Source organism: Malania oleifera, chromosome 8, assembly GCF_029873635.1.
Source record: "Malania oleifera isolate guangnan ecotype guangnan chromosome 8, ASM2987363v1, whole genome shotgun sequence".
Lineage (NCBI taxonomy): Eukaryota > Viridiplantae > Streptophyta > Magnoliopsida > Santalales > Ximeniaceae > Malania > Malania oleifera.
In genome coordinates this window covers 17,137,701-17,209,789 of record NC_080424.1, presented here as the reverse complement: position 1 = coordinate 17,209,789, position 72,089 = coordinate 17,137,701, and the positions used below count along the sequence as shown (strand labels likewise).

Below are 72,089 nucleotides of genomic sequence, written 5' to 3'. Positions count from 1 at the left end.
AATATGGATGCATGAAACTCTTAGGTTAATTTATTGGACCTAAATACCTTTGAACATACTTGGAAAATATTTTTATAAGGTCAAAGATTGTTTCAAAAAGATTAGAATCATTTTTGGAATGAAAAATACCAAAAAGAGGATTTCTCAAATGCTGTCAATTTTTATACATCCGCATTGGTGTACATTTTTCCCTATCAAACAATCTTTATTTTAAAATGTGTTAAACATGAAAGTTTTATTATTTTCTCTTAGATTTCATTTGACACCAAGAACGTCAAATTTGGAGTTATACAGAAAAAGTTATGATCAAACGACTGAAGGGTGCTCGAAGCTGACAGCCTGACAGACGACTGTTAAGAACTGGACCGCCGACTGCCAGTGCACTTTGAGGCGTTTGTTCGTGTTTAGACAGATGACTGCCACCTTACTGTCCCTTTGGTTTTACTGGATAGATGACTGCCAAAAATGGACAGTCATCTATCATGCAACTATTTTGAATTTTTTCATAACGGTGAAATTTTTAAATGAGGTTGCTTGGGGCTCAAAATTTGTGAAAACTTGGGGAATACTCCAAGTCACTTTTTTTTTTTTTTTGGTAAAAGAGGGTGGCACCTCCATTTATTTATTAATAAAGCCTCACTTTTAGCGGAGGAATACCGTGGTTACAAGTTAAAACCAACCAACCAAACTTGGACAAACAAAATTAAACATAACTAACAAAGAAGATGAAAACATAAAAACAACCAAAAACAAAACGAAATATCTCAAACAAAACTCTAGAGATGAACTAACGATGAACAAAAACAAGATCCCACCTATCCATCCAAAGGATACCTTTCAGATAACGTGGTAGAAGGTGTTGTTCTTTGTAGATTACATTTTTTCCTATTTCTTCTTCTTTAGCAAGAAAATCAGCCGCACTATTACCTTCCCTATATTGATGCATCACCATGACATTCACTCCTTCTAACTCTGCCACGAGCTCCTCCCAAAATTCCCAAAGATACCATAAAGTACATCTACCTTTCCGAAGCCAATCAACTACAATTCGCGAGTCACTTTCAATAATCACATTAACGTAATGCAAACATTTACACAAACAAATTCCTTCCCTGATTGCTTTTAATTCCGCACTATTATTCATACCATTGCCAAAATAACTTGAAAAAACCGCTTTTACCATGCCATGACAATCTCGAATAATTCCTCCACCTCCTGAAGTACCTAGATTGCCCATACAACTCTCATCACAATTAAGTTTCGTCCACCCTACTGGAGGTTTAACCCATGAAATAATTTTTCCAGGCCTATCGCAAACTCCCCTGATGCTTAATTTGAAACTCATTCAAAATCTTAATGTCCGACTTCTTCAATTTTTGAAAAAAAATGGTGCTCTCAACAATAAAACTAACCCAGAATCGAACACTTCTCCATATCTGATCTGCACTTTGATAAACTCGTTCCATTTTCGCTTTACATCTTCGATTCCATAGGCACCACGTAATCAAACATGGAATTAGCTCGATTAAAATACCTTTAATAGATGATTTTTTTGCATAGTGGAACCAATTTGCCATTTTATTTTTCCAAGGAAGAGATCGTTGGAAAGGAATCCGCAATGCCACACTAGCTCGACGCCAAACCTTTGAAGCCATCTCTCCTAAAGAAAGAATATGATCAATGTTTTCCTGGCTTCTCTGAACGCAGCAATCACAAATTGAAGCCATAGATATTCCTTTGGTCTAAACTCTATCATCTACAGTCAAGCATCTAAATCAGGCTCTCCATAAACACATTGAGATTCTTCTGGGTAATAAAGAATGCCAAAACCAGTCATTCCACAAAAAATTATCACTTCTGCTCCTTACTGCCTCCCAAGCTGTTTTTGTAGAAAAATTACCATCTGGGGCAGGCTTCCAGACAAAAAAATCCTGCCCACTTTTACCCGCCGGCACCTGTTGCAAAATTTCCCTTGTTTTATCAGCACCAACCAATTCTCGTACTAAATCAGAGTTCCAATTATTATTTAGCCAACAATCCTTAATACAGAGTTTCTTGTTAAAAATATCCTTAGTGTTCACAAATAACGGGCCTGATGACAGCCACATGTCGAACCAAAAAGAAGAGTTCCCACCTCTCACCAAAATTTTAACATTATCCATAACTTCTGGAATGGTGGCCATAATTGATTTCCAAAACTGAGAGTCATTTGGTCTCCCATTTCTTATTAATAAATGATCATTTCTTCAATATTTAGCTCTGAAAAAATCTTTCCATAGATTGTTAGAAGTGAGCAATCTGAAGGCAAATTTCATGAGAAGAGATTTCTGAACTTCCTTAAGATCTCTCAGGCCAAGACCCCCTTCCGAGGTAGGTTTATAAATTTTTCCCCAAGAGCGCCAATGAATCTTCCTTCTATCTTTCACCTCTCTCCATAAAAAATTTGAAAGAAGATAGTTAATGCGAGAATATATGACCTGCGAAATCTTAATAACATACATCAAATGAATAGGCATGCTAGATAACATATGTATTAATAAAATCAATCTTCCACCTTGCGAGAACAATTTAGATTTCCACCCCACAATTTTGTTAGCTTTGGTGCAATCCCAAGAGGGGGGGTGAATTGGATATTTAAAATTTATCGCCTAGGTTAAACCAGATAAATAGTATTACTTAACCTAGGGTTTGTTTATGCAAATGTAAACCTAATCATTCACAATATAACATACACGTGTAGTAAGTAAATTGCAGAAATGTAAGTGAACACGCACGATATATTATCGAGGTTCGGCCAACAGTGCCTATGTCCCCGCCTCTAACTTGCAAGCCAGAGGATTCCACTAATAGCTCACTTAAGGGTGGAGCAGCACCGTTTACAACCAGGTCAAATTAACACAAGGCTGACCTCAACCTTAACTAGGTCAATTCAACCTACACGCCTTAACAGGACGACGCACCTAACTTTCATAACCGGGTCTAAGCCAATCTGGGACTATTCCAGGGCTAGTCTCCCTCTTCAGGCCCGTGCTTAGAAATACAACAAATGTGTATAAAATTTGTACACGGAAATATGCTTCTAGAAAAGTAGATGTGTGCACCAATACAGTTCAATTAATAAAGCAAGCAATAATGATATGTAGATATGCTTAGTGCTCTAATGTGTACTAAACACTCAATCAAGTATGATAATCAATCAAGATCTAGAGTGTGTATCTAAGCAAGATTTGAAACACAATATTCGAATATCAAAAAATCAGATCAGGGTTTCAAATATGCTAAGCAAGATAGATCAAACAAACTCAATACGATATTTTAATGTCTAAAGCGCAATGGAGTTGTTTGAAAGATTAGCTTTTCACAAAAAGATTTTTGCACACAAAATCTAGGTTTAGGTATCTTGCAACAACAATGCAAGAACCACAACCCTCAAAGTCTTCCCACACAAGATTTATCATATGAAATCCGTGGAAGAACTTTAGGCTATACTCTCAAATAAGATTAATCAAACTTTATACCAAAAGAGAGTATTAGCTAGAGAGATTACACACTATAGCCTTATAGATATACTCACAATGCTTAGAGAAATAAAGATTGAAGAGTATGTGAGTGTTTGCAAGAAGTTTTTGGCTAATGTAGGGTTTTGAGAGTTGAGAGAGTTTTGCCCTAATCAAGTTTGCTAATCCTATCTAATAATGATAAATGAATGGGTATATATAGGCAAGGAGGTATTTTTGACCGTTGGGGACCTATTGGGCATTATTAAGAAAGTTTTAAATCATTTTAAAATAATTAACCCTGTTTAAAATATGTTTAACCGTGGTAAAAATTAGGGCAACTCGAGAGGTCCGGTCGACCAGAAAGGTTTCGATCAACTAGGACACAAACGGTTTGGTCGACCAGGAGGATTTTGAACTGAAGGCTCGGTCGACCATATATATGTGTTAAGGGCAGTTTTTCTAGGTTCGATCGACCAGGAGAAAAATGAACTAAATGGTTGGTCGACCGGGATAGGCGATTTTTCAAATTAGCGCGGTTCGGTTGACTAGGAGATTTTGAACTAAATGGTTCGGTCAACCAGACCGTTGGGGCAGCTCCCGAGGACCCACGGTCGACCAAGTAGTTGTAGTACAAAAGCTCTCGGTCGACTAGATGGTCAATTGTTGACCCAGGAGGGTTTCGGTCGACCAGGGCCTTTTGAACTACAAGTTTCGGTCGACCGAGTGGTCAATCTTTGACCCAAAGGAGCTTCGATCGACCAGAGCCTTTTGAACTACTTTTGCTGGTTGACCGGGTGGTCAAACTTTGACCCAGGATGTCTCGGTCGACCAAGCCAAAATGAACTGGCTTGGTTGGTCGACCGAAAGTGCATCGTGTGTGCATTTCGGTCCCGTATTGAAACAATCAAACCCTATTTTAGTGGCTAACAAATATATGTGAAAGTGTGAGTGTCCTAGGGGCACTTGGGGTCTAATTTTAAGACACCAAAAAAGTCCGGTGTCGGTCGACCGAAGGGAAAACCCTAAGGTCTTTCTATGGTCCATGTAGGTACCTAATGTCCAACTAAGGTCGATTTGAGCATACCTACCTATCATGCATGATGCAAATTATTACAAGCCATATGAGTGTACAGTCCATAATAAAATTACACCCAGAATGAAGAAACTAAATAATAAATACAAATGCATCATAAGATTCTTCATTCATCGGCACGAACACCGCACGCCATTATGCTAAGTCTTTTAGTCCTGAAGCGCGCACAAAGTGAACCTGCATGTAGTTCTCAGTGCAACCATTAGTACCAAGAGTATTTGTCATTATCAAAACAGGGCGTGACCAATCAGGTCAACAAATTTTCTTTCTAATCTTCTCCACAAGAGGCTCTAATGTCTTGGAAGACAATTTTTCAGACACCAAAGGCGCACCCAAATATAAAAAAGGGAATTTACCTTCTATGAAACCCGTGATTCTCAATAAACGACGCTTCGTAGCGGGAGTGATGTATTTTGAGAGGAATAACGCTGACTTAGTCTCACTGATTTTTTGACCCGACCACTTTTCATACCTTTCCAGAGCGTAAACTAAATTTCTCATAGACCTCTTCCCACCATTCGCAAAAATAAGAATATCATCCGCATATAACAAATGCGGATGATAATACTCCAAGTCACTTGGGGATCAAGTTACATATCTTTTAAAGTTTATAAATTAGCCTTAAAGCACCAAGAATTCAAATTTTGCAAAAATTCAAATTCTCTTTCAATTGCTCACAAATTCTCAAGGCTCTCTCTTGCTCTCAACTTGCACGAATTCAACTGGGTTTTTGCTGATCTTCTTCCACCGGAATTGTGCTACAAATTCTAAATCTTTCAATCATTTAAAGAATTAATCGGTGATATACTTCATTGAGCTTCAAGTTAAATTTCATATTGTTATTTACTTTGAAGTATATTATAGTTTTGAATTGTTGTACTAATCAGCTCTTTGTGTGAGCAAATTCTTTGTACACAAATATTTGATTTGTATCTTATAAATTGACGATTCCAAGGGTTGTTTGGATCGTTGGCTAAGTAAGGGGATATTGCTTAGAGAGGCGGGCTCTAGCCTAGTTAAGGAGTGACTAGATGAGGGGATATCGTTTGGAGAAGGCGGGCTCTAGCCTTAACCAAGGAGTGTTGTAAAGGTTTGTTTCGCCTGTCAAAGGAACAAGTTTAGTGAATCCTTTGGTGGTTTGTCAAAGGCGAGGACGTAGGCTGGGTATAAGCCGAACCTCGTAAAAATCTCTGTCTCACTCTCTCTTTCCCTTACTCTTTATTTTCAGCATAATTAAATTGCGTGGATGGTTTAAATTGGAAATCATATATATTATGTATATTTGGAAATCAAGTAAACTTGAAGTCTGATTTTGATTTGGATTGCGAAAATCGAAAGGGAGTACGTTGGTTATACCATATCTTGCGAAAACCATACGGGAGTACGTTATTTGGTTAACATCCCAAAGATAAAATAACTGAGAGTTTATTTGAATTCTAAATATTGGAAAGAGTGTGGATATTGTGTTGATTGGATTTCATATTACACATCATATTAAAGAAGCAAATCCATTAGTACATGACTTGATTCAAATTTATAACCAGGGTTGACAACAAAAGTTGAAAGTTGAATTTAATATATTGATATATTGTGGTTGAATGGTTTAAAATTTGAATTTGTTTATATTCCAAAGAGTGTTGAATCTTGCATACTTCTATCAATCTAAATTGTGATGTGGGTAACTTGTGCTTGGCAAATCATTTGGTTGTTTGTTTTCAAATTGTGGATAATTGACTTGGTTACTTGAATGATTGATTTGTTTGCTTGGTTGTTTGCATAGTTGTGTTGATTGATTGAATTAAAAGAACTAAGTTTTTGAGTGATTAAAGAATTAAACAAACAAGTCAAGAATTAGGTCAAAGAAATAAAAGAAGGTTAAGGAATCTTAAAAGGAATTAAAAGAAATTTTTTTAATCCAATTCACCCCCCTATTGGGACTACACCTTACTTTTCATATCTTTTATTCGGTCAGTTCTGTTAATGGAAATGGTTAATTGAAATTTTTGGTTGATTCGGTTAATTAACCGAATTTCACCGAACCGACCGTTTGCTCACCCCTACCTGCAGCGGAGGAGCCAACATTCATATGTTGGAATGATAATGCGTGCGTGCTAAAATAACCCATTAAATATCCCAATTACTCCATTCATTTCCTATCCATTTAATATAGCTATATAATGAAGCAATTGTATGTGAGTGTGAATATAATGAATTGAGTGAGCGAGAAGTGTGAGAGTACTGAAAATGAGAAGAGAGTTGAGTAGGGTTGTGTGTCTCCTCTTGTTTTTCTCCCAGATTATAGCATATTCGATGTGTTTCGTGGAAGTAGGCCAGATTAGATCGAACCACGTAAATCTAGTGTTCTTATTTTGTATGCTTGTTTTGCTTGTGTGTGTGATTATTGTTCATAGATCCTTATAGATAGTGTGCCCATTTGTCAAAAATCGATCCAAATATTTTACCTTTATAAGAAATGTTGGAGTGTCAAGGCTTGAAACAAATGCAGGCCGTCCATTTCATTTTAGATCCAACGGCTGCTGCTGTGTCTTTATTATTTATGGGGGCATGGATGTAATTGCCTTTTACTATTGTAAATATAATAAAATACAAGAGAGGCGGGTGTCTTGAGAGGCTTCAAAAAAAACAGAGCGCAGGGGAGCTTCTTCTGAATTTTTTGTTTTGCACCTTTAGGGAGGGCCAGCCACGAGAGACTTCAGCTTCACCCCAGCCGCGAGACTTCTTGCAGAACCGAGACCTGCAACCTCTAGCCGAGAGAGAGCTGTGTTCAGCCACAGCCATGAGGGTTTTCCTCTTCTTCATAGCAGCGAGAGTTCTTTTAGCTGCAGTGGGAGAGCAAGGGCTACACGAGAGAGGGAGACGGCAGCGGGCGTTCAACATTGGGGGATCTCCAACCTCCAGCGGAGGTTCACGCACTGCTAAGGCAAGGTAAGCTCAGATTTGGTTTCTCGGGAGGGATTTCTTGTAGGGAAATCAGGAAGAAATTTAGGGTTCTTCGCAGGTGCGAAGAGGGGATTTCTTGGATTATTCCTGGGTTGATTTCCAGAGGAAATCGATAAGAAAAGAAAGGGTAAATCTATGTGTACTTGTATTTATTTTCGCCTATTTAATATAGTGTCTGTGAAGGTGAGTTTCTGTCGCGGATGTAGGCCAATTTTTGGGCCGAACCACGTAAATGTGTTCTTGTGGATTGTGATTGTGTGATTGGCATGTTTGTGCTTTGCTGAATATTATTTGGTGAACATATATTTGTCTTGATCAGGCTTAGCACACACAAACACACACGTCAAAATAAACAGGTTTATGTTTATGTGTTATTGTGGCTGGTTTGGAATTAATTAAAATCTAAAAATAGAATTAGCAATCAGCTGGAATTACACACAACAAGTGGTATCAGAGCCTGGCTATGTGATGGGGACTGCTAGGTTTGAAATAGAAAAATTCATCGGGAAAAAATGACTTTGGTTTATGGAGGATTAAGATGTGTTCCATCTTGGTATAGCAGGGGCTTGATGAGGCTCTTCTTGAAGAAAAGAAAGGGGCTTCCAATTCACAAGAGGGGAAACTAGGTTTACCCTCCGCCGACAAAGTGAAGCCCGAAATCCTCCAAAAGGCACATAGTGCCATTATCTTGTCCTTAGAAGACAAAGTGCTTAGGGAAGTTGCCAATGAGGATACGGCAGCTAGAGTGTGGTCAAAACTAGAGAGTTTGTACATGACAAAATCCCTAGCAAATAGACTCCATAAGAAGACTAGACTCTACACCTTTAGAATGACCCCAAGAACATCGATTGATGAACATTTAGATGAATTTAATAAAATTATTTTGGATCTTGTTAATATTGATATTAGTATAGATGAAGAAGACCAGACAATTCTTTTATTGAGTTCTCTTGATTCCACATATGACCATATTAAAGAAACTATGATGTATGGGAGAGAGAGGCTGACTTTAGAAAATGTGCAAGCCGTTTTGCACTCTAGGGAATTGCACACTAAGTTTGAGTCTAAATCAGGGTCAGGGGAAGGCTTAAATGTGAGAGGTAGGTCTGAAAAGAGGAACAAGAAAATAAAAGACAAGAGGTTTAGATCAAAGTCTAAGAGCAAGGCACTAAAATGTTTTACATGTCACAAGGAAGGACATTTTAGGAGGGACTACCCTGAGAGGAAAAATGTTGCAAAGGCCACCACCTCTGAATCAAAGGGTAAGACAGCTGTAGTTTTAGATGGGTATGATAGTGCGGAAGTATTGAATGTCTTTGATAGAGATTCGGAAAAAGAATGGATATTAGATTCAGGATGTTCCTTCCATATGTGTCCATTGAAAAACTGGTTTGAGTCCTTTACATGCTTAGAAGGAGGTTATGTTATCCTAGGAAACAATAAGTCATGTAAAATACAAGGTATTGGGACTGTGAGACTTCTAATGCATGATGGGCTGGAGAGATTGCTAAGAGATGTGAGGTACATACCTGAGCTGAAGAGAAACTTGATTTCTCTTGGTAGCTTAGATAAGACAGGGTACACGTTTAAGTCTGAAGGAGGTAGCCTAAGAGTTTGTAGAGGTTCACTGGTAGTGATGAAAGGGGTGGGCTGTACACCTTGGTAGGAAAGACAGTGATTGGTGAGGCTTCACCTATCAATCATAGGGTACAAAATCAGGTTTCCTTGTGGCATAGGAGGCTAGGACATGTTAGCCAACAGGGCCTAAAGGAGCTGGAGAAATAGGGGCTCCTTGGAGATAGGAAACTTGAGGAATTGTCATTTTGTGAGGAGTGTGTCTTGGGTAAGTCTACTAGGGTTAGTTTTAAGAAGTCCACTCACACCACAAAACAGGCTCTTGATTACATAATTTCAGACTTGTGGGGACCTGCTACGGTTAGTTCTCATGGTGGTTCTAGGTATTTTCTGTCAATTATCGATGACTTTTCTGGGAAAGTATGGGTTTATATTCTAAAACATAAAAGTGATACTTTTGAAAAGTTTAAAGAATGGAAAACCTTAATTGAAAATCAAGTTGGCAGAAAAGTTAAAACACTGAGAACAGAGAATGGATTAGAGTACTTGTCAAATGAATTTTTTGAATTTTGTAAAGCTGAGGACATAACTAGACATAGGATTGTTAAGGATACTCCCCAACAGAATGGATTAGCTGAAAGGATGAATAGGACTATTTTGAAAAGGGTAAGATGCATGTTAGCCACTTCAGGTCTACCCAAGACCTTTTGGGTAGAGGCGATAACCACTACTGTATACCTTATACTTTACATTATAAAACCCCTCAAGAAATTTGGTCGGGTAAGCCTGCTGATTATCAAGGTTTAAAAGTTTTTGGGTGCGTAGCCTATGCCCACATTAGAACTGATAAATTAGAGCCTAGGGCTATTAAATGCATTTTTATGGGATACTCAGAGGGGGTTAAAGGCTTTAAGCTTTGGGTAGTAGAACCTGGAAAAAAAAATGTATTATCAGGAGGGATGTAGTTTTTAATGAAACTACAATGGGGGGAAAACCAGAAAATTCAGATGAAAGTGTTAGGCACTCTGATACTAGTGACCCGCAGCTTGAGGTGGAGCAACCCTCCACTTCTCATAGCCATTTAGAAATAGATGGTGCAGTTTTTGAGGAGCAAAACTCAGAAATGAAAACCTCTGAATTAAGTAAAACTAACCTTCTAGCACGGGATAGGGAGAGGAGGGTCATAAGACCTCCTCAGGTATGGGGAAGCTGATATGACAGCTTTTGCTCTTTCTGTTGCTGAAACAGAAATTGAGGTAGAGCCTAAGACTTTTAGAGAGGCCGTGGATAGTAAAGAGGCTGAAAAATGGATTCTTGCAACCCAAGAAGAAATGAAGTCTCTAAACAAGAATGAGACATCGGTGATGGTACCTAGACCGAAAAAACAGAAACTCATAGGATCTAAGTGGATCTTTAAAAGGAAAGAGGGAATCCCTGGAGTTGAACCACCTAGGTATAAAGCTAGGTTAGTGGCTAAGGGATTTACACAAAGGGAAGGGGTAGACTATAATGAAATATTTTCCCCTGTTGTGAGGCATAGTTATATTAGAATTCTATTATCCTTTGTTGCTATTCATGACTTGCATTTGGAACAACTTGATGTTAAAACTGCTTTCTTGCATGGTACTTTAGAAGAAACAATTTATATGCAACCTCCCGAGGGCTTTGATACAGAAATGAATAAAAATCATATATGTTTATTAAAGAAATCTGTATATGGGTTGAAACAATCACCTAGACAATGGTATAAACGATTTGATTCTTACATGATTCAAAATGATTTCTGTAGAAGCAATTATGATGGTTGTGTTTATTTTACATCATGTGATAAATGTCATATATATTTGCTACTATATGTTGATGACATGTTGGTCGCTTGTCAAGACATGGATATGTTAAATCAAGTTAAGTGCATGCTTAAATCTGAATTTGAAATGAAAGACTTAGAACCTGTTAAAAGGATACTTGGTATGGAAATAACTAGAGATAGGAATAAAAAACTTCTCTACTTCTCTCAAAAGTCTTATATTTCAAAGGTATTAAAAAGATTTGGAATGAGTCATGTTAAATCTACTTCTATTCCTGTTGCGCAGCATGTTAAGTTGTCTAGCAAATAGTGTCGTGAAACTGAAAATGAGTCACTGTTTATGAATAGAATACCTTATGCTAGTATGGTTGGTAGTGTAATGTATGCTATTGTATGTTCTAGACCTGATCTATCTTATGCTGTAAGTCAAATGAGTAGATTTATGAGCAAACTTGGAAAACCACATTGGCATGCTTTGAAACAAATTTTTCAATACTCGTCTGGAACAAAACAGCAAGGATTAATATTTGGTAAAAAGGATATGCATTGTGAAATAGGATTAAAAGGATATGTAGATTCTGACTATACTGGAAATCTAGATACCAGGAAGTTTTCGTCTAGTATGGTCTTTTGTTTTTTAGGTAGTGCTATTAGTTGGAAATCTCACATGCATTCGGTGGTAGCCTTGTCTACCACGGAGGCTGAATATATTGCCATGATTGAAGCCTTTAAGGAGGCTATATGGATAAAAGGACTATGCCTAGAGTTAGGAATGTATAGTGGAGCCGTTACAATTTATTGTGACAATCAAAGCACTATTCATTTGGTTAGGAATCATGTTTATCATGATAGGTCCAAACATATAGATGTTAGGCTGTATTTTGTGAGAGATATTATTTCTAGTGGAGAAATAGAAGAAAGAAAAATTCCAACGGAGGATAATTCTTCGGATATGATGACTAAAGCAGTACCTAAAACCAAGTTTGAGCATTGTTCGAACTTGGTTAACCTTGGAAGTTTCTAGTGTCTGTTTTGCAGGAACCGCCATCGGAGATGCTAAGGAGGTGCAAGGGTTAGAAGCTTACCAAGGTAGAGAATTGTTGGAGTGTCAAGGCTTGAAACAAATACAGGTCGTCCATTTCGTTTTAGATCCAACGGCTGCTGCTGTGTTTTTATTATTTATGGAGGCATGGATGTAATTGCCTTTTACTATTATAAATATAATAAAATACAGGAGAGGCAGGTGTCTTGAGAGGCTTCAGAAAAAACAGAGCGCAGGGGAGCTTCTTCTGAATTTTCTGTTTTGCAGCTTTAGGGAGGGCTAGCCGCGAGAGATTTTAGTTTCACCCCAGCCGCGAGACTTCTTGCAGAACCAAGACCTGCAACCTCTAGCCGAGAGAGAGCTGTGTTCAGCCACAGCCGCGAGGGTCTTCCTCTTCTTCATAGCAGCGAGAGTTCTTTTAGCTGCAGCGAGAGAGCAAAGGCTGCACGAGAGAGGGAGACGGCAGCGGGCGTTCAGCGTTGGGGGATCTCCAACCTCCAGCGGAGGTTCACATACTGGTAAGGCAAGGTAAGCTCAGATTTGGTTTCTTGGAAGGGATTTCTTGTAGGGAAATTAGGGAGGAATATAGGGAGAAATCTAGGGTTCTTCGCAGGTGCGAAGAGGGGGTTTCTTGGATTATCCTTGGGTTGATTTCCAGAGGAAATTGATAAGACAAGAAAGAGTAAATCTGTGTGCACTTGTATTTATTTCCGCCTATTTAATATAGTGTCTATGAAGGTGAATTTCTGCCGTGGATGTAGGCCAATTTTTGGGCCGAACCACGTAAATGTGTTCTTGTGGATTGTGATTGTGTGATTGACATGTTTGTACTTTGCTGAATATTATTTGGTGAACATATATTTTTCTTGATCAGGCTTAGCACACACACACACACACGTTAAAATAAACAGGTTTATGTTTAGGTGTTATTGTGGCTGGTTTGGAATTAATTAAAATCTAAAAATAGAATTAGCAATCAGTTAGAATTACACACAACAAGAAAAAATCAAAGAAGGTAGAATTTTATTTCTTTGCTCTTTTATTCACATCCTTCAAATTTAGCGGACATCATTTTCTAACATTTTAAAATTTTAAGAAAAGAGAGGGACCTTAATTTTTTTTTTTTTTTTTTTTATATTGTGTTATAAAATATTAATTGAAGCCACTTCCATTAGATTCATATATTAAGTGCTTAACTTTCTATTTTAAGTCGGAAACTTAGACCCCCTTTTTTTTTTTTTTTTTGTAAAATCAAAATAATGGTGATCAACCTAAAAAAATTATTTTCAAAACATCCTATAAAAAATGGCCAACTTTAGGATTCCTCTTTTTGTAGGGAGCTCTAAGGACTAAAACGTACTAATGATAGAAGTGAGTTGAATTGAAAATTTTTGGGGGAAAAAAAAAAAAACTTTTAGTAGAGTATCTACAATTGGGCTTAAGCCCTGGGCTTCCATGGTCCTTCGTATAAGACTTTGTGAGAAAAGAAAAATAAAAGAAAACCATTAGAGATATTTTCTTTCTTTTTAAATACTAATAAAGATCTGTTTAAGTATGAATGAAAAATAATTAAAAATAATAACATAAGTAAAAATTTTAATTTACTATAACTATACTTTTAAAAATAAATAAGAAAAAGTAAAGATCCAAGTGAAAGTAGTCTTTATTTTTTGTTTTTAACTTTTCAAAGAATTATAAAAATGCTTACTTATTTTTTTTTCTACTTTTAGAATATTTTTATTAAAATGTAAAGAATAATTTTTTTTGTGGAAATTGACTTTCATTTTTCGTTTATAAGTTTTCAAATAATTACAAAATCACATATTATTTTTTAATTTTGAAAAAAAAATTATAGAAGAACTCACGAATCTTGAAAAAAAAAAAAGAATTTTTTTTTAAATTTTTCTATAAATCTAGAAAACTAAAAAATAAGATGACATTTGTTTTGCTATGGAAAACAACTTCTATTTTCGTTTATAATATTTTTTTCGTATACTTATAAAATCACACATTATTTTTATTTTTGGAAAAAAAATAATAGAGAATTCCGAAAATAATAACGATAAATTTTTTAAAAAAAATTAGAGAAGGCATTTTTGTAATTATTTAAAATTAAAAAATAAATAAAACCTTTTTTTTTTTCCAAACAATGGCAGAATTTTTCTTATATTTTATTTTATAAAAATATTGGAAAACTGAAAAATAAACTGAATTTCTCTTGTAGTTCTTCAAAAAGAAAAAATAAAAAATTTTGCTGACAATTAAACATATGCCAAATTTCTTCTTATTATTTTTATTACTTTTAAATTTAAGTTGAGGTCGAATAAAACACCATTTTTTGGGACACTGCAAGTGGATGAGCGGAGGAGGAGGACGTACTCCTCAGTATGACATTGTCAAGGCTCCTGCGAAAATATCTTCTACAGCTTATAACGTAAACTACTGGATCGATCTTCCCCTCGCCAATACTATAATACTTAATCAAACGACACGTTTAGCTAAAAACCAAAAAACACACAGCACATCAAATATTTTATTCATCACGCGGAGGCTATGTTGGTAATTTCGCACATGCGCGCTCAGTGGCTGTCCTTGTCGTTTACTGTTCCTCGATTTTCTCCTTTCCGCACTAGCGGATGATCATTCGCAAGCATGTATGTGGATGCATGCGTGTCCACTATGGCCATACATACATGCATGTGGATGGTAAAGCTGACATGACACTTGGAAGCGAGCGGAAAATATCATTGCCACGTACGCAGTCCTCCGAGCAGCTAAAGATCTCATCTCTCTCTCTCTCCTATCAAAACTACAGCCTCTTAAAATCTAAATAACGCTTCACACTTGTGAAGAAATTTGGAAAAAAAAAAAAAAAGAAGGAAAAATCTCGATCTCGTTGCAGTCACTGTGTCGTACCAGTTTCCCTAATTTTCGAAAATTTTGGGAATTGAAATTTTACCTGGAAGGAGAACCAGGTACTCTCCATGTGTTTCTTCTTTTTATTGTTTCCGATTTCGATTTGTGCGATGTTTCTTCATTATTTTCCGTTTGGATTCTGAGGAGACGGGGGAAAGAAAATGGAAGAAATTCGGGTGTTATGTTTTATTGTGTAACTGCGATGCCTCTTCGGAGAGGAGATTGTTCTAATCGTATTTTAGTTTATCCTTAATTTGTTAGTTAGAATATTAATGTTCATTTTATTTTTTTTGCTCAAATGAGCATCTAGGCATTGATTTTTGTATCCATTTTTAAACGTCTGTTCTGTAATATTTGCTTTGATTTTATTCATCTTTTTTTTTGGTGGAAAAAAACTCTGTAAGAAAATTGTATCTGTTTTGATTTCGTTTTGTATGTACTTTTTCATTTTTTAGTTGTGATTAATTTTTATTCCCATGGTTTTACAGAACTTTGGATTGTGATTATAATCATAACCTCTGTTCTGAACCGGAGCTCTGTAGCCAGGACTGACTCACTGTTGTAAATTATTTTTCGGAAGAGGGAGCATCAGTACAGATTTTTGAATTACTGTTGCGTGCTTGAGCTCAATTTTTTGTTGTTAATTCTTTAATTGCGGGACCTGACAAGGTGCTATGCTCGGAATGTTGAATTACAATCTTCTGTTCATTGATCGATAGCCATTGAAGAAGTAGAAGCTTGTGGCTGTTTTTCCCAGCTCTGTTTTGCGTAAGTTCCTGTGGTTGGTGCAAAAGGGCTTGTTGCCAACATATTCGTATGGCTGGATCATGCGAAAGGTGGATTGATGGTCTTCAGTTCTCCTCATTGTTCTGGCCTCCGCCTCTAGATGCCCAGCAACGGAAGGTGCGATTAATTTCTTATTTCTCGGTTAAATTTTCTTGTTTTTCTTTCTAAAATTAGGATCAATCTTTAGATTGCGAGAAACTGGTTTTCTTTTCTTTCTAAAATTGAAATTGTATTTTATTTTTTGTGTCGAGGCTCTTGATTCCAAAATAAAGCTGATGAAGTGGCGTGTATTAACTGAATAGGAATTTTATCCCTAATAAATGTTGGGTAAGGTTTTTAGAATGACTGATATTTTTCTTTGATAGAAGTTAAAATGGTTGTATGGATAGGACCTAAAGTATATGTTCTTTCTTGGGAAAAGACTATGAATTGTTACCTGCGACTTATATAATCGGATGCATTTTTGGATGGGGAAGTTGGTTTGTGTTTGCCCATTTACTAGATCAAAAGCAATGATTGGGTGCTCTTCTTTTATTGAAGCAAATCACGAACTTTCTTTTGAGGGGATTTTTTTAGATCTGGAATCACAAGTGGTTTATAGAGAGACAAAATGGCCAAACAAACCTCTGAAGAACTGTCAGCTGAAAAGTGGAAGTAAAATATCTTTGTTTGCCATTCTAATTCTTTAGTTGGTACTGTTGCTCTTCCCTCCAGTTATTTGCTGACTGTTGTCATTGCTGTGTTGGCCAATTAGTTTATTCTTTAATAGTGTTTTTGCTGGGCTGGGTTGGATCAAGCATTGGTTGATTTACTGGTTTGATAGCTGATTTTGAAAAATTTGAACCCCAATCATGTGCGTGTATGTTTTAAAATTTGCACATTGTTATGTAAAACATATAAACTTGAACCCAGAAAATTGAAATAATATAGACTATAGATTTGAATGAATAATTAACAGCTGTAATTGGATTGAATTCAGGTTGCCAGGTTAGGAAGTCAGACCCATGCCTCAAGTTAGGAAGTCAAACTAACATCCAGTTCAGTTATAATTTGGTTGCATTTGGGGTCCGGGGAGAGCCAAAATCATAAGGGTTCTATTGGGTTCTCTAGATGTGGCCTCAATATGTCTCGTTTGGCCTGCCCCAGATTCTATTGGTAACCTTATTTTTTATTTTAGAATTTAAAGCCTGTAAATCTGGTAAATATTTTGGGATGTCCTTTCTCATTAAGATAAGCATTATAAAATGAGTATGTTTGAAGTTCTCCATGCTGATAGAAGCTTATATGACAAAAAAGGCTATCAGGTTTTTCTTATTTACTCCTTTGTCAGCAGTTATCCTGCAATGATGCAGTTTTTTCCAGTGAAGTTTTTTGAGTTGTCAGTTAATTTTAAATTGTTTCATGGAGAAACCAAATTTTGATTCTGTCATTGATTTGCTTTTTGTGATATGATTATGTACCTGAATATATCAAGGATGAACATCTTCTAGGCATCTAGTTTCCTTGCTATTTCACATATACCATGAAGCATGGTCAGCCTTTCGTCATGCAGTGATATTTTTTTCTGTATGATTGGATAGGTTTTAATTGATCATGCAGTATAAACTTGTGCATTTTTCAACTCAAATAATCCTACTTACATTTCCTAGAAAATGTTCTCTTCCCTGTCACTTTGTATCAATGTTGCTCAATGAAACTGGTTCATGTTCCTTTCTAAAGGAAATAAATGCCTCATAATGCTTGTCCTAAAATTTCATGATTTACTGCTTTTATGGTCAGTCCAACTTAGTAACTGGTCTCATATACTATTTGTTGTATCATAAGCAACATATACCTAGAGACCTCTTTCAAACTATGCCTAATGTTTTTTATTTTTTATTTTAAGAGAGGGTGCATAGCACAGAAGCCGCTAACTGAGATTAAAAATGACATCATTGGTCCAACTAGCATCAGAGTGATGGAGGAGGGAAAGTGATGAAGTTGAATTTTCTGGTTTATGCAATATATGGTGGTTTAACTTTTAGCATATACTGTTACTTGTCTCTTAGGGTAATGTTGTGTCATGAGCAACATATTTGTTGAGACATTTTACTAGGTGCAGATATGCCTGTGTAGTTCATTATATAACTAATGAAAAAATGAAGGCTGTAGGAAAAAATGAGAGGAAGCATATCACAAAGCTAGTAGCAGGGCATTGCCAATTGTATCATTGGTGATTGGCCCAATAGCGCAACATATTGGAGGATAGCAAGAGGTGAAGGTATGAGCAATGAATGAGTTAATGTGCTATGAAGACAGAAATAAAATGAAAAGATGATTGGTATGGTATACGAAACACAGGGTAGCTATAACCTAACTATGGCACAGCATAGGCAGTGTTGGTTTTGAATAGTGAGACTAGTGTTTCAAATTGTTACAGATATAGGGTCAGCATGGACATGGTGAAACAGCTAGCATAAATGATGAGGTTCCCTGTGCAAATTTGGTGCTTTCTGCCTAGAATGCATCTAAGCGCTTGGATTTGCACTTGAAAGAACTGCAATTATATTAGGTTGCTTCCTAGGAATGAATAGAGTTTGAAGATTATTGAATGAAATGTGCGCCCTTCAGTCCTTCTGATAAAGTGACCAACATAATTCTGAATATGAGGTTATAGCCTTTGGTGTAAGTTCGTAAGGAGGCCCGCAGTCTCAATGCTTCCCCACCCTGCCTCTCTGTTACTACTTGATGCTGCTCATGGTATCGGATGATTCGGATTGTATTTTTATCTTTGTTTCTAAAACATTTTCTCTATGCTAAAGTTATGGCAAAGGTTACTTGTTCTACGAGGGTAAGGTGAATGTAAAAATGTACATTTACTTTGTGGACTGTTTTTGAATTCTTGAAATTGACAAGCTTTCTAATTGATGTAATTTCTGACTAATTGATTTTTCACTCTTGTACATTTCCAACAATTGTTGACATGTTTGCTTTTTTCCCCATTCTTTCATGCATAGGCTCAAATTACTGCTTATGTGGAGTTACTTGGCCAGTTCACATCAGAAAAGTTTCCTGATGATATTGCTGAGGTATTTCATTTTTGTCATTTTTATTTTTTATGTTTATAAACTAGTTTTCGTTATTTGGTGGAACTTCAGGAGAGAAAAAAAAAAATACTCAAATAACTTTAATCATACAACTAGCTAACTAGGAATATATTTTTATTTTGATGAGATACTCAATATCCTTGTGTTGCTTACTTTTACCCTTTTTTTTTTTAACAGCTCATCCGAAACCGTTATCCATCAAAGGAGAAGCGTCTTTTTGATGATGTTTTGGGTATGAATGTTTAATCCATATTTGGTTTATATTAAAGCTGGTTTCACACATAAATTATCAGTCCTTACAATTATTTTCTCTTTATTGTGTCTGATTCTTTATGTTTATCGATCAATTTCCAGCAATGTTTGTCCTTCATCATCCGGAGCATGGGCATGCTGTTGTTCTTCCAATCATTTCATGTATCATTGATGGTACACTGGAGTATGATAGATGTACTCCCCCCTTTGCTTCTTTCATTTCCTTAGTCTGCCCTGACAGTGAGGTATGGAATTACCTTTATTTTTAAATTCCCTCTTGTACTAAAATCTTCCTCTCTTTTCAAACTTTATTTCATGCTTTTTCTAGTGTATTTTAAAATTTCTTGAGTATTCTCTAATTTGTTCTATCTTGTGTACACTTTATGAGTTGACAAGAAATTCACATTGATAATACTTATTTTAATTTTTTAATTACAGAACGAATATTCAGAACAGTGGGCACTGGCATGTGGGGAGATTTTGCGAATTTTGACTCATTATAATCGTCCAATTTACAAGGTGGAATATCAGAATAATGAAGCAGATCGGAGCAGCAGTGGCAATCATGCTACAACAAGTAGCTCCAAGGATGGGGGATCCTGTCATGCACCTGTGGTGCAACACGACAGGAAACCATTACGGCCTTTGTCTCCTTGGATTACTGATATATTGCTTGCTGCCCCTCTGGGTATCAGAAGCGACTATTTCCGTTGGTAAGTGATTGTATTGTTTTAATATGGCTGTGTTAGTATATTGCATAAGTTTGAGTAATTTTGCCGAAATTTTGGATTTCATAAGGGTTTGAAAGGAAATCAAAATTTGGTTTCTTGTTTGAAAAAAAAAAAAAATGGCAATTTTGGGAATTCCATCTGAAATTTTAGATATTTTAAAACTGAAATAATGGAGCAAAATTGAGTTTTTTTTTCTTTCTAAATGATTAACAATCAATCTATTTAAATATTGCCCCATGATCCAGTCACAATTTCCTTGTAGTTTCCAATATTTCTTTAAATCAAAATTGAAGTTTGTATCAAATGAAGTTTGTTCAAAATTACCATAAGTTGAGACCCTCATAATTACATCAAAATCAAGATCTAATCCTTGAATATACCCTTAGGTTAATAGTTTCACTAGTTCCACCAACCTTTAGCACACATTACATTGGGAAAATTATGAATAAACTTAATTTGGCTGATAATATGTGAAGATTTTGGGAGCAGCTCTGACAAAAATGTAAATAAAATGTAACACCGAGTTCGCAAGTCTCCCATGCCATTGGGGAGGGTCTGGAGAGGGCTTGATGTATGTAGTCTTGCCCCACATTTGGAGCTACTGTTTCTGTGACTTGATTCTCTGACCTTCATGTTTGGATATCATACCACCATATCTTTTTTTTTTTTTTGCTCTTTTTTTCCTCAGTTTTTTTTTTTTTTCAATACAGTTTGTTGCTATTTTGGTTTTGGTTTTGGTTTTGGTTTTTTGTTTACCTTTTTTACATCCCTCAGATCAATTTCTATACACCTCAGATGCAAGCAGAATTTTTGTTACTCCCAGTGTGAAGGCAAACACTAGGACATTTCAAATTCTGTTTTGGGCTTAAAAAATTCAAATTTTTTGCTGGATTAATTGATGATTGATGGATGTTATATGTTGTTGTGACTCACTTTGTGGCCATGAAGCTAAAGTTAGTCGTATGTGTAGTGGCATAAGTTAATGATATGGAAGGTAGTGATTGTTTGCTAGCCTCTACACACAGGTGCTCATCCTCAATTGGATGCTTGAATGAAAATCACAATGTGGAAATCAATGAGTGGAAATCTAGGGTGTAATTGTGTCATTAGGACACCTCAAAATGTATGGAGTACCCATGTCTGACACAATACATGTTGGTCACATCCATGCATGCTTCTCATGTTGCATTTTGTTGCATGGATATTTATTGAGCAGGTCATGTCGTGTAAAAACTTTATTCCCTTGAAGTATAGCATAAATATACTAAGATTAATTGATTGTTCAACTGTGTCCGTAGGTTTGGTTAAATGGATTTGACACCTAAATGAATATTTGTTTTTGAACTATGTAACAAAACCTATTTATGATATGGTAGCTGCGAACTTGTAAGGGCTTTTATGTCTTCCTATATTATTTAGGATTTAATTCGTTTATGTTAGATTGCCACTATACCTAAAAGATTAAGCTGTTAAGTTGTAAGCAAACAAGGTATACCAAGCCTTAACAGTGCCCCTTGGCGTGTGCAGCCTGACTGCATGTGAAGGGATAAACAAACAATGAATCAGACACATTATCGGGAACACCACAATTTTTAAATAAACTCCCAATAAATGTGAGCAATAAGACTAGAACCCAATTCCATGTTGCAAATCTGAAATAAATTGAATATTTAAAGAGGAAAATACAGCACTTGGGGTGAGAGGAGAAGGGGAGAGAAGAAGAGAGACAAAGTGGTTAGGGGGGAGAAGCAGCAGCAGTTGGTGGTCCTGGAGAGTTATGTACAGCTTCAGGTTGGTCTTCAGATATTAAGGACAAAGATACCCCACCCACCCTACCTAACTACTAAAATATTATACTCCCTTCTAACAATTACCTTGTGCCACAATACATAGGATTTATAGCTTTAGCTTCCTGACCGTAAATTGAGGGCTAACAATGAAATATGCATACCATCCAGTATTAATTATTGTGTTTCATAAGGTAATGAAATTATTGAATGGAAGGTAATGATAGCTTGCTATTCTTTACGTAGATCTTCCTCAATTTCATGCTTGAATGAAATCAAAATTAGAAAATCAAGAAGTGGATATCTAGAGACTATTCATATATGTCATTAGGGTATGCTCACCAATTCAGAGAAGGAAATAAGGCTGCGGACTTCTTGGCACGTTAGGGAGGGGAAGGCACCACTATGAGATATCTGGAGTTTGCTTCTTTACCTCGTCTAGTTAGAGGCATGATACGACTTGACAAAATTGGTCTTCCTAATTTAAGAGTCTAATGTGTCGTTTTGTCTTCGTTTCGTTTTTGTTACGTTTCGTTTCTATCTGTTTGTAGTTGCTTTGCTGGAACCACGGTATTCCTCTGCCATAAGTGGGGTTTTCTAATAAAGAAAGGAGGTGCCGCGCTCTTTTAGGGTAATGCAGGCCCAATGTTCAAGACAAGCTATCGCTGGAGGTCTTTGAAAATAAGAGAACTATTTTTAGAAACCTAATAAACTAAAATATTGCTTTCCTAACTAGCATATCCATAGATTTAAAATATATGGCCCCAATAAAAATACCTTGACCTTGTGTTTGGAAGAGGCTTTGGATTTGGATTTGTGTGGACTGGTTCAAAATGTACTACAAAATTGTATTAAATTTTCTCCAAATCCAAATCCAAATCCAAGGCCCAAAATTTATGCTCCCAAATGCAGTGTGAATAAAATTAATTCTCCACACCGACTGCATCAATCATCCCCAGTTGAAAAAAGCAAGACCTCTAGTTAAAGTGGATGCATGCAGCTAAAAATACCCTCTTTATCTTCATCCCTGGAATGCACAAGCACATTCACAATCTGATCATCAGCATAACTCTCTCCCATTTAGGCTAGACTTTCAGATCTTCAATAGTCTCTCAGTGACATAGCTCTCCATAGACCATCATGATTAGTGTCCTTTTTGTCCACAGTTTTCTTGCTGTAATTGGGAATCGTTTAAACTGTGTTGAATGAGGCTGCTTGATGGGGTAGGAGCTCATCTGGAAATATGATTATAACTCAATACCTAATCCATGGCAAGGTCCTCAAATGTATTGAATGAAAATTGTTATTCATCTTCATCAAAAGAACATCAATTGACCAATTTGAAAAACTCAAACATGTACACTTCAACATCTCGAGCCAATGTACATAGCCTGAAGTACATGTCCTGCTCATAATCAATATTTTAAAAGACATTCACGAGGTGAGATGCAAGCCAAAATATTGGATGGTAAGATTCCCAAAAAATGTGCAAATTCCAATTTAAGGCTGATGCAATCAGGAAAAAGAAGAAAAAAGGGCAAACTGATTAACCAGAAGATTTGATTTGGGGAGATAATGGTGGTGGATTGATTTGGGAGTTGAATTGAAATATTGTGTTCAATTACTATCAGCAGTAATGTAGTTGAGCAATGTTCATGAGCACTGTAGCAATACAGTGTAGTGTGTATCTGTACTGTTCACAAGGGTAGTTTGAGTCTTTATTTTCAGGTATTTTTGGAGTTATTTTATCCAGTTCATTTTGTGTGGTCAAGACCAGTTTAGTTGCGATATTCGAAACTGATTATTTTTGGGGTTAAGCTACCAAGAGACATTTATAAATAGCAGTAGTGGTTTTCTTTGATACTTAATGAAGAAATGTCTATGTCGCAAAACCTTAAGCCTTAACAAGTGAGGGACTTTTTTTCCTCCTTGGAGTGATTCCTAGAACCTATAGTGTGGTTCTAATTCTGGCTTTGCATTAGTAGCCTTCAAATTACATTTGAATCCCTTATTTTCCAGCTTAATCTCACCTATTCCTCAATTTCTTCCACAAGCCTTATCCTAAATCAATTTGTTTAATTTCTCAATTACGTTCAGCTCCAATAGTGTATGCATTGTGGTGAAAGGTGCACATTTTACACTTTTTGCTTATACACATTTCAGGATTAGTAGTGTTACTTTTTTTTTTGTTTTTAAATTATAAAACCCACTAAGGATTTAAAGGATTGATGAACCTTTGAGACCTTTGACACCTTATTCTCATCGAAGGAAAACTATGCTAGATTTTAGTTTCTGCAACCATTGCATGATCTTGACGAGGCCTTTTAGTTTCAAGCTGAACACATCAGATCCTTATGTTGCTTTGATTGAGACTTGGTTCTTCGAGAACAGTAAGCCATCTAGAGCCTAGAGGTCTCTGCTTTTCTGATCATTGATTTTGTTGGAGGCAATCAACTTTAAAGTTGGGAGAAAATCACCAGAAAATCTGGTTTTGTGAATTTTTAATCTGGAGATTATTTATTTATTTAATTATTTTTATTATGTAATTGACTGTAATTCAAAAGAAAATTGCGAAAGATAAGTGTAGAATAAGTGTAGTATTGGTGTTCTTGTTTGGTTTTTACTGTCTAGGAAGGCAAAGGAGGCATTGGGGTTATGTAAGGACATACGTTCTCTATTGTCTTTTTCTTGGAATGGCATGTGGCTGTGGCATTGTAGTGTATGGACGATGGCAGCTTGGTTTGTCTGAGTTTTGAATTTTTTCTAAACTATTTTTGTAGTTTTAAAATTTGTGTAATTAAAGTTAAGGGATGGTTAAGATGGTTTTCACGCCTGCAATGGCACAAAGAGGAGAGGTGAGCTAGTTAATGTTAGTGGTAGCGTAAGGAAAGGGGTAGACCTAGAATAACTTGGACTAAGATAGTAAGGATTTGACAACCCTCCAATTTTCACAGAATATTGCTCTGAGTCATGTGGAATGGCAGAAGAAGATTCATGCAGTTGACCTCATCTAGTGGGCATTAATGCTGGATTGTTTTTATTTTAATAAAATTTATTTATTTTTCGCTTATACAATGAAAAATTAAATTCTCAAAATTCTTGCTTCTTGACTCCTTGAGGCTTGGCTCACTTCATTAAGGTAAAAACACCTCACCTTATACCTTTGCCTTTTGAGGCATTGATTGATCGGAATAAATTTTCCTTCCATCATATGCTGCTTAAGATTCCAATTATTTATTGGAGCTTGTCTCTGAAGTTGATTTGACAACTGAGAGTTTGAGACTATGCCATCAACTACATGTGAGGCCTTTGGGACACATAGTCGTCATACCCATGTTTTCTTTTGTCAAATAACATGACAGATAAAGATATTTCCTAGTTGGTTGTGTAACACTTGAATAACGTCTTTGGGTCCCCCTCTCCTCAGAGCCAAGCAAAGTGATCTTGATTCCATATTTTGGCTTGCTAAAGGCTTGCAATAACTTTCAAGGGAGTGAAAATCTTGGATTCAAGAACATCGCGCTTTTGATTGAACTTAGGGACTAATTGATTTTGAAAAGTAACAACCTAAGAGTTGAGAGGTGCGCTTTTGCAGCTTGGTGTTTAAGGGAGCCTATTTTTTGGAATGTTCAGCAAGATCAGCAGGCCTTATTATCTTTATTGAGTTTTGTATTACTTTAGTTTTTTCTTTTTCTTTTTTTTAGGAGGATTTCTTATCCTTGTCTACACACATTTTTTTTTCCTAATAGCATTTCTTTTTATATTTAAAAAGTTTTTGGTGAGTAGACCTGTTACATATACGCTTCATTTTGCTTGAAGTGTGGAATAAATGAATTTAGATTAATTCATCATCCAATTGTGTTTTATGTCCTAATATTTGGTTGTTTTTGGATTTGATGCCTAGATGCATATATGTATTTGAGCTGTGTGACAAACCTATTCATGTTAAGGTAGGGATGAACCCATAAGGGCTTTCTTTTTATGATTTTTTTAATTTAGGTTTTTATTCGTTACCTTCTGCCATCCTACATAGGTCTTTTTTTTTTTTTTTTAATTTAGGTTTTTAATTCGTTACCTTATGCCACCATACATAGGAAGGACAAAAATTTCGATTTCAGAAGTTTTGAGTGTCTCAATTTGTGAAATTTAGATATAAATTTTGATTTGGAGAAAGTTTGCAAGCTTATAATAAGTCATGGAAATTATGAATGGAATTTGGGAAGTATGAATGTAGATGATTATTCACTTATAAAAGGAAAAAGAGAGAAATCCCAGACTTTCAACTTCGTTTTTCCCGTTTTTCTTTTCAATTTATGAAATTTCAGTTGATTTGTATGAAATTTCTGGAATTTGGGGATCTCAGTTGAAATTCTGGAAGATATTAAAACTTTGGCTGAAATTTTGCAAAATGGAACTTGAATCCCAGTTTCCTTTTGATCCATCTTGAAGTCCAAAATTTTGGAATTTAGGACTATTGAGGGAAGTTGTGACTTTAGCTTCATGACGGCGAAGTGCGGGCTATTGCTTTCTATCTATTATAAGTTAGTCTGTGTCATAAGGTAATGAAATTCTTTAATGGAAGGTTGTGACTTTTGAGGGCTTGCTAGCCTCTAAAACAGATCCTCGATTGGATGCTTGAATGGAAATAAAAAATTAGGAATCAAGAAGTGGAAACTTTGGGACTGTGTTATGTCATTAGGATGGTTTAAAATTTGTAGGGTACCCATGTCGGACTTGAAATTGGTATGGATGTGTCTAACATGTATTTTATCAGGCAGGTGAGTCCTACAAAAAGAGAACAACTTTTAGCTGGCTATAAGTTCTCCATAAGTTTGTCTAATTGCCCAAATACTTTCTTATGTTGCATGTATACTCATTGTGTAGGTCATTTTACATATAAGTTTCATTTTCCATAAAGTATTGAATAAATAAATTTAGGCTAATTGGTCATTCAACCGTGTCCTTGTGTCCCATGATTTTTTTGTTATGTGGATTTGACACTTAGCTGTGTGTTTGTATCAGTGTTTCAAAAGGCAAAGGGATAAGGCTAGGCGCTTAAATTGCGAGGTATAGGCCTCCCGAGGCATTGAGGCGTAATCTTTTTAGAATTTAATTTTTTACTTTAAAAATATAAGAAAAATTGTATATACCAGAACTAATATGAACTTTATTAAAATAAATTATAAATTCTGATGTCTGAATTTTAAAACTAGAAAATAGTTTAGAAAAAAAAATCTAAACACATTAACCAGCCATGCAACCATAGACAGATGAGACAGCCACATTATTCACACCCAGTAAAAATGAAATAAGGGCACAGGAAGGGTGGGGGATTGGCTTATCTAGATTGAGAGGATCACACCTGATGAGAGAGAGTCATTGTCAAGAGACTTGAGATGTGTGTGTGTGTGTGTGAGAGAGAGAGAGAGAGAGAGAGATTATTTAAGACTTGAGATGGGAAAGGGATTCTCGAAGACACTTATTCATCCCGTTAGAGAGAGAGAAAGAGAGAGAGAAAGAGAAGATTGGGCTGCCAGAGAGAGATTACAGCGGTGGAGGAGTAGTTTTGCCAGAGAAGAGAGGCTACTCAATTGAGGGAGCTACTTCATTGAGAGGTGTGCTTTGTTGAGGAGCTGCTTCATCAAGGGAGGTACTTTGCTAGAGGTGCACTGAAGAGGGTTGTGGAGCTTGCACAAATGAAGAGCATTCATGCCTTGCTGTTTTCTCTTTTTTAAATATTTTTTTAAATATTTTATAAAGCATGTTGAAGGGGAGCTTAGGCACAACGGTAAATTTGTCGCCTTGTGACTTGGAGGCCATGGGTTCAAGGCATGGAAACAGCCTCTTGCAAAAATGCAAGGTAAGGTTGCGTACTATAGACCCATTGTGGTTTGTCCCTTCCTGGATCCTGCATACGCAGGAGCAGCTGCCCTTTTATGTTGATAGGGGACCAAAAGGCATAGATCTTGAACTTTGAGGCATGAAAGGAGCATATTTTTGGCTGAGGCATATGCCTATTTTCAAAAGGTTTACACATTTGGGGAGTTTTGCATTTTAAATATGCCTTGGGCATTTTAGCCTGAAAACACATTGAGGCATGCCTTTTAAAACACTTGTTTGTATTGGGCTGTGTGACAAACCTAGTAGCAATGAACTAGTAAAGGGTTATATATGTCTTTTTATTTTATTTTATAAATTTTCCACGATTGTCTTTTTCTTGAACTGGTTCTTGAGGCATGCCTCAAGATTGCCTTTTAAAACATTGGTTTGTATTGAGCTGTGTGACAAACCTATTCATGCTATGGTAGCAATGAACTGGGAAGGGGTTTTATGTCTTTTTTATAAATTTCCCACGGTTTTGTAAATTGGCAGAAAAGGATTAAGGTAGCCGACCCCATCTAGTAGAACTTAAGGCTTGGTTTGTTGTTTATTGTTATAGTTTTTTTTTTTTTTGGGTTATTGGAGTTTGTGAATAGTTGAGGGCATGAATTTATTTTTACTAGTCTTTAATTCATAAAAAAGATTTGCATTTGCAATTCTCTATTTTGAAGTTGGGGAGTATTTAATTGAAAATTTTCTGGTATAGGTTCATTACTGAGTGTGATGAATAGTTTGCCTCATTCTCCATCTTATTTACCCCCTATTTTCTTCTGCTTGCAATTACATACTGACTTGCTTTTTTCATCAATATTCACACTATAAATACACCAGTAATATAGTCATTAAACCCAGTTCCAAAGAGCTCTCCTGATTTCTGTTTATCCCTCAACTTTTTTGGAAGATCTTAATTGAATTATTCTTTATGGTGCTGGAATTCGGAAGCTGGATCAAGGAGGTTGGGATAGACTTAAAATAACTTGGAATGAGATAATAAGGATTTAACAGCCCTAAATTTGTCGAAATAAATTGTCCATGATCACATAAATTGGCGGAAAAGGAGTCATGTAGCCGACCCTACCCAGTGGAACTTAAGGCTTGGTTTTGTTGTTGTTGTCCTTGTTGTTTCAAGGAGGTTGGGAAACAAAGATATTGTGTGGTTGTTGGTCCAATATAAGGCACCTAGGAGGGAGGGGGGGATTGGGTGTCTAAAACTATAATCAAGCTTAATTATTTTTCAAGTGCAATAACAAAGATATTATGTGGAAGCAAATAATCAAATCACACAATAGAGAGAGACAACTAATTTATAGTGATTCGGTAAATTGTGACCTACATCTATCCCCCAAGGAAACATTTGAGAATTCCCTATTGGAAAATAGTACAAAGCTCATGCTATAAAGCACACGGACAACCTGTCCACGTTATCAATCAGGCTAGGAAGCCACTAAACAAATCCTTCTAGAAAGAACTTGGACTACCTGTCCAAACAATGTTCGGTAGAAACCCAGTCAAGGTAGAAAACCTCAAACAAATCTTGCTAAAGAGCACTAGGGCAACCTGCCCTAAATCAGATAGAAACCCAAATCAAATCACAAGATCCTTAACAATTTGGCGATACAAATAATAGAAAATAATACTGCCCAAAATACTCTTCAGAACATAAAATCAGAGCACTTCTCAGAAAAAAAAAAAATTCAGCACTATTCTTTCACACTATCAGGTGTATTCTCAATGAAAGATCTTGGGTTCTTGCATAATATATCTCTGTTCAGCTCTCTCTTTGAGTAGCACAGCAGCTCTTCTGTATATCACAGAATAGATTCTCTGAAAACCTGCATATTTATAGACAACACAAAGAAAGAACTGTTGGGGCTTTCAACAATCAAGAGTTAGTGCCCAGCTGCCAACAACTAGAATTAATGCATAACAATAGCAAATTTAAATTTTAACATAAGAGTATCATGACACATATGCTGTCAACATCTTGAATAAAGCAATAAATAATTTTAAATTCAACTTTTTGAGCTGTGGAAACTCAAAGGGCAGCACAAGTGAGTGCAGACAGCTGGAGAGTAATTTTTTTGAAGAGCCAACAACCATAGTTGATGCACAAGGTAATTTAAATTCAAATTTCTAAGCAAGTAAATAAATAAATTCAAATTTTGGAGCTTAAAGGACGAAGGGATAGTGCATGCTGCTGGGACAGCAAGGATAATACAATACCACGAAGGTTAGTTCCAACATAGCATTAAATACAAAGAAATGCAGTCAACTTAACTCATCCAATCTTACAAAATATCAGCACACATATTCCTTTAATAATCATTTCTTAGTTAACAAATTGTAATAAATCGAATTCAAACAAAAAAAAGCTCAATTTTTAAGTTTTCAGACTATAGATACAGAACAGGTCTGCTGGGAAACTGTATCTGTTGTGTGTCTAAGGATGTGTCTGTAGATGTATCTGAAGATGCATCCAGAGATGCATTTGAAGATGCATCTAATGTGAATCTTGGAAACACTTTTCATGCAAAGTTGAGTTATTTAAACAAATAATATCATAAGCTAAAATGCACGAAATGCCCAAAAAAAGGCATGTGAATAATGCAAAAGGCACAAGATATTTCAACATCAAAACAATTTTCTTGGAAAATGATCAAAGCAGATTCGTAAGCACACAAGATATTTCAGCAGTGGTGGATCTTGTTATTGTGAGTAGATATCAGAGATTGGAATATAAATTTTTATACTTCAGCTGGACAAGCATCACATATTCTCTGACTGTAAAGATGTAGTTTAACCATGCCTCACATTCTTAAGTTCTTGATTCTTGAGGCAGTTCTTGTGATGCGTTGGTGTCTACAGGGTGTTTAGAAAGAGTTTCTTGAGGAGCATTATGTTCAGAGGTAGATTTGGCTGCTTATGAGTTTCTAGTGTTTTTATCTGAGACTTTCATTATCTAATACTTATTAGGTTTCAGTAATATGGGAAACTGGTTGTTTCTGATCAGATGTAGAAGTGCGTGGTCACAATGATCGTATATGTGAGTTATTGCAGTTGCTTGCCTGATGAACTAGGGTGTGTAAACTGTTAGCTGGTTAGCATATCTTGTGAGTCAGGCAGTGCTAAGTGTCTCTGGGCTCAGAAAAATGACAGAACCTAGTGCATTGAAGCTTGAGGTTGGCATTGTTCTTTTGATAAACAAAGAAATATATTAAACGAAGAAAGGAGGACAACAAAGAAAAGAAATAAAATAGGGAGAACCAGCAATCCTCTGAATACAAAAGGAAAACTGCTAAATAAAAAAGAAGATAATTGCAAGACAAATCTAATAAAGTAATGCCCATCAATCCCTCTATAATTCTTCCAAAGAAACATGTCCAAAGAATAATTTTTATGTGCAACGAAGGGAGGCACAGAACACCAATCTGCTCTAAAGCATGCTAACAGAAGTGCTACACTTTTAAAGATCCTGGTATTTCTTTCCAACCAGATACACCAAATGATAGTCAAAATAATACAACGCCACAAAGCTTTCCTCTTGCCAAAACCTCTACATATTATAGTGCACAAACTCTCTAAAGAGGCGTGCTGAAACTCCCCCGAAAAGCAGTATAGATGGATAGGTATGATTCTGCAATTCATATGTTGTAGCACAGATGTCCTGTTCACAGATGTAAAGAATTCTTATAATTTGCTTAAAGGAAAAACTAGGAGTGGGTGATATATGCAGTAGCTTGTAGGGGAAAGTTGATACCTGTTTATTTTTAGTTAACATACACAAGTAGCACCTTAGTTAAGTGATAATCTTTCTGTTATTGATAATTTCTTCATTGGATAGATGCATTTAATGATTTAAGGTTCTACCTTTTGTTTGTTCGTGTAAGACAGCATAATTGAGGTAAAATTTGAAAATGAACAGTTTCCATTAGTGAACCACAGGTTAATTTCTATTAGTGTTGTATGACTCTATGAGTTGCTGTTGCATCATGTTGGTTCTGTTGCATGATGATGGTTTACATCTTAAATTTTAGAGAGGAGTCTGGCTCCATCCTTGTGGGTTTCATTTGGCTGGAAAATTTATTAGATAATTGACATAGCTAAATATTTTGATTATCATGTTAATTTCTTTTCCCTATTTGTTTTAACTGGATGGTTCTTTATGCTCAAATTGTTGACCTTACCACCTTTTTCTTGGATCAATAGGTGCAGCGGTGTTATGGGAAAATATGCAGCTGGAGAACTCAAACCACCTACAACTGGTAGGTGCAGTTCCACCTTTTCAATTTAGAATTTGATTTGCACATTCTGTAGTTGTTTGCATGTTATTCTAAATTATCAAAATTACATTTTGTGGTCCTCAGTTTTGGCTTTCAGATCATTGGTAATCTCATGCATTAGCTGATATGTCAAAACTAGGTATTTTTTCAACTAGAGACCTGTGTAATAATAATTGCATATTGATGTTTTGTGCATGATTTTGTAGCAATAGAATGATAAAACATGCTGTATGATATGATACTTACTGATTCCGCATCATTGCGAGTGCTAATTTGACTGGTAAGTTCAGTGTTGACATTGCCTCGACAGGCTTCTACTAGTTCCTGCAAGAAAAACTCTTCTAGTTCAATGTAAGATGTTGCTTTTAGACTTATGGAAAAGATGTGTGATAGTTGGTTCTTCTCTACAATGTTTTGAATGTCAAAGGGGTCATATAATCAGGTAACTGGTAAAATAAAAAATTTTGGGTTTCATTCCAGTTTTCCACATTGGCTGAGGTGTGTTTGATATGGATTAGTTGCATCTTTCATGGATGCAGAAAAGTCAGAAATTATTGAAGGAATCCCCTATTTAATTTCTTTTTTTCCTCTTTCGTTGCATCATGGTTGATGCTATGATACCTTCTGCACTATCTGGGACACTTGTGCTTCACCATTTATCATATACTGTAAATTCAATACCCCACCCCCCCTCTCCCCCCCTCTAAAACAAAAAACATCCACAAACAACCAAAAGATGTAATACCTAGTTCACATGGCTTCCATGCGAATGCCATCGAGAGGTCCAGGGGAGGCAAGTTGTACAGAGTCTAATCTCCCATGCTTGAAGTTATTGTTTCTATATTTCAACATCCTTTCTATATTATAACATCCGACCTTCATGTTTGGATGCCCTAACAGTGAAAGATCGTTAGATTACCTACTTAACCTAAAAGCTTAAGCTGTTAAGTTGTGAGCCAACAATGTATACCAAGCATTGACACTCCCTTGCACGTGGAGAGATAAAAAAAATGATAAATAACACCCATTACGGGAAATACAATAATTTTTTAACAGAGTATAATAAACAGAGTCAACAAGAATAGAACCCAGGAGTCCAGGACCTCCTGGGAACCAAGGCTCTAATACCATGTTAGATTACCTATTTACCTAAAAGCTTAAGCTGTTAGGTTGTGGGCCAGCAATGTATATCAAGCCTTAACAAAGGTTTTATAAAAATTCATAAAAAATTAAGTAGAGAAATTTACCCTTTAGCCTATACATCATTGTATTAAAATTGTTGATGAGGCAATATCTTGTTGTAGGATATAGTTGAAATTCAGTAGCATTCTGCTTCAAATTAGTGAAGTTAGTGTCCAATCAGTTGTGAGAAGAGAAAAGTAATAAGTTTGAATATAAATGTGATACATGTTTGCAGCATGCATTCATGTGTGTGTTCATGTTTATGAATATCTTTCTAGATGTGGACCAATTGTTCAGTCTACACCTCATGTTGCATCGATTCTGTCTTGACCTTTTTACCTATCAATATTGACCTGAATCTCTAACTGGATACTACTGTTCTATGTATTAAAGAAACATTATTTTAGGTTTCTTGTTTTTTTTTTTTGGTCTCATTTTCATCTTTGAAATCCCTCCTGTTTTATTAGTATGATGCACTAGTTTTCAGCATCATTTAGATAGACAACTTAATTCTAATTCAAAGCATTTTCACCAAATATGTCACTTCAAATTGATAAAACTCATCAGTTATTTTATTATTGGTTTTTGTTAAATAAGATTAAAGTAATTAGCAAGCCAAATTGTACCGTCGTCGGGTAAATTTTTCTGGTAGATTGGTAGAATGCCACATGTTTGCTGTGTGTTCTAACTTCTAATACTTTTATATGCCTTGATTGGAAACTTTCAATTGCATATAGAAAGACATGGAAGATGAGAGCTAGTCATTAGAGGACGAAAGCTTGACTCAATGCATCCCTTTTTTCCCTTTCTTAAATGCATGGACCCTTTTGATCTTGTACTGTACCAGTAGATGTTTGAAAAGGTTAATTATTTCCTTTATTTCTCGAAGGGTGAGCATCAACCCATATGTGATATGGTATGGGAGCCATGTGTGCTGGGTATTACATTTCCTTGATTTCTCTATGTAGCATACTAGCATCACAATTTTTGTAGAATAAGGGTTGCCTCAGGCCTACAACATGGTTACGAGACCTCTTTTCCTTTTATAGTATAGACCCCCTACACTCTTGCTTTCTGAGAATCGTTGGGACCTTAGCCACATGGTGTGAAGAATTCATTCTTCATGTTAACCTCAATGAGTAAGTTACCTTGAAAGCACCCTTAGTTTCTTTCCTTGGGCTGATGATCTTCAAGCTCTTATTGGATATAGACTGTCTCTAGATTAGTTTGAATGCTTCAATGAGCTTATAAGAAATAAAGAACACCATGGACAGCAATGTCATTCTTGTCACATATGCAGATGGCATTGTGGTTAGAGGGCAATACTATGAAGACCAAGAAGTTGAAAGTGAGGCAAAGTAGAAAAATCACTAGAAGTAATGTGGTCATATGAATAGAAACCAGGGTTTGGATATTTTAAGCATAATTACGAAATTATGAGCCAAGTTTGTTTTAAATATATATTATGTTAAATTGAAAACTGTGGGACAGTGATTATGAATGAGAGCAGATGCTAGATATTATCCAAGTATGATGACTATCACCTTTTCAGGTATTGCTTTCTCTTTTGATTTTTAAAAGCAAGTTTATGCACACTCCTCCTGCCTCATGTTCTAAGGCGTGCCTCAATCTGGGTACTTTCGTAACTTAAATGAAGTTTGAGAAGAACTTTTTCTTTTCAAACCAAGCATGTCATGATGCTATTTAGTCAGATTTTAAAGTCACTTTGGATGTGGGATATGGTGCATTTGGTGAAATTCCACTAGCATGAAGTTAGGGATATTAAGTAATGGCCATGTATGGCAAACAAGAATATTGGTTGCTCTGTGATATGTATGTGATTTATTTTTCCTTGAAACCTGTAAGAATTGGGGTGCTCGATTCTGAAACTTCTTCTATGTTATGCTAAGGAAACATTACTAAGCGTTATCTGAAATCAGTTCCTCTTGTTAAATAAAAAATGTTAATAACTTAAAGTTAATTTACATTTTATCAAAATTCTCTACCAACAGATCAACTGCTTGTACATGTTGCTTGTGATATTTTCCAGAAATTTGATAAAAGCAAGGTGGAAATGGGAAAACATCTGTTTACCAATTTGATGGATATTTACCAACAATCCCTGGGAGTCCTTGTTCATTCCCAGGTACTCCCACATTTACATTTTATCATTGGCAATCCCACTCCTAGGAATGGAACACGTTCCTACAAGCTCTTCAGCACCAGCATCCCACTTCATATTTTAAAAGGTGGGTATCTAGATTCCCAACTTGAGGGAATCACCAAAAATTATGAAGTGACCAAAAAAGACCTAGTTGGCACATTGTTAAATGACTAAGCTTGATATTCGTATGTACGAATTCATCGAATTGCATATTTATTGTTGTTATTATTATTATTATATTTGCAATATTGAATTAATCTTTGGATTATATAGTAATTTATAACCTTCTTTTAACTATTGCTTTTGATATTGTGTTTTCAATGAGTTGGGTAATTTTTATGTAATTTATTTTATCCATTGAATTTTGTGCTAAAATACCACCTACATGCATTTTCTTTATTACTGTTTCTTTTTTTTTTAATTTTTTTTGTGAAACATCATTACTCCAACTAAAAGATATTTTGGGTATTGAAAGTTATTTTATCATCATTCCTAGGAACAAACCAAACATGGGAATTCCCATGCTCAAGAATCTATCAATAATATGCTTCTAAACCAAAAATGAATCTTATATTCTCAGCAATATTGTATCCCAAGTGTCAAGATTCCTGGAGACCACAACACATGGCATATTAGATGCTGTAAATCAAACACCACTTAATGGTTTTAAATGGCCCTTTTCATGAGACACTATTATCATTTCCTTTATTTTTTAATTCTATTCAGAAGTATAACTAATGTTTATTCATATTTTGATTGCAAAACCTTTTCATATGCCTTCAATTTCATCATCTTCCTTTTCTCATCTTTGCTTCCTTCTGAAATAACCATTTATACACTCCAATTTGATGCCTTAGGGTGAGAATGACACAACCAAACAGTTGGCATTCTTTTTAAAGTTTAAAGCTCGTGAAAAATATAGGACAATGGTTGAGTCATTTTGTTTCATTATTATTTTTTAAAAAAAATAGATTTTTTAAGGATTTTTTGAGGTGGAGAGGAATAAGACAAATATTTTCTTTTAGTAAATTTGGGTTCCTTTTAGGTCTAATTAATCCATGGAAGAATATTATATTATTTGTTTGCAAGCCTTTATCCAATTTATCTATATTTAAATTAGCATGATATGCTTTCTTGTCAGATGATATGGATAGATTCCTTAATGTGTTAACCATTTTTGCAGATTTTGAGGAAGTATCAAGTTACATGACTAAGATTAGGGTAATAGGCATTAGTGAAGAGTCGAGTGTTCTTTCTCATCATGTTAGGGTGGTGTGGTATGGTGTCTTGAGTTGGCTTTTACTTACCTACATGTCCTTTTGGTGGCAATCCCATAGCATTTATTTTTTTGGGGACAAAGTTTAGGAAAAAGGTTTCTAGGAGGTTAGATGGGTAGAAGGAGGAATTTTCTTTTGTTCTTGGGAAAGAGGGGGCGGGGGGGTGCTCATACGTTAGAGAATTTGATGAGGGATTTCTTTATAGCGAGGAACAGGGAATCAGGATAGGAGATCATTGTGCTTTGGGATGGTTGTTACTTGGTAGGTCTAAGAGAGGGGAGGGGAGGGTTGGGTTTGAGTAACTTGGTGTCGAAAATATTTTCATATTGGGGAAGTGCTTATAGCAGTTTTCCTTTCAAACCCGACTCTCTTTAGCATAAGGTAATTTGTCATGAGTGTGAGCTTGAACAAAATATCCTGGGTTCTAAAGTTGGAGGGGATGCTACTTATGTAAGTCCTGGTCCTCCTGGATTTATTTGGTAATATCTCATCTTTTGTTTCCACATGTTCGTTACAAGGATGGCAATAGGAAGAGAATCTGCTTTTAGTAGGATCATTGGGTTGGGGATGCTCCTCTTATATGAGCAGTTTCTCCTCCTTTTTTGCTTGTTTATTTTCGTGATGCTCTGATCTTTGATTTCTAACTCACGGTAGTGTAGAGTTGTGGAAATTTCGTTTTGTGAGGAATTTGAATGATTGGGAGATGAATGATATAATCTTGTTGATTAATGCGTAGGGTTTTTTTCATAGCTGTTTGGGGAGGGATAGAAGATCTTCTAGAGCTTGTTTTCATGCCTTTCTTCACTCTTCTGACTCATATTTCTAATGTTATTCCTTTTCCCCTACATTATTTTAGTTGGAAAACTGACATTCCTAAAGAATAAAGGCTTTCATTTGGTCTGTAGACTTGAGTTTAACCAATGCTAATGATTTGCTTCGGAGGATGCCAAACAAGGCACTTCTCTAGATGCGTGTGCACTTTGGCATGCCAATGGAAAGAACTGTTCACGTTTGTTTTTACATTGCCCCATTTCATGGAGCATGTGGAAAATTCTATTTGGCATTTTGGGGTGGCTTTGTGTTTGTCCATCTTCTTTGGATAGCGTATTGTCTTTTGGAAATGGGGGGAAGAGGAAAGCTCTTTGGAGGTGTATGATTTCTGCAATTATTAGATCCATCTGTTTGAAGCAGAATGCTAGAATTTTTAAGGGTATTGAAATTTCTCCTACTTTGATTTGGAGTGAAGTTGTTTTCCTTACAATGTTTTGCATGCACACAGTGTGGGTAGTCCTTGCATTTTTCTTTGGTGCTCTACAAATTAGCTTCAAGGTGAGATGCAGTGAGATTCGACTACTAAGTTTTGCATACTCTCTTGATAGTTTTTTATGTATGGGAACCATATCTCATATTGTGTCATGGTGTAATATGTCAGCCGAGTATTTGGCCCAGAGACAATGTTGGGAAGAAAATTAGTGCTCAGGCTTTTATGTGAGCTGTCTATAAATTTGATGATAGCATTATGCAACTTATGAGAATAATAAAGCATGCGTGCTCTGCTTGTCAAGGCTTAATTAACAACCTAACAACTTAAGCTTTTATGGGTAAAGTGGTGATTTAACATGGTATCAGAGCCATGGTTGCCTGGAGTCCTGCGTTCTATTCTTGTCGCCCACATTGTCGCCTGCATTTTTCATTAACTTGTTAAAGATTGTCTTTGTTCATTGTTTACCTGCCCACCTGCCATCAAGCTGCATCTGCTAGGAGAGTATCAATGCTTGATATTCTTTGCCTGCAGCATAACAGATTAAGCTTGTCGCCCACATTGTCGCCTGCATTTTTCATTAACTTGTTAAAGATTGTCTTTGTTCATTGTTTACCGGCCCACCTGCCATCAAGCTGCATCTGCTAGGAGAGTATCAATGCTTGATATTCTTTGCCTGCAGCATAACAGATTAAGCTTTTAGGTAAAGTTGTAATAATGGCACACTGCTAACATATGAAATCAACTTTCTATAATCAGGTAGTTGGGAATTACTTTTAGATTCTGATAATTTATTTAATAAGGTTCTGAAAGAAACATATAATAATTTGAATGAGCAGTTGCCAGCTGCATAAAGCATCATGTAATTGCTCCAGAAGAATTGTATTGGGACAGTTGCTACAGAAGTTCTCTGAGTGTCTTTATTGATGATGCTTAAACTGGGTCATGTTTCATTCAATATTAAGCATGGCATGCACGTTTACTTTCAACCAGATCGCAAGATATGCCATAGATAAATGGACAGCAATGGACATCTATTATTTTTTGGCTTATGGAACCTAAGCAAGAATGGGGAGCCTTTTTTTGTCTCTATTCTTAAAACCTTTTTCAGTCAGCTTTCTTTCTGAAAACTGACATTATTTTATAGCAATGGAACATTTATTCTGTGATAGTGAACTCTCTATTATAAGAAGTTGATCTTGTTCTGTGTTTATTTACTGCTTGGTGTGAGATCTATCTCTCTCCCCCTCTCTGGTGCACACTGGTGCACAGATGCATGCATGTATTTCATGCCGTTACTTTTACATCAACATTTGGTAATCTGTTTTGCCTACAAATGTTGATGGTACGCTGGCTTATTATTATTTTTATAGATTTGCAAGCGCAGACAAGAGGAGTATAATGTTCTGCTTTTTCATAAAAATAAAAAAAAAATTAAATCTGAAGTTCTATTTATGTTAGTCAGTCCTTTCTTTACTGAGAAAAGAAGAAAAAGTTAGCTTGTTCTTTTTATTTTTGCACTATGAAAATAATTGAAGTTGAAAATTACCTACATGGAACATGAGCCTCTCGTTAACTTCATTCATGGTTGTACATGGCTATAATATTAATATTTGATTGACCCAATGTCTCTTTGTTTGTCAAAATGATAATGTTTTATCCATTTGTTATTGATTAACATGAAAAATGGATTCAATTTCCCCTTGGCAGCTTCTTCTCGTGGATCTGGGAAGCATCCCCAGCTCATGCCATCCACTCCAAGGTGGGCTGTGGCTAATGGTGCTGGTGTTATATTAAGTGTTTGTGATGAGGAAGTCGCTCGCTACGAGACTGCTACATTAACAGCAGCTGCTGTTCCGGCGCTACTGTTGCCACCTCCAACAACAGCATTGGATGAGCATCTAGTTGCTGGGCTTCCAGCATTGGAGCCGTATGCGCGTTTATTTCATCGGTGGATACCTATTACCTATACTTTTCGTGCATTTCACCAAATTTTCTTGAATTGCATCCTAATTTTGTTTCTTTTGAATTAGGTATTATTCAATCGCTACTCCAAGTGCCACCCAAAGACTTCTTCTTGGACTTCTAGAAGCACCACCATCTTGGGCCCCAGATGCACTTGATGCTGCTGTACAGCTGGTGGAACTTCTTCGGGCAGCTGAAGATTATGCATCTGGAATGCGGGTGAGTTGAATCAAATTAGTTTCAAGTATTTAAATGAACTTTGATTCCGCTAATGATCAATCTCAACTTAAATATAATTTCTCCTCATATTTTTTTTTTAATTGGCATTCAATTATTTGCCATGCTGGACTATGAAAATTATCTAAATTAGAGTAGGTAAGTATTCTTGATCTGGGGGAGGACCTGGCTCAGTTAATTGTCAATTCTAAAGCACACTCTTCAAGTACTGCTTGAAGATCTAATTTTGTGGAACATAAATTTTTACCATTTTGTCTGCTGGAGATTTTGGTATCTCAGTTGCTGTGCAGATGTGTTGCCTGAATAATGATGCTGCTTTGTTATACCTCCTAGTGCACTTTTCATAGCCTAGTGGATTTTGATTAAAACTGATATGATGGTTGCAGTTTGACTTTGTTATATTTTTAGTAGGATATAGAATGGAAGTGAGAGGAATGAATTTAGGGTTGCTCCCCTGTTTCATATATATATATATATATATATATTTCACTGTATACGATTTGTTCATGTGACACTCACTTTATTTTAATTATTAAATATAAATGTGGCACTTTGTTTTAACTATTAAATATAAAGATATTTTACTATATATGATATGTTACTGGTAAATGAGCTTGTGGTATTCCTTCTCTTGAGTTTTAAAGAAATTGGTATCTGTCTTCTTTAAATCTGCCTCCGGCTTGAGGGATTATGTCCCCATCCTCAGGTTGGTTAAAGTATCACGAATTGAGTATGTTAAATTCCTCCAGGTGTGCCTGTTTTGATGTAAAATAGTACTAAGAAAAAATTCCGGAAGAATACACTAAAAAAAAAAAACTAGCTAAATCAGTGTGCTGTTTAAGAACTTTCCTTCCTATCACTAAATTGACATAATTATAACCGACTGTCTCAAGAATGACTTACGCCTTAAAACTCCAAATGTAAAACCTGACGCTTGACCAATCTAAAAAATGGTTAACAGAAAAGCTTTAAGTCACTTGTATTTATTATAAGAGCACTTACAGGCCATTGAACCAGCATAGTGTAGAGCATGACAAAGTTCTGCATAAAGTAGACTTAATAAAGTCTCAGCAACCAAAAGTCATGGAGGTAGTAGTAGCCTGGTGTTTGAAAGTATGCTTTCAAAAGATGTATATATTGTTAAAGCTTGATATACATTGTTAGCTCACAACCTAACTGCGTAAGCTTTTAGGTAAAATGGTAATCGAACAAATATATTTCTCCAACTATTTCTTGCAGTCATTGTCGTCTGACCGTGCCATTGACCAGCCCCACTGTCCTTCAAGATCCTATTTATACCCTTCTGACACTAATAATTGAATTTTTGACCATCAAAGCTTGACTTCCATAGCCACATAGTCAAAATCTTAAGTCTTTGTTGTAGTTTCTCCTGCCAGTAAGACTTGTCAGTTATCACACCTCCCAGTAGACCACTGTTGTTCTGGTCCTGCTATCACCAAGCATTTTCTCTGCAGAGGGCTCTCCCAAAATTCATATTAGGTATGGAAGGAAGAAGGGGTTTCCTTCATTAAACCAGTGCTGTAAACCAGTCCAGGAATTTGTCTGGTTTGATGAACCAAGCCAACAGTTTTACTTAAACTGGACCAGTCTAATAGAACCAAACCCGCCGAACAGGGGGAAAAAAGCTAGGGCACATTCAACAGGAGTTATGGTGACCAAAGATCTGTTTGAGCCATTTTAAGAGGGATGTTATAGATTTGAAGGATTGATGTGATCAAGGTCTTAAATTTTGATTTTGAGTTAAAATTTCGAGGCTACAAAAATATGGAAATTTCCATGAAGATTTCGATGTCAATGTCAATTGTGATTTTGATTTTTAAAAATGATGGAAATTACTGGTCAAGCATGGAATTCTTTTATGAAATTTTAAAAATTGTCAATAAGCACAATAATGCTAGATTTGAAGTAAAACTTAAGAAAGATCATTCCCTTTGGCACAAAGTGATTAGAAGTAAGCATGGGTTGGGTGTGAATGGGTGGGATACCAATGTCAGTTTGCGATCTATTTTTGAGAGTTGATGGATATCTATTTCTCAGATTTATCCCTTATTCACTCACATTAATTTTGTGGTGGAAAGGGGTTTTTGGATCTGTGGTTGGGGAATGATGTTCCATCTGCATCTTATCCTCATTTCTTTCAATCGAGCTCAGGCAGGATATTATGATTTCTTTTATTGTGGTTAAATTAGTTGCCCTTTAGTTTCTTGTAACTTTCATTTCAGAGGGTCTCTAAATGATAAGAGTTATTGGAACTATCCTCCTTGTTATTGAACAATTGTAATCTTTCTACAGCTAGGGTTACTTGGTCTTGGGCTTTGGATCATTTGGGGGTATATTTTTGTAAATTTTTTTTTTTTTAATTTTTGGCCATTCCAACTCTTGTTTTCCTTTATACTCATGTATTTGGAAGGCCAAAGAAGATTAAGGCTTTCATTTGGTTGATGTGCTTAATAGAAGCAACACTAATAATCTTTTGGAAATCAGGAGATCTTGAAGGCCTTATTCTCAAATGTTTGTGTGCTTTGTTATTTGAATTCTGAATTGGCATCTCATTTGTTCTTGCACTGTGATTTTTCTTGGAACAACTGGAATAAATTATTTGGTGTACTGGGAGAAGCTTGGGTTTGTCCAGCATTGGTGGAAGGAATGTCAGCTATTTCTTTTGAGGGTTTTGGGCGAAGGAAGGATAGGGCTGTTCTTTGGAATTGCAGTATATTTGCAGTGCTGTGGGGATTATGGTTGGAGCATAATGCAATGATTTTTTTCAGGGAAAAAATTGAATTGGCAGCTGATTTGGGAAAATATTCAATACTTTGCCTCTTTATGGTGTGTTGGCTTTGGATGCTTTAAGGGAGCTTGCTTTTCAAAAATTATGGATTTTTCCAGAATTTTGATAGGAGATGTCTTATTCTCCTCGTTGTAAATTCCTATTTTATTGATGAACTCTCTTCTGTTGCTATAAAAAAAAAAAAATACAACATTGAAATTCACACATTAGTTTAATATTATTTATTTTACAAATTCTGGTAATCTTGAGACATAAATGACCAAATAAAACGTTGTAGCCAGTTTCTAACTTTAATTTTCTATGACATTTCATAAGTATGACAGCTATCATTCATATTTAAAATCCAAAATTTTCTGTAATTTCGAGATTTCAATAAATTTTGGATGATTCATGTAAATTTCGATGGAAATTCTGTAAGACCGAAGTTGACTGCCATTGTGATTTTGAGGGTGGTGGAAACGAAATTTCAACAGAAATTTTGATAATTTCGTGGAAATTTAAGACCACGGATGCGATCACATACACATCCTCATAGAAAAGACCCTTATTACAGAAAATTAAATTCATTAAAACCATGGGTGCCACCGTAGTACAAAAACAGTGATCAAAGATTGCCTGCAATACAGGATGTCAAAAAATTCAAGAAGAGTAAGGGAGTCAATCATGTGCAATCCACTACAATAGTAATAGTGCCAGTTCATCTGCCTTTGATTGTAGTCAGTGGTGTAGCTGATCCTTCGAAGGTTCTTTCTTTCCTTTCATAGAATCAAAAGATGGTAACGGGAGTAAAAGTCAAAGATGCTGTTCTTTCTTTGCTTGACTCAAAAATTTTCACAGCAACTGTATAAGAAGGAAATCACTAACCTTCATATGGATTTCATAGACCTCAACAGAAAATTGGCCAATGTAATTACTCAGCTAAAGTAGAAGGGAGTGGTGGATGAAGTACTATTTCTGGCCCTAAGGTTACAACTGAGCAAGCCCCAGAAATCTGTCCTGGTAACTTCTAACATGCCTCTTGGCTCGATTATGGTATTGAAATCACTTTATTATACTTTCTTGGGGAATGCAAACCTGATATATTATTGATCTAATAAACTAGAATGTATTTTTATTTTAAAGGTGCAAGGAAAGATGACTAGGTAAATGTAGCTATTACTTGCCTCATTGTCATAGGGAATATGCTAGTTCATGGTGGTGAAATATTGAGCCCTGTTAGATTGCGCTTTATCTAAAAGATTAAGCTATTAGGTTGTTGGCCAACAATGTATATTAAGCTTTAGCACTCCCCACATGTGTAGCGCAATTGCATGTGAAACAATAAATTATACTGCAGGGAATAAGATAATTATTAATAACCACAAAATAAGCATGGGCAACAAGATTAGAACCTACGCTCCACCATCCATTCCAAGTTTAGGAACCTAGGTAATAGTATCCCAATCAAACAGCTGATGAAGGTAATGAGGGAAACAAGGAGTCTACTAGATGCAGTTCAACTAGCAGAGACTCTTGGAACAGCTGGAATAAGAAGTTCCCAAGTGAGTAATTATGGGGGTCAAGCACATCCAGCAAGGATCAAGGGGGATCTCGTTGTTTCATGGCTCAGGTTGAAACAACATGCCATTGGACATTCAATAGGCAGTCTCATGATTGGGCATGAGATCTCTGGTACCATGTTAGATTACCACTTTACTGAAAAATATAAACTGTTAGATTGTGGGCCAACAATGTTTATCAAGCTTTAATACCATTTTTAGAAGGGTCTATAGCAAATTAGGACTTAAATGAAGGAAGTTACGATCCACATATCTATGTTAACTATTCAGGAGGTATATTCTAGATTATGTTCTCTCATCCAACGTGTGAAAGATGTTATGTACATGGGAGAGTTCAATAAGCTTATCTCAGGGTGCCAGTTTAAGGAAATTGAACAGCAGCACAGAAAGTTATTCAATATATTGGCAGGCTAAGATAAGGGATCCAGATAAAGCTCAATAACTAGAACTTTGATTTCCAGAATCTAGCTGCAGCTTATGTGAAGGACATAGAAAAAAATTATTTACTTGATGAAGGATAGCTTGAAGAAATGGGGAGACCATGTTGAACTCAAATCTGTGACTACCATTCCACATAAGCCAGTTGAACCAAAGAAGCCAGATAAACACTGATTGTATTGTCTGTGTGGCGAGGAGACTCATTATTACCGTCAGTTCCCCTTCCAAGTTCCATCATGGTGGGATTGTTACCTACCAGGTAGTTCCACAACCTGCAAACACTTTTGTGGACACTGGAGCTGAGTATGTTTTTGTCTTAGCCGGCTGAGTTTGCAACCATTTAGAACGTGCATGGTGCATGTATCTAGTTATTGAATAGGGTTTGACAGTGTTTGTGTGCAGACATGGATTTGGTGCATAATTTCATTTTTTTTTCTTTTCCTATTTTGTGACTTTCATGCCTTTAATGTAATCTTAGGGAGATTGTGGAAATTTGAGTGTAACATATGATCTATGATGGTTGGCAAAATGTGATAAGCGTCAATGTTGGTTCATTCCACTTGTGGTAATTTCTACAAAATTGTTGAAATTTCCACTTTCCATCACTCTCAAAATAGAAATGGAAATCGATTTCTATTTTGCATAATTTCCATCGAAATTTCAACGAATCATTTGAAATTTATTGAAATCTCAAAATTTTAGGGAAACTTGTTGAAATTTTAACTATTGTATGAAATTTCATTGGAATTCAAATGTGAGATGTAGATTTAAAGTTTTATCTTTTATTTTTTATATTTAAACAAAAGATTATTACAAGGGCTTTTGAAATTATATAAAAAGTTAAACTTGCAACAACATTTTATTTAACCATTTACGTGTAAATTTTCTTTATTAGTGTAATAAATAATATTTAGTGAATTCATGAATTTCATTTATATTAACCAAACAAACGAACAAACAAACAAAAACCAAACCTTAGTCCCACTAAGTGGGGTTGGTTGTATGAATCCTTTTCTGCCAATTTATGCGATCATGGACCATTTCTTTTGATAGATTCAACGATATTAAATCCTTACTATCTCTTCCCAAGTTATTTTGGGTCTACCCCTACCCCTTCTATTGCCCCCCACAGTAACTAAGTCATTCTTCCTCACAGGTGCACTATGTGGCCTATGTTGCAAGTGTCCATACCATTTGAGTCGTCCCTCTCTTATCTTATCTTTCATTTATATTAACCGAATGTGTTTAATACGCATATTATATTACAACTATTGCACCTCACGGATCACACACGACATATATGTATTTATTTTGTAATATATTAGTTCAAAAACTTAGATTAATATGTTTATTAGACATAGCATTTCTGAAGTTTCATAAAAGTTCCATGCTTTTCTACTAATTTCCCTCGTTTTTTTCAAATTGAAATCGAAATCTCCATTGAAATTTTTGTACTTTTGGAGCTTCAAAATTTTAGTCAATCAAAATTTAAGACCTTGATCCGCTACAAGATGCATTCTCAATTTCATCATAGATGCTGTGGTCCACTTTGAGTGTTGGGTCACATTCTTTCCATTCACTGACTTCTCCCCTTGTAAATCAATGCTCAAGGATGAACTATTCTATGGCAGTAATGAATGATGGAGGTAGTTGTAGCCTGATATGCAGAGGGAGTCCTGCCCAGAAGCCATATTCTTCATTGAAGAATCTAGAAGATTCTAGTTCTGATTTAATTTATCTTTGCAGTTATTTATTTTAGGAAAGCAAAGGTCTATTTAGCTTTGAAAAGTACATTTTATAATTCTATATATGGTTGTAATCATGTTGAAGGTTGGCTTTGACTTCCGAGAAATTGAATATTTTGGAATTTAGGGTTTTGTACCTTGTATGGTGCGTTCTGCACCAAGAGTGTTCTAGAAATAGGCATCCAGGATCTGTTACAGTGGAAGTAGAAAAGAACACACAAAATTACCAATCCATGCTATCTTAGACCCATTAGCTACTGGTGAAACCAAAACTAGGGCAAACGCAACCTAGGCTTACAAACTGATTGAAAGATACCCCAGTCACAACTGGTTGAACTCTTATATTGAACGTTGAAATACTGGAGGTGCAAACTGATCCTAAAATGGAAAATGGAGAAGTGAGTTAAATGTTATCATTGGTTACTGACAATCCACATGGCTGCTGACATCAGTTGCGCTTATGCTGAAGTCAGTGTAGTCTTGGTCCTGTGTAGAGTTCCCCTTTTCTTCATTTCTTAAAGCTTCTTTAATGCCATGTAAGGTGGCAGAAATTCAATGACAAATGAACAAGAAAAGGAGAGTTGAAATTGGAAGATTGTGACTAGGTAAAGTCAACTCGCACTGCCTCTATATTAAATTTGTTCTTTCTAATACGTAAGAATGAATATTTTTTACGTTTTTATGTTAAACTCAAAATTTTACTTTGTTAAGGATTTGTAAGTCCTAATGTCTGCATGCACATTTTACCTGGTTTTATCTTTAGATCATTTTATGCCACAGCTTACATATCCTACCTTACTACTTTCTTGGTCACCTGTGGTATGCCCTATGCCTGTCACACTGTCACCTAGAAATCATGTCAAACCTTGTATGTTATGAGTAAGATGTGACAAACATTCCAATTAAATAAGTGTATCATAGCATATGAACAACAGTGTATTCATACACACAACTCTCTCTCTCTCTCTCTCTCTCTCTTTTTCACACACACACAGAGACAGATAAGGCCTTGCCATCTCTCTCTCTCTCTCTCTCTCTCTCTCTCTCTCTCTCTCTCTCTCTCGCACACACACACACAGACAGATAAGGCCTTGCCATATTGGGATGTACTAGAAACATCATACATGTGAACTGAACATCTGTAAATACTAATGCACCAACCTTCTAAAGCCATTGCACAAGGAGTTTATTTCATATAGTTGTGTGGACAATGCAATACATTGTGCAACATGCATTCCTGATGTGATGGTCTAGTTTTATGTAGGATGCAGTACTCTTTAACTGATAAGCATATTTCAGTGGATGAAACTAGGGACAGCTTTGGAAATTGATAAACTTATGATTTTCCTAACCCATTTGTGTTTATTGCTCTTGATTGTTGTTGTAGCTTCCAATGAATTGGATGCACTTGCATTTCTTGCGTGCAATTGGGACTGCAATGTCCATGAGAGCGGGTATTGCTGCAGATGCTGCCGCAGCTTTACTTTTCCGTATACTTTCACAGCCTGCATTGCTTTTTCCTCCACTAAGACAAGTTGAAGGGGTGGAAGTTCAACATGAACCTATGGCTGGTTATATTTCATCTTACAGGAAGCAGGTACCAGTTGTCAGCATTAATTGTTTGTTTAGTCTTTGATATTTTGGTTGGGTGCTTCCACAGTTCAGCTACAGAACTCCAGATCACACGCTGATGTATCTGATGTCTGAAAATATCTATTTATTTCGAAAAAGAATACCGATTTAATGATGTTAACTATTGCCTTTTAAAAATACTTTTTGACCAGATAGAAGTGCCTGCAGCTGAAGCAACAATTGAAGCCACTGCTCAAGGGATTGCATCAATGCTTTGTGCCCATGGCCCTGAGGTTGAATGGAGAATTTGTACCATATGGGAAGCTGCTTATGGCTTGATTCCTTTAAGTTCCTCAGCTGTTGATCTTCCTGAAATTATAGTTGCAACGCCATTGCAAACTCCCATTTTATCATGGAACTTGTACATACCTCTCCTAAAAGTCCTGGAATATCTTCCTCGTGGTAGTCCATCTGAAGCATGTCTCATGAAGATATTTGTTGCTACTGTGGAAGCTATTCTTCAGAGAACATTTCCACCTGAGCTATCTAGAGAACAAATCAGAAGAACTAGATACCTTTCTGGCATAGGATCTGCCTCCAAAAACCTTGCTGTGGCTGAGCTTCGTACAATGGTCCATTCATTGTTTTTAGAATCTTGTGCCTCTGTGGAGCTAGCTTCACGCTTGCTTTTTGTTGTGTTAACTGTGTGTGTCAGTCATGAAGCTCAGAGCAATGGGAGAAAGAAACCAAGAGGTGAAGACAACTGCCCCCCTGATGAAATCACCGAGGAATCACAAGTGGTATCAGAAAACTGCAGAGAAATTAGAAACGGAAAAAGGAAAAAACAAGGGCCTGTGGCAGCATTTGATTCTTATGTTCTGGCTGCTGTTTGTGCTCTTGCTTGTGAACTTCAATTGTTCCCTTTGATTTCAAAAGGAAATAATCATTCTGATTCTAGAGATGTCCAGGACATAGCAAGGCCTGCAAAAATCAATGGATCATCTAATGAGTTCCAAAATAGTATTGACTCTGCGGTTCGTCATACTCACAGAATATTAGCAATATTAGAGGCACTTTTTTCATTAAAGCCATCATCAATTGGCACATCATGGAGTTACAGTTCAAACGAGATTGTTGCTGCAGCTATGGTTGCTGCTCATGTTTCTGAACTCTTCAGACGATCTAAGGCTTGCATGCATGCCCTGTCTGTTTTGATGCGGTGCAAGTGGGATAAAGAAATTCACACCAGAGCATCGTCTCTTTATAACCTCATTGATATTCACAGTAAAGCTGTTGCATCTATTGTCAACAAGGCTGAACCATTAGAAGCACACTTAATGAATGCACCTGTTTGGAAGGATGCCCTTGTGTGTTTTAGTGGCAGAAAACGAAATGCATGTTCCACTGCTAACTGCTTTGAATCAGTGCGCTTATCGCTTCAGCAGTTTGATGACTCAACCCATTCAAAAGCTCCACCACAGTGTGAGAAAGCATCAGTTTTAAATGAAAACACTGGAAATACCTCAGGCAAAAGTATTGCAAATTTTCCAGTAGATGCTTCAGACTTGGCCAATTTCCTAACAATGGACAGGCACATAGGATTTAATTGCAGTGCAAAAGTCCTGCTAAAATCAGTTCTTGCAGAGAAACAAGAGTTATGTTTCTCTGTTGTTTCATTGCTGTGGCACAAGTTGATTGCAGCGCCTGAAACACTACCCTGTGCGGAAAGCACTTCTGCGCAACAAGGATGGAGGCAGGTATGATTTCAGGTCTCATGTCTCATTTAGGACACTGTTAATTCATTTTGCTTTGATATTATTTGAGCCTGATGAGAAGCACCATACCTTACTTGATCTTGAATTTTCTGTCAAAACAACATAGATAGAAGAATAAGTGAAAAACATTCATGTTACAATATAGGAGCTTGATTTTTGTTATATAAATAAATCCACTATTTAATCATTTGAATTTAAGCAAGGCGGCATGCCAGGTTGGCCAGCCAAATCCCACACAACCTAACCCAAGGGTGGGAAGGGCAAGGTTTGGGCTTGGATAGGGATATGCTGTCTTGAGACATTATTTACTTCATTGGACTTGTTAAAGCTTGATATATGTTGTTGGCCCACAGCATAATAGCTAAAGCTTTTAGGTAAAGTGGAATTTTAGCATGGTATCAGAGCTGGTTACCAGGAGGTCTTGAGTTCTAGTTTTGTTGCCCAAGTTTAATGTGTGGTGTTTAAAAAATTATTGTATTGCCTGTAATGGGTGTTATCTATCGTGTGTTTACCTCTACACGTGCAATCTGGCTGCACGTGCAGGGGAGTGTTAAATCTTGATATACATTGTTAGCCCACAATCTAATAGCTTAAGCTTTTAGGTAAAGTGGCATTCTAATCAGACCAAACAAGGTCTGGTCTAGTTGAATAGCCTTGTCTACTGTGCTCTTATGTATCTGTGCGTGCATGAGTGTTTTGTGTGTTTTTAATAATTTTTTATTAGTTTAAACTTTAAACTATTGCAAGGCAATATTTGTGTTTTAATGTCTAGCGTTCTCTTTCTCTTGTCCTAATCTTATGTTTTATATAATTCAAATTAATAATTATTTCCATGCACATATGTAGTTTTATAACAGATATTCAGTTTGGCTCTTGAAATCCTTGCTTTGGATTAAAAGGGCTTAGGGATGTACTCACATTTTAAAAGTTCCATTGTGTTTGGTCTTAAAAAGTCAAGTTGGTAGTGGGCCTTTGTTGGGTTTGGCATAGATGTAAACAGAATGGATTGGGATTAAATATTCAATAATGCCTAGCCCTGTGTTTAAATAGTCCTTGTGCACTTCTGTATTAACCATGGAAAATTCATCCTGAATATTTTTTGGTAGCTCTTGTGTGTGCATGTGTTTTATTGTTTGGGAGGTAGGAAGACTCTTGACGGCAGCAGAGTGCTGGGGAAGTGGCGATTTCTTCCGTCATTTAATTATTATGTTTCTATACTTCTTAACTAGGAATTCTTATATGTGTATTGAGACTTTCATCTCTCAATATATTTGTCCGAGGACATAAATGTGGTCTTTCTGCAGTAAAAGTTCCTATCATGATTATCTTTATTTGTTTTCAAAAAGAGAGTAGTTTTGCAAGCTATGGATAGCTTTATTTACATACTAAACAGGTCTATAAATATGTTCAACTTCACCTGAGAAAGTACAACAACAACAACAACGAGCTGTAAGTCCCACTAGGTGGGGTTGGCTACATAAATCCTTTTTTGCTAATTCACCCCATCAAGAGCGTTTTCCTCTATTAGATTAAGGGCAGTTAAATCCTTCCTCACTACCTCATTCCAAGCTATTTTAGGCCTTACCCCTACCCCTTTTAATGCCAAAAACAATAACTAACTCACTCCTCACAAGTGCTCTACTAGGCCTGCGTCTAAACCATCTAAGCCACTCCCTTATCTTATTTTCAGCAGGTGCTATGCCTAAATTATTACATATATGCTCATTTCTTACTTTATCTTTTAATGTTAAACCACTCATCCTCCTCAACATTTGCATCTCAACAACTTTTATTTTTTGCACATGTTTCTTAGTTGCCCAACATTCTGAACTATAAAGCATAGCTGGCCTTTTAGCTGTCTTATGAAACTTTTCTCTTAATTTTAAGGGTATTCTACGATCACACAACACACTTGACGCACTCCTCCATTTTACCTAACCTGTTTTAATTCTATGTACTACATCCGTTTCAATTTCCCCTTCAGTTTGCATAATAGATCCAAGATATCTAAATATATCAGTGCTATTAATCTCTTGATTATCAAGTTTAATCTTCTCTCTATTGCTACTCCTTACATATTGAAATTACATTTCACATATTTTTTTTTATTCCTCCTTATCCTAAACCCTTTAGACTCTAATGAAACTCTCCAGAGTTCTAGCTTAGATTTCACTCCACTCATACTATCTTCAATCAACATGATATCATCTGCAAATAACATACACCAACGATTCTCATTTTGAATATTCCTAGTTAGTTCATCAATTAGTAAAGTAAAAAAATAAGGACTTAAAGTAGAACCTTGATGTACACCTATTGTGATTGGAAAGTCTCTAGATTCTCCTCCTACAGTCCTAATGCTAGTCACTACTCTATCATACGTCTCCTTAATAACCTCCGTATATCTACTGCAAATACGCTTCTTTTCTTAAAACCCACCAAAGAACTTCCCTAGGTACTCTATCATAAGCTTTCTATAGGTCAATAAATACCATATGCAAATCCTTCTTTTTCCTAAACTTTTCCATCAAGCTTCTTGAAAGATAAATAAATTGTGTTTTTCATCTCCAAGCATAAAACTAAATTGATTTTCTGAAATCTTTGTTTCTTATCTTATTCTATGTTCAATTTCCCTTTTCCATAATTTCATCGTATGACTCATAATCTTAATTCCACGATAGTTATTATGGTTTTGAATATCGCCTTTGTTTTTGTACAGAAGGAACTAATATACTTTTCCTCCATTCTTCTGACATTTTCTTGGGTTTTAGAATAGTGTTGAATAGATTAGTTAACCAAATAATTCCCCTAAACATTTCCAAACATCAATTGGTATTTTATCTCACCCTATAGATTTCCTACTTTCCATTTTTTTTAATGTCATCTTAACTTCAAGGACTCTAATTTTGCTAATAAATATCTTGTGAACGTGTTATACATAATTTATTTAACCCAACCACACCAATTCTTCTTAACCATTTAACTTTATCTAGGGTTAGGTGACAAAATGAGTCCAGGGAGCTAAATAAGTATGTAATGCCTACAGGCATTCTGACAACCAAGTGAAGGACGAATGTTGAGATGTTACTTTAGCTTCTCAGGTGTTTCTCAATATATATCACTGTCATGTTACCTAGCCAATGTTTGGAAGATCAAGCTGAATTGGTTGATTGACTCATGTATGATCTGTCTCCTCATATTTGCACTGTTCACTGGTTTGGGGCATTACATATTTGCCCCACTGATGCATTTCTTGTCCTTGAGAATTTCTGCGCACAAGTTCTAGGGGACATGTGTGATCCGACTAGTCAGTGTGGGGGGTTTCAAACACAATCAAAAACATGTTGCACACTGAAGTCACATTGTGGGTACATGTTCCTCAAGGCATGCACATCCTATGGAGTGTGGTTCTCTATCACTATTTAGTGTTGGAATGAACCCATACTTCTAGCTGATGCTGGCTCTTATACCAAGTGTAATGACCCAAGTCATGATGAGCTGAATAAATACATAAGACCTGCACAAGCTCTGTCAACCAGGCTAAAAACCTTGGTTTTGATGTTGTATAGTTTTATCAAACGTATTTATAATGTATCACCCACTACTTTGTCATCTAGAAAATGTGGATGTTCAAGATGTATTGGCCTATTATTCATACCAGTAAAATGACCCATGCTACACTGTGGGACAATTTAAAATGTAAAATCCAAAAAGGAAAAAAATTCTACATATTCCATTGAAATAATTTTAAAACAAAAATAATATCTCAATAGTATATACTACCCCAAAAAAAAAAAAAATCTTAAACATGTGTATGTGTGCACGCATGCACTGTGTATGTTGCCTAACTGATTTGATGGTAAATCGTTAGACGGATCTAAAAAATAATTAATAATAAGAACAAATTTAAAGCTAAAGCAAACAAAAATATGAGAAATTAATATTCTAATTTAAATCTTTGTTAAGTACTTCGAATCCCAATTTAAGAGGCACCACAATAAATTTGTTTTTAAGTTTTAGAAATGGTAAAAAAATTCAAATTATAAATAATTTTTTATAAATACCATTAAAATCTTATTCAAATTAGAGCATACATACTCATTACCCATATACTTTCAATCTATAAAAGGAGCTTTAACATCCACAAAACATATTTTATTTTATTTTACTTTTATATTTAAAGATAGAATATGAGAAAAGTGAAACCAAGACTACCAAACTACATAAATTCTTTTAAGCTTAAAACTCAGGTACAAAATTCAAATATTTTAAAAATTATGCAGTCTAACCTGCCAAAAAAAAAAAAAAAAAAATACAACATATTAAAAAAGCATGACCATTCTCCATACCAATGGATTTTTGCTTGTCCTCCTATTGGCAAAACATCATAAAAAATGAAGATCTAAAGAAAAAATGGCATGAGATTTTTCAAAGAATTAAAATAGAAATACAAATTATTCCAAAAGAGCCTCCGACACCCTGCCCCCAAAACTTGGATTTTCTCACCCCTGGATGAAAATTTTTTTTACCAATATTTTTAAAATCACCAACTATGTGGGAGCATTGCACACACTAAATCTTCTTAAAAGCTACGGATATACATGCTTGTATGATATACACATTTCTACATTATTTTAGTAATTTGAATCAATTTCATAATTCTAATATGTATGTAACTGTAGAGGTAAATAAAGGATAGTGTAAGCATGCTATAGGAGAAGGAATTTTTTTTTTTGAAAGAAGGGGCAATAATTTGGATTAACTTCATATTTTAATGTATAGTGTAAATGTAAACAAAGACAATTGTAAGCATGTCACAGGAAAAAGAAGTAAAAAAATTTTAAAGGGAGTGGGCCAATCAACCGGGGGGAAAGGGGAGGATTTGTGGGAAGATGAAAGCAGTGGACAACTCCACAAGAATGAAAGAGCTTGATTGAACAGTGTGTGACATGTCAACTCCAAAAGAAAAAAATGTGGGCTGCTTTCCAACCCTGAGGTTCAGAATTAAGATATAGATAGGATCTATCACCTAATCTGTGTACTAGTCATTGGTACAGGGTGTTGCTGGTACGTCTATATCCTCCAGTCACAGGCTGCCGCATATTTTTTCACTGTTTCAAGCTATTTTTGTTTGTTGTCCTTTCTGGTATCTTTGTAGTATGTTAAACTTGAATCAAATCAATCATTGGCCCAAAGTCTTCGTTACTTTTTAGCGTTTAGTTTCTCAGCATAAGGGGAGAAGGAGATGGTGATTAAAATAAATGATGGATTAGAGCAGCAAAATTAGGTATACTCCTATCGTTCAATATTAGAACTAACAAAAATAAGAATCTAAATTACATATGTGAGTGTATATTTAATAGTATTCTCAACACTCATATTTAAGCTAGAACACATATGTTAATCATGCTACGCCCAATACAGATCTTAGTTCCACTACCCAAAGTTATAATAAACACTTCACCTATATGATCTCTGGATTTGATGTATGCAAGAACAATATAGTTTTTATTGTTTTTGGTCTATTGGAAGCCTACATTGGGCTTGGGCTGCACAATGGGAAGTAGCTTATCTCCCACCCCATACCTCTTTCCAACCATCCCATGATTTGAACTTGAGACTTTCTGCATGAAGGTCCCAAATGTCCCCTAGGGGACAAAATAGAGTGATAATCAACTTTATGATGCGCATAAACAAGACAATTTGTATTTTAGCTTTGATTCAAATTGGTGCTGCTGTCATTGTTTGTCATGGTCATCTCTGTTTTCGTTTAAACTTGTAGGGTTCACTATTCAGCTTAAACTCCCTGCATCCACCATATCCACCACCAGCTCACCACCGGCTCTATCCCTTTCCTATGATGCATCCTTTTTCATTCATAGTAGTTGAAAACTAATAGTAATATTCTTGCATAGCTCAAGCAGCTTAAGCCCTAATCGAGACAACCCTCACCCACATTAGGTCTGAACACAACCAAAAAAAACTCTGCAGTCCAAACCCCACAAACCCTGACAATCGCATGCTCCTGTTTGGCCTAAACTCACTAAGTTCCCATTGGTCACAATCCCTGTATCTCTTCATACTTGTTTTCAGTTACACTCCATATCTACCTTGAATCTAAGTGAGCGCCAAAATTCTGTGATATGCCTCCATCATCAATTGGGCAGTTGTTATCATTGTGAAGCTTTCCAGATTGAAAGTCCTCACATTTCTTCAATGACTAATGTGCATTCCTTGTTCTCAACCTCAGTAATAGGCCATTGTCTTTATCTGTGACCCACACCACCACCAATTGTTTCTCCTCCTTGATCTCCATCATCTACCTCTTTCAATCTTGATCTAGACCTACCCACCATTCCTGGTCTTCTCCAGAGCTTCAACCTGCAGCAGCTGGAGAAGCAGCATTTGTGTTATTGCAGCAGGAACAGAGGAGTTGCAACCCCTCCCTCCACCAAACAAAAAGATCAAGGAAGACAACCCTAATTTTATTCAAAAGGTACCTTCTAAAACTAGTTTGTGTTGGCTTAGTTCTGACTCCAGACCTGATTGAACCAGACTAAACAGAACCAGCTAGACAGCTGAAATTTAAAGAGAAGAAAGAAAAAAATGATGATTAATTTGGCCTTGGGAAAGTTGGATTCTAAGATGAGCTAGCTTGATTTATGCTTTGTGTCTTGGTCATGACCCAACTCCAATGAGGTATTGTCTGCTTTGCCCCGTTGAGCCTCACGGTTTTGCCCCATAAAGCAACTCATTAAAACCTAAACCATCCTTGTATGACCAAGATCTCCCTCATACACCCCCAGCATGGGATCATGATAGGCCCAACTTTGATAAGTTTTTGTCTGCTTTGGCCTATTAAGCCTAATGGTTGTCTCATAAAATGAGTTTGACAAGGTTGAAACCTAAACCATCCTTATTTACCATTATTTCCCTAGTACGTGTCTGATGTGGGATCATGACATTTTGCATTACATTGTTCTTTAATCCTAATTGTTGTGAATTTGAGGAGAAGCTCCCTTTGGGCCTATGATTGAAGTGGTAGCTCTAAAAGAAGTGGTGCAACAATTATTTTTTTTTTTTTCATATTGAAAAGGAAAGTTCATTAATGTGTAGAAGAGGTAATTACAAAGAAAAGGAGTATGTTGCATCCTCCTAATCGCCAATATAAAGTAAAAAGGTAAACAAAAGAAAACAATTGCATCAAATCCCCTTTCCAATCCCTTTGAAGATTTGATAACAACATTCCATGGAAGAATCCCAAAGAATGAGCCAAAAAAAGAAGCCTTGAAAGTAACTCTATCCCAAAGAAAATGCACAAAATTTATTTTTCTTTTGGAGATCCTTGCATTCCTTTTGATCCATTAAGTCCAAAAAATGCCAAAAACTACACATTTCCATAAAACTTATCCCCTCTTTACTCCACCCAAAACCTTTATACTACTATAGGAAATTATCAAGTCTCTTGGGAAGCACTAGAGCCTCTGCAAAAATGGAGAAAAGAGAATTCCAAAGCTGCCTAGCCACATTACAGTGTTGAACTAATGGTCTTAGTCTCACTATCTCCCAAACATATTGCACATATATTAGGTTTTATGGCCTTGTAAGGTCTCCTCAATTGCAACAAATCATTAGTATTAAGCCTTAAGAGTAGAGCCTGCATAAAATCCTTGACCTTTGGCATTCCAAATAAAATGATTCAAGGAAAAACAAGGAGGATTTGGCCTTTTCAATAGGTGAGCAAGAAAATATTTTGTGGAGAATGGACCAAAAGAATCCCCAAGCCAAATCCTCAAATCACGACCCATTCAAGGAGCAAAAGAAGCTAGTGTGCACCAACAAATTCATAACCTCAACCTCTCTCTCATTGAGATTTCTAAAGAAATGAAATTCCAAGAAAGAGACCCCCATCTCAAAGGAATTAAAAGTATTTATTAGTTCATTGTGTAAGAGGGATAATCTATTTAGACAAGGGAACAAAGACTCCAAAGACACCTCACCCACCCAAACATCTTCCTAAAAAGTGAATATGATTCTCATTCCCTACACAAAAACAAGTAAGAGGGAAAAAGAACTAATCTACTTGAGAAATAAATTTCCAAGGACTAGCATAGGAAAGAATACCACTACTCCTAGTATCCTAACCATTCCTATGCAATATGTGCTTATTTGTAATGACCATGTGCCATTTACCCACCAAGGAGATTTTTTTAGACACCAAATTCCCAAGGCCCAACACCCCCCCCCCCTCCTCTTTTCCAGATTTAGGTCTTTTTTCACCTTTCCCAACTAATAAGATGGTCTCTCCTCTCATCCCCAACTCCTTACCAGGAAAAACCTCTCACAATTCTCTCAAAAGCCATAGACACCCCGGTTGGAACTCTAAAGAGGAAAAAAAATAAATGATAATGTTGAAAAAAACAGCACTAGTTAAGAGTATTGCAACCCCCTAGTAGGTCTTAAAGATAAGTGGTGCAAGAATTTAGTACTAATATTCAAGAATAATGTGAGGGACATTGGAACCCAAGCTCCAACCTGTTGAGTTCATCATACCAAGTAACCTTGCTGGATTCACCTCCACAAATTCTTCCATCATACAATCCTATTTCATTTTGAAGCCAGCACAAAAATTGGTCTCCTTTAAGCTTGGTCACGGCCTGAGCTCTTCATCCTTTAGATTTTTAAAATTTGAGGTCAAACTCTTTCTAACTAGGGGAGAATGATGACACAAGGAAAACAAGAAAATTTGTAGCTTTGTATTTTTATTTTATTTTTCTTTGTCGATGTAAGTAATATCCTTAAGATTCTAGTATATTTTCTCAATATTTTAAGGTATTATTATTTAGGAAAAAAAGTGGTTTAGCTTATTTAGGTTTCTTAATTTAGTTTCTTTATCTTCCCAGCATTTTAAGTCTATTAAAGGGCCCCTCTGTATCACTTCTTATTCGGACTTGAACTAAGAATTGAGTTTGTTGGATGTTGGTCATGTGTTACAACTTCTGTGTACTTTTTGGTTCTTTTATGGAAAAAAGGATTCATAGCAGCATGTGTAATTCTCCTGGGTTTCTTGTTTGGGTATCCCATTTCATGCAAGAGAGATTCCATGCACATTATCTCACATGCTGTGTGCGTTATAGCTCAGCGCAAGCACGAGGCCCTGAACAAGCTTAGCTTGTGACATTCTCTCCTACTTATGCGGTTGAGGTCCTTGTAGACTTTGACATTAAGTACCTTCTGTTTTGTCCATGAATTGTTGCATCTCCTTTGCTAACATCCATTTCTTCATCTTTGGGGTCCTTCTACTTCACTTAGAACTTGTGCCATTGTCGCTTTGATGATATGAACTCCACATGGATCTCTTCAACTTCTTGCTTGTTGGGTTACAAGGTCTTTAGCAGTGCTTTTATGGTTGATCGAGAGCTTTAGGTTGGATCTTCATTGTTAGAATTAAATGGCTTGAGGCACTTGATATGAACTACAAAGTGCACCTTATCCAAGCCAAAGAGCAACCTTGTAACAAACTTTGGCCAAGATGAGGACCTAGTTCTTCATACTTGCAAAGTTCTCTCACATCTCAACCCCATGGCAACTTGATATGTTTAGGATGTAGCGTAACAAGCACTAAGTCTCCCATTTTGAAGTGTAATGGTTTTCTCCATTGATGTATTCACTTCTTCATTTGCTTCTTACCTTTCTATAGGGTCGGCTCAGGCAATCTCTATATTCTCTCTTCATTCTTTGGTTAAGATGTACGCTCATATCTGTATGCGTCATCCACTATGTGAGCTCATAACATGCTTGAAAGAATTAATGTTGGTTGTTGATTCTTTTGGGAATTGAAACAAAAGTGGGTTAGCAGTGATGAAATGGTGCAAGTACTTCTATAATAACCCATTGAATCTCTATCATCAATGCAAGTGATAGCTAAAGGATATGTCAAGTTGCCAAACAAGGATTCTAAAAAATTCTAGAAGTTTCTACTAAGTCTTCTGTCTCAATCACATAATGTGTTGGGAAACACCCCAATATTTCACAATGTTCTTTATTGGAAGTTGTGTGGTCTCCTCTGTCTAGCATTACTTCGGTGTTGGTGGTATAAGTATTGTACTTCGAAAATCTATCCATAACCACAAGTGTAGAGCACATACCCCCAACTCTAGGCAAGTTGATAATGAAATCAAGTGAGACACTCCCACATTGTCTCGTTAGTACTTGAAGAGGTTTGTAGTATTCTTTCGCTCAACCTTGTCTTACTAGTTGGTGAGACAAGTTTGCGTCTACTTACCTATTTTTTCTTTCATTTGGGGCTAGTAATACGTTTACCTCAAAAATGCAAAAGTCCTGTGCCATCTTGGGTGGTCTACCTATATGGTGTCATAATAGTATCGCGGTAGCATCTTCCTGAGATCACTAGCTTGAAGGACAAAGAGCAGGTTACCATGTGTCAAAAGTAAGCAGAATTGGAACACTTTATTCTCTTCCACCAACTTCATAAGGTTTTGGACAGATATAATGACAAACTTTTTCTTAATGCTCTCCTGCATAATTGTGGTAACTTTACTTAAGTGAGCTACTAGTTGTTTAGCTGCGAGCTCAACCTTCCTACTCAATGCTTCTACTTTGGTTCATTTGCCCCCACTTTGGCACAAATGAGAAATCAAATTCGACTAGGAATTCTTTAAAATGAGCTTGCTTAGGGGGATTACTTTGGTTGTGTATAGAAATGGCTGACAATTGTGTTATTTGCACGTAATATCACCACCCACGAAGACAAAAGTATCAATATTAACTTCTTTCATAAGTTGTGTACTTCCGTTCAATTCCACTATGGTTAGCTCTCATACGCAACAAGTTTCCCTTCCTATAATAAGGTCCACAAAGGACATAGTGGGATGCATCTATCTTTACCTTGAAGGCTTCATCATGTTCGGAATAGAAGTTAACATATCTTTCATCATGCCTGTCTTCAAGTTGTCCAAGACTCGCACTCCTGCGTCCAATTCCACTCATAACCTTTCTTTATCACTTCAATTAATGGGGAAAATCCTCCTTAGCAACCCTCAAGGAACACGCAATAGCATTTGAGGAGTCCAAGAAAGGAATGCAGCTCCTTTACTATTGTTGGTATGTTTGAAAATATCTTATATCCATCTGAATACACCCTGTTCAATCATTTGGGAGAGAAATTTAATACTGTTCTAAGAAAAAGAGAATTTCTCCTCCTTCACATATAAGTTGTTATCCTTCATCCTATTAAACACCTTCCATAGATGTTTTCATGTTCTTCCAGTATAGAATTATAGACAACAATGTTGTCGAGGTCTGCCGCAAAAAAACTTGTCAAGGTAGTCATGAAACACGTGGTTCATCTGTATTTAGAAATTTGTAGGCACATTCATTAATTTGAAGGGCATAACCATCAATTTATACGTTTGGTACTATGCCATGCAAATAGTATGTGGCTCATCTCCCTCTACTATCCTCACTAGGTAGTAGCCTCAGCACAAGTCAAGTTTGGTGAATTACTTGGCATGACTTAGCTAATTAGATAAGTTAGCAATCAGTAGAATAGGATACTTGTTGCACAAACTTACATTTGTTAGCACACAACAATTCATCCATAACCGCATGCTCCCATTAAGTTCCTTTCGAAACAACAGCAGTGCTCCAAACAATGTCTAGAAGGTTGTATATAATGTACTTCCAATTGGTCATCAAGCTATTTACGCAATTCTACTAACTTTGGAGGCGCTATCCCATATGGCCTTTTAGTAAAATGTTTTACCTTTTTCGGTAACAACTCAATCTCATGCTCCAGACCTAGTCATGGTGGCAAGCTATCAATAGCTTTTTCAGCACCACAACTTTATACTCCTTTAACATTTCTTGAATGACATTAGGCACTAAGTCTTTATCCACCACTAAGGCGAGATTTGTTGGTTCACCCCTTTTTAACTGTTTTTGATTTGCATCATGGCATAGAGGAACTTGTCATCGTCTTCTTTCTTCGCCACAACTTTAACCATGCAAGGATGATCAACCATCAGGCAAAGGGAACTTGAAAGGCATTTGAACTATTTTAATCTCTTTTAAGAATTCCATTCCATCTATCACTTGACAAGGAAATGATAGTGAAATTTGTATGTAGCTCTCATGGACCAAGTCTCATAGTTGCCTACTTGGCTACTACTAGTGGAGGCTGGGCTACAACATTAATTGCTTTGATGTGTCCCAAGTTGAGTTTGTGCACTTCACCTTAAGAGACAAAAGTTGTGGGTAGCCCTAGTATCCATTGCAGGACAACTGCTTTCCCATTGACATGTAGGTCCACAAACATTAACCCTTTAGCTTGGACAACTATGGATTCTATTGTATGCTTCTCCAACATGTTGAGTAACAGCATCACACCCATCCTCAAGATTTCCTCCTCATCCTCATCCTTATCCTTATCATGTCCTCGTGAGCCCTCTGCAATGGAAGCTTGCAAGGCATTGAACAATAACATTATGGAGCAACTTGATGAGGGCCCCAAGACCCTCAACATAAGAAGCGCGGAATCTTACGATTCCACCGAATATGTTGGAAGCTTGAGAAAGGATGACCATTTCGAAGTTGATGCCCTAGTATTGGGTCCCCCAGCTCTTGGGTTGCCCTTTTTGAAAGAATTTCCCATTCCACTCACCTTTGGTGTGAGTAAATTTCTCCAGGATAGTCACAAGCGTTCAGCAACAGCTTATGTGATAGGCAAGTCTTGAACTCATTGTTGACAAATTTCAACCCATGTCTATTCTATGGTTTCAAACCTTAAAAGGAAATTGAACATCTTGCCTTTCTCTGTGGTTTCAAACCTTAAAAGGAAATTGAACATCTTGCCTTTCTCTGTCATGTCTTGGATATCCAATATTAGGGCATGAAGATTAGGGTTAAGATAACTAGCTTATGTGGCTCTGGATTTCTTTTCTTGGGAATTGGATGTCATTATCATGAGAATCTAGAATCCCAAAGGGCGTAATGGATTCCCAAGAAATTCCAAATGCCCACCACTTGAGATTCCCAAGACAAACCAAACATGGGCATGAAGGATTCCAAACTCACATTCCTAGGAATCTCAAAGATTCGCTAGACCAAACAACTAGTTAGTGTTTGTGGTTAATTTATACATTAGGATACGAGTATAGAATTCAACTAGGACTAAATTCAATTGTGACTGGATCTCAAAAGAGAGGAATATATAGAATAATTTTCTGGAAAATACGATTAGGATTTTAGATCACTAGGGTTAGGGCTTATAGTGGTAAACAACGAGGAAATATTCTAGGGTTATTATTTTATGGTCTAAGAAAATGGGATAAGGATTAGGGTTGCAAGGAGGGGGAGAAAGGGAACAGTGCTTCATGAATAGTACGTGTGCCTAGAGGAATAGAAAGAATAATCACCTAAGGTACATATGCCTTCAGTCAAATAATTCATTATTCCGTAATCAAAGCTTATTAAAATATCAAGATTATATATGTATTTATGCATCACTTGGTGATTAATCAAACTTGGAGATTAAGTAAACTTGGGAGTTAAGCTACCAATGTGACTAAAATATGGCCTTTTTTAGATGCTAGGTTTACTAGATAGCACATCTGAACACCTGGAATTGAGAATAATTTATGCTGGACTAAATTACACATTAATGACTCAATGGTGCCGAAGTTGCAAAGATTTCAATTCTAACCTAAACAGTTTAGTCCCAATAATTCATAAAATAAAATCTAAAATTGCTAAAACTCAAGTTATGCGACAAAGAAAGGGATTATGTTCTGCAAGGGCTTCATCCCTAATGAGATATCTAATGTAACGACCAATTAGTCAAAGGACGTTAAATTTTGTAAGCGTAATTTCTATGATATTCACATATTTTATCCTTTAATTTGACAGCGAGTGCAGGTATAATGTTAGCAGAGGGCCGCAAAGTGGGATTTAGGAGTATTCTGGCCTATGTAACTATCAAAAACTTAAGAAAGGAAACTCAGGGCAGGGGCTGTTAAAAAATATTTGAAAACTGAACCAATCTGAAACTGACCTGACCAAACCGAAAAATTTAGGTAACCAGCTTGTTCTGTTTAGTTCGGTTTTTTTTTTTTTTGATTTTTGATTTTTGATTTTTGATTTTTGATTTTTTTTTTTATAATTTTCAATTATTAGTTTGGTTTCAGTTGTTTATTGTTCATGAACTGATGGTTATCCGAACCAAACCTGTATATGTATTTATTTACAATAGATATTATATATATTTATTTATATAAATTATATGTTATTGTATACAATGTATATAATACATCCTAAAGTTGCAAAATAGTATGTGCAACTATTTTTGAGTGGTTCTTTATGCAAATGAAGTGTGATTGTGCTTATTAATCCAAGCCTAAGTAAAATATTCAACTTAATAAACATCCCTTCTCAGGGAATAGCAAAAATAATTTCCAAATTGATTTACATTGAAGAGGAGGCTAGCTAATGCTAATTTTGGGATATTTTCTTACCATTAAGTCACCATATGACCCAAAAGCTCAAGATGCTAGGTTGCAGATTAATAATATATATCAAGCCTTTAAGACTCCCCTTAACATGCAGTGTAGTCGCAGGCAGAGTGAACTAAGAATGAATAATGTATGACCCCAGAGAATAGTATCATTCAACTTGGGATAATTTTGAATAGTCTAGACAAAAACAGGCAACAAGTTACTACTTGATCCAAAAGCTTTATGCCTTAGGTTGTGGACCAACAACATATATTAAGCCTGAGCATACTCCATGTAAACATGTTAGATAAGTGGAGCAATTTGTTTTTTGCTTACTGGTTCTAACCTTCCCATATGCATAAATAGTAATGTTAGTGGAACATGTTTTTAGACAGGAAAATGACCTGAATATAGCATGTAATGTAAATAAGTAAAAATCATGACACAATGTGTGGTTACTGAATCCCCAATTCATTATATCCCTTTGTTAAAAGTTTTCATTAGATTATGTGGTGTTAATTTTCATGAAAAAAAAAAATTTTTTGTTTGACTGTCTAAATCTCTATGTTTGTAGGTGGTTGATGCCCTATGCAATGTTGTATCAGCATCACCGACAAAAGCAGCCACAGCAGTTGTTCTTCAGGTCCAAATTTTGTTCAACTAGTAAATTTTATTATAAATGCAATATCCAGTGCTTAAGGCTCTCCTGCTATTGGAAATCTTGCAATGGCAGCCTTACTTCCACATTTGATGAGGATGTTACCTTGTCTTGAACCTGTAAGCTGCAGGTTTAAGTGCAACCCCTTACCATTGGGTCAAGGCTTGCCCTCTACTTGCAAATTTTATTATATGAAAATAATTTTTTTTGCTTTTGCATTACCAAAGGGACACTTCCTCTCAAATGTGTCATAAAAATTTGAATTTTCTTTCTTAATAGTACAAGATATGATCAATTTAAAATCATATTTGATGTTTCATTGCCTTATTTTGTAGGTGGGGTTGCATAATGTGTCCAGACCAGCAGCCTTGAATTTTTAGTTATTTTAGTTTTGACTTCATTTGTTTAGTCACTTTTGTTGGCCATGTGTTTTTGTCAGGCTGAAAGGGAATTGCAACCTTGGATTGCTAAAGATGATGATCAAGGTCAAAAGATGTGGAGAATCAACCAGCGAATTGTAAAATTAATTGTGGAGTTGATGAGAAATCACGAGAGCCCTGAGTCATTGGTAATACTGGCAAGTGCTTCAGATCTTCTACTACGTGCCACTGATGGGATGCTCGTTGATGGAGAAGCATGTACTTTACCACAGTTGGAGGTAATCTATCAACCAATAAAAAAACACAGTACTTTTCCAAACACACATAAATTCACACATAGAACTATTAATGCAAACAGATAGAAAACTATTTGCTGCATTAAAAGGCTATTCTCACGCCTTTTTTATTTCTTTATTTTGAAGCCTAATCTTTTTCGTGTACATTGAAAAAATAGTCTCAGTAGCCTGTGGGGTTTCTCCTTAATCCTCAAAGCTTCATTAATTTACTAGTTCTTTGATGTCAATGACATATGAACAGCTACTGGAGGCAACGGCTAGAGCATTTCAGACTCTTGTGGAGTGGGGAGAGTCTGGATTAGCAATTGTAGATGGCCTCTCAAATCTGTTAAAGGTAAGCAAGTGCACGCCAGTGGACCCATTCAATTTTGGTCTGGGTTGAAAATTACTACCAAGTCAGGTCCTGTTTTAATAATATTGGCAAAAGGATATTGAGTGCAAAGGGATAAAAAATAAGAGTAAATAAAATACAGTATTTTGCATTTACATAACCCTCAAATGGGAAGTAGATACATCCTTAGGCAAAAAAAGAAGATTCCCATACTTGTCATAGATGTTCATTTCCTTGATATTTGTGCAGAATTTTTTACTGATAATATATGTGCTAATGCATGCAGTGTCGCTTGCCAGCTACCATCCGATGCCTTTCTCATCCTAGTGCTCATGTCCGTGCTCTTAGCACATCAGTTCTTCGTGATATTCTGCATACTGGTTCTATTAGACCTAGTTCTAAGCAAGTGGACAGAAATGGCATTCATACTCCTTATCAGTTCTTCAACATAGGAACTATTGACTGGCAAGCAGACATCGAGAAGTGCTTAACATGGGAAGCTCATAGCAGACTTGCAACTGGATTGCCTATTCAATTCCTTGATACTGCTGCAAAGGAACTAGGCTGTAATATTTCCATTTGACATCACCTAGCGTATAGCAGTTGCCACTCCAATTAGTCTATTCAAGTGAGATTTACGTGTAAAAACAAACATAACCATTTGGTTTGGGGGATGTGGGTAGGCCAGGAAGTAACTGAATTTGTTCTGTCCTAGGTATGGTGTCACAGAATGCTTTATACCCCAGATGAAGAATGATTAGTGTACAGAGAGACAGGACAGGACTCCCATGAGGCTGGATGTTGTGTTTAGTTTTTTACTTTTGTTCCATTAATTTTGTACGATATAGGCCTACACCTGCTTGGGTGTTACATTAATATCTGTAATCTGGATCTCTATTGAAAAGATTCTGAAAAGCAGGCAGCATGAGCTTGGACAGCTTTTTACTTCGTTTCTAGATTTTAATGAACCATTTTCCTTTTTATACATTTGGATGCTGCTCTCTGCCCCTTCTGGCAGAGCTGTAAGCCTTTTGAGCCTTGGATTAAATCAGGAGCTTTGTTTTCATTCTGACATGGTAATTTATTGATTCCTACATTTGTTTTAAATAGATCATGTTATTTAGAACAACTCACTGCAGAGGCAGCTCTTACATCCGCAAGAAATTCAGTTCATTTTTCATTTCCAGTTTTCACGGGATGAGGGCATTTGTGTTTTTAACACTTTAGAAAATTGGAAATAAAAAATGAAAACTATTTCACGTAACAAGCTCTAAATAGTAAGTTACAGTCGCATCTTACAAGTTACAGGGTGTGCTCTCTTAAATATTATATGGTGATGCTTGAGGAATGGCCTACTAGTAAAAAACAGCGATCTCAGATTCTTTTGTTGACGAAGGAGAAGGCTTGCTTGTGTCTTCTATTAACTAGTTTAATGGGCATAAAAAATAAATTTACATGAGTGTTTTTTATCGTATAAGTACCTTGTTATGATATCTTATACTAAGCATTCGTTTGGGGAGGGGGGGGGGGGGTGTTGGTGAGGGGGTGTGGCAGGGAATTCAGTGATTAAAAGTTTATTGAAGTTGAATAAATAAGGAGAGTGTTGCAGAAGCTAAATATTGACAATCAACCATATAATGAAAAACACAAATAATATTTTTAGTAATTCAATCATGATTTACATCTAGTCAAGAAAACACTAAAGATTTCACTATTGATTGTTGAATATCATTTTTTTACTCAAAATAATATCATAACCTAGCAGAATGTATCAAAATTGAGGTAAAAGATTAAAGAGGTAAGAATGTTGCGTAAGGGTGGTCAACCGGCCACTTGAGGGCGGTTGACCGGCCTTTTCTTTTCCCCTTTCTATTTTGCGAAGGAACTTGGCGTCTCCCGATAGCAAATTGACCGATCCCCATGGGGTGATTGATCGGCCTAAAGAGAAATTTTGAATTTTCTTGAGTTGTTTGCATTTGATTGATTGTTGAATGTGGCATGTCAAGTGTCCAGATAGTTGCCACATGTTGGGCAAAGATTCAAGGTAGTTAGTAGTTATTGATTGATAGTTTTTAGTTTGAATCAGAATTTTTAAAATTCAAATTCAAGGACTGTTTCCTTTCATTTTTTGAGTGATCTATAAAAATACCAAGAGACGAATGTTTTTTGGCACGTCCAAGTGGGTGTATGAGAGACATACAAGACAATTCTTGCATCTTTGGGATTAGAAATAAAGGGTTGTATTTTGGAGAATTGTGAAGAGAATTACATTTTCTTTTCTCTTCTTACTTGAAGATTCTTTGGGGTGCGTGTGTTCTAGAGTGAATCCTCACTTGCATATCTTTGGTACATCATTATATAAGGTCAGTCCTAATGCCTACTTTTATTATTTTCAAGTGTCATTTGATTTTTACATGAAAACATACATGTTGCCATGTAATATGATTTTGTTGCTATTTTTGCATGCAAACATATAATTTTTATAAAATGTCATCTAGAACTTGTTTTGCATGAGCTTATAGTTTGGATATGTAAAGAAATCACATAAGATTGCATCAACTCATGTTTTTCAATAGGAGACCATGTAGATAGTCGATCGGCTTGTAGGAATGGTCGACTGCCTCCTAGTATTTTCAAAAAGTAGTCATTGGCTATAATACATGGCTAACCAAAATTCTGTAAAAGGTCGACCGGCCTGTCTAGAGGCCATATTTTTAGCCATTTTCTTAGAATTTTCTTCATTTTTCATGAATTTAATGAGTCTAAACACTCTCTAGAATGTATGGTCGAGTCTGTATACTAAACTCATGATGCGGTTTTATGATTTTTCCATTAAAAAAAAAAATCAAGGGATTTCAAGTGTTTTCAAATCAAAATTTTGGAATAAATGTCCATAATGTGGCTTTTGGGCATTTTCCAGAGACTTCAAGTTTTTCATACATGAGTTTTCAAGGCAGGTTTGTGATTTTCACAAAAAAAAAAAAAAAAAATCCCATTTTTCAAAGTTTGAGGAAGAAAATAACATTTTTCAAAGTAATTACCTATGAAGTGGTTTGAGGGTGGAAATGATTCATTTTTTACTTAAACTTGGTTTCAAGGCTCTACTTTTGCAGAGAGGTAATTGAAAAATCAAAGTTTTTTTTTAAAGTAAATGAGATTTTTCAAACAAAAGTTTCAAATGTTCTCAAGGAATGCAAAAAATCACTAAAATATTTTTTGAAACATTGATTTGAAAATGTTTTGATGAACTATAGATGACTTGATTCTTCTCTAGAGGATATGTAGGCAACCTACAAGTGTAAACTCAACCATATTAAAAAAAAAACCAAAAAAATTTCTATTTCTTCTTTTCTTTCTTCATTGTCTTTTTTCTTTTATGGATGCATGTATGTTAGTTTCTGAAAGAGCATAATAGTAGTGGGGTCTTCATGAGGTTAAGTCCTTTGTGTGGACCCTACAAATGCCTTCTCGAAAAGGGATTTGAGCATAAAGAGTTTTTCTATAAAAATGAAAAGTGGTAGAAGGCTGCAACAGGTGGTTGACCAACCTCTACAGGTGGTCGACCGACCATTGTTGCAACTTATATTTTATGTTTTAAAATGACCATTTTTTAAGAAATTTCTTGTTAAAAAGGGAGATACACACACACAAGGTATGTATGGTAACCATTCAAGGAATGGATGTTATAGGGTAATAGTTATTTAAATTCCACCAAAAAGGAATTAAAAGAATTACCTTCTCTATTCACAGCAGTACTCTCCAACCTAAATCTCTTCTTAAAAAAATGGTTTTCCTTTATTTTTCTTTTTCAAAACTAAAATAAAGTTGTGACTCTATTTTCTAAAGCAAAAAGGTAAGTTAGATAACAAATGGTTGGACTATCTACACTTATTTGATTTTCAAATGGTCACCAAACTTGTTGGCAAGCAAATAGGCCACCTGAGCCCGGTGTCAATTGCTTTGGTGACTCCGTTACAAAACAGTGAAAATCAAACCACGTCTTATGTGTTTATGTGTTTGTTTACGTGTTCATGGTTTAGATACATATGTTTGTTCATATTTTTTTTAATGTATGTTTATGTTATGCCTTGTATGTTTTGTTATGTTCGTGCATGTTTGCATTTCATTGTATCCCACACACTTTATAATCTAGGATAGAGAATAGTTAGTGTGGCTTTCATGTGGCTTTGTCCTCCATATAGGTTTCATGAAAATTCTCTCACTTGGTTTGTTCTCATTGAAGACAATATGAGTCTTCAAATGTGATGTGATATATAGAGTCTAACTATGTACTAGAGAACTTCATCCAATATCCTTAGGATAAAGCCTAACCTGTTGTTTAGAGATAAACAACATACTAAGACACATGGAGTCAAAAAAAAGACCCTTAGGGGTATGTTAACATTTCATGACATGAATTTGTCCTTACTTGTGTTAAAATTCAATTGTATAGGTACTTAACATGTTAGTGAGACCAATCAGAGTTATAGAGAAGGCATGCCATTCAGAGACAACATGAAATTGAGAAAGATTTCATTCATTCAGATTATCAAAGCACCTTACCATATAGGATGAAGCTTTGGTTGAAGAAACAAGATATTACTGGGGTTCTGAATTGTTGTAATTGCTAGCCTGAGAACAATTAGATGAGGTTCACAGCTAAATATAGCCACATTATGGATATGCTCTAAGTTGATGTTGATTGGAAAGTCCTTTACCTCATGATCTGGTATTAGGATCCTATATATGGATTCTTTACTTTTGGACTGACCAACATGGTTCCACTCATTAAGGAGTATAATGTTGTAGATACCAAAGTCGGCTCATGATCGGGTTTTCACCTTTAATCCTGATGCTAACCCTACTTGAGCCTTGATTAGAGCCATGGGAAGCAATGCTAAGGAGTTAGCTAATAGAGCTCAGAAGAAGGGAGAGGTTGAAGGTTGACACTCGAGTGAGCTTAAAAGATACTTCAAGGGGCACATTAATGACCCAAATCCCAGGTTCAAACTTCATATTTTGGCCTTGGCAGTACATGATTTAGTTCTTCTTCCTTCAGTTGCACATAGACTAGACCATGGAACTACCATGGTATTTTTTTAGATAAAGCATAAGGAGCAACTATTAGTTCTCACCATTATTCCCAAGACACTCTTCTCTCAATTTTTACTGAGAGAAGGGGAAGTAGTTGTTGTTATGCTACACATAATTTCTTTTGCATTTGGCACGTCATATGTTCAAGAGTGCATTTATTGGAGGTAGGAACCCTTTGCTCGATTGTGCTCAGGACATCAAAGGATTGATATAGATGCAATGCTTGAGCGCTTGGCAAGGGTAAGACGGTCAAATATTTGGCCAAGTGGATGCCTATCCAATCTATGTTGTTGAGATGTGAGGATGTCCCTTGGGTTCCACTCTTTAGAACTAAGGGGTGTATTAGTTACACACCTACCTTAGCTCTACCTAGCTAGATTTCACTTGTTTCATTGTCGATACAAAGATGACATAGCTCCTCAATTCATGAGTAGGCTAAGAGGTCTTGGTTGAGTTTGAGGATTCTAGGGAAGAAAGGAGTGCTACTTGCACTTCATTGAGATATCCAACTTGGCATCTAAGTAAAGGAAAAGGCTATAAGTTTCCACATGCTCAGGGACCTAATAAACCTATGTCTCATCCCAATGAATTGGAGGACTACTATAAGGAATTTTGGGCCCAACAACAATCTAACATCAAGAGTGGAAGGGAAAGGTAACTAGGCTTAGGGGTTCAAAGAGGAAACTAGATGATATGCTAAGGAAGGAAGTAAAATAAAGGCAGAAGTTGAGAGCTCGAGTCTTTAAGTTGGATATGCTTACCGTCGATTTAAATAAGCATTAGTAATGTTAGCCTTACATGGTTTTTCAATCTTGTTTTGATGATAACAAATAAAGGATAATCTAATATGAGTTGGTTGAGTGGTGATGTTTCAGGATTGAGTATAAGGCAAAGTTCAAAAGGAAAAGAATGGAAAGCTCAAAGAATCACAAAGTCTTATTCACATGAAGAAAAGATTCAAAAAGAGAGCTCAAAGCAATTTCAATATGAGCAGAATATGAAGACACTTAAAGCTGACTCAAAATTCAAGTCAAAAAGATCTTAAAGAGAAATACCATGGAAGGCTTGAAGAAAAGAGTTTTAAGCTTTAGGACCATATTGTAAGTAATTCATGATTGAATATCTTTTGAAATATTTTGA

The 72,089-nt window shown here is 36.0% G+C and overlaps 1 protein-coding gene across 3 annotated transcripts; it reads left to right on the top strand.

Moving 5' to 3' along the window:
• Positions 1–14,553: 14,553 nt before the first annotated feature.
• On the top strand, positions 14,554–66,836 carry LOC131162239 (protein GIGANTEA). 3 transcript variants are annotated; one of them, XM_058118514.1, is made up of 15 exons: positions 14,554–14,953; positions 15,383–15,797; positions 18,677–18,748; positions 18,944–18,998; positions 19,121–19,263; positions 19,457–19,731; positions 31,623–31,678; positions 39,291–39,531; positions 39,614–39,764; positions 47,721–47,930; positions 48,118–49,662; positions 64,765–64,833; positions 65,288–65,506; positions 65,766–65,858; positions 66,142–66,836. In XM_058118514.1, the coding sequence occupies exons 2-15, from the start codon at positions 15,711–15,713 to the stop codon at positions 66,436–66,438; spliced, it is 3,513 nt and encodes a 1,170-aa protein (XP_057974497.1). In that variant the 5' UTR covers positions 14,554–14,953; positions 15,383–15,710; the 3' UTR covers positions 66,439–66,836. The 3 variants fall into 3 exon arrangements, with proteins under 3 accessions (XP_057974497.1, XP_057974498.1, XP_057974499.1); XM_058118515.1 differs by having other exon boundaries at positions 14,641–14,953; positions 15,614–15,797; XM_058118516.1 differs by having other exon boundaries at positions 14,747–14,953; positions 15,564–15,797.
• The last annotated feature ends 5,253 nt before the right edge of the window (positions 66,837–72,089 follow it).

What these genes read in the sequence shown, in the direction of transcription:
- LOC131162239 (XM_058118514.1), top strand. Translation starts at nt 15,711, where the DNA reads ATGGCTGGATCATGCGAAAGGTGGATTGATGGTCTTCAGTTCTCCTCA. An exon ending in TTCCTGATGATATTGCTGAG is followed by an intron (nt 18,749 to 18,943) that starts GTATTTCATTTT and finishes TTTTTTTAACAG; the next exon opens with CTCATCCGAAACCGTTATCC. An exon ending in CCACAGCAGTTGTTCTTCAG is followed by an intron (nt 64,834 to 65,287) that starts GTCCAAATTTTG and finishes TGTTTTTGTCAG; the next exon opens with GCTGAAAGGGAATTGCAACC.